Genomic DNA, 71,577 nt, shown 5'->3' on the forward strand with positions numbered 1-71,577 from the left:
TTGTGAATGCAACTTTATCCCAGTATTTCCCAATTTTAAGAGCTGGACTTCACATCCTTCACATTCCTTTTAACACAGCTTTTTAGACAGAGGATTTAAAGTGAGGACACTGGAGGTGGCACAGGAGCCAGGCCGGAGGCAGTGCCCAAGCACTGGGACTGGTGGACCTGCAATATTTCTCTTTGGGAAGGAATGCCACACTCCTCCAGGTCAGGAGCACTTCATTCTGGAGAAGAATCCGGCCAAGGAGAAAACAGAGCAACTCGGGAAAACGAATCCACTGTTTCTTATTGCTGGTATGTGTTCAAGAGCAGCTCACCAGCTCAATCCAGACCCACCATGGTCTGAGAAGCGGAACCTGAAATCCATCTCTCACTTAAGTCCTGCAGGGCTCCTGCATCAAACCCCAGCCAGCCTATCCCAGCACACCTGGAGGATCCAGGTATCTTTGCTTTTTATCCCATTCTTCCACATATTCATGACCACTCTGCACAGAGCAAACAGTCTTTAAGGACTCCTATGTTCACTTGGTCCACAGTCCATCCTTGTGGTTTAAAAAAAAAAAAAAAAGCCTGGAAAAAAGTATCAAAACACACCCTGGGAAGACTGCACTTGGAGAGTGCTGTGCCACAGCTGTCTCATCCAAAAACTTAATGATGCTTGTAAGAAAAAGGTATTTTCACCTCCTTCCCCCACAGGCAGGCCCATCAGCCTGGCTGCAGAACCTGCTCCTCGGCACATGGCCCACCAGCCCAGGCTCACTATTGCTTTCTTCATTCTTCAAATTACACCCAAGTGCTTCCCACTTTGCCACCCAGCCACGAGAAGAGCCCAGTGCCATGCTTAGGTTTTCAGAAGACACCAGAAGTGTCCTCCCAGATAAGCCAGAGCTCAAGGCAGATCTCTCAAATGGCAGAGGAGTGGAGATGTGAAGGCAGAGCTTTGCCAAGCAGATGGTTAGAAGGCAGCCATCTTCCAAGTGAAGTCCAAGTCCCACCACAGCTCCAGCTGCCCATGCAAACAGCCACAGCATCTCTCCAGAAGGGCTAGGAAGCTCTAAAGCTGTGTGCCCTGCCACCCAATGAGGTGCTTCAATATAGCTACATTTTGGGGGATGTGGGACCCAACACGACATGAAAGAAGTGAACTCAACCAGACATGCAGCCTTGGGTTGCTTTCAGATAGAGCGCAGCTGTCTCCAGGAAACAGAGACAAAGAAAATATCAGTATCTTCAGAAGTATTCCTGACATTACAATGCATTTTGCTTTTAATTCATTTTTCATCTCAGATTATCAGCTGTCAGAAGTTTTGTCGTCTGAACAGGTCCAACCAGCTTTCACTGCATACCTCTACTGAAACCTGCTCTAAATGCCAATGGTAATTATGCACTGAGGGCAGAGGAGATCATTAAAATAAATTACCTGGATTCTGAAGCCTATATACTGCCCTCCTCCACAATTAAAGTAATTTCATATTTCAGCTCACTTTGTCACCTTGTCTATCGCTCCCCAAGAAGTAAATTAAACCCAGGAATATATATTAGAAGTCTGTGAAGTTGTGTCTAATGGAGCTGCAGCGCTGGCAGGAGGAGCACACAGCACACAAGTCACACTCCCTGGGCTGCAGGCCTCCAGGTACAGCTTGCACAAGTGCTGTTGTACAGTTAGAGTGCGATAAAAATGTCTCTGTATCACATGCATAATCATATTGATGACCCACCCGTGCTGCTGCACTGACTTCATGGCTCATGCAAGCATCATGGGAACCTCCATGCACACAGCATGGCTTTCTGCCCCTGCCCAGCCCTTTATCCTGGCCAGGACTTAAAAAGTATACAATCATTAAAGGCAGAAAAGACCTCTCAGATCACCAAGCCTAACCCCAACCCACTCCTCTATGCTCACTGATCATGCCTTCAGTGCCACATCCCCCCATCTCCAAACTACATCCATGGGCAGTGACCCCACCACTTGCTGGGCAGCCTGTGCCATGGCAGCACTGCTCATTCTGAGAAGTTGCTCCTAACATGTAACCTGTCCCTTCCTTACACAACCTGAGGCCATCAGCTCTTGCCCCATCACTGTTATTGGGAGCAGAGGCTGACCCCCACCTCACCACGATCTCCTTTCAGGCAGTTGTAGAGAGCAATGAGGTCCCCCCTGGGGGACCCTAAATACATTGGATGCACACTAGAGCCAGTGACAGCTGCATGCACTGGTTATTTGAAGCTCAAAAGAGGATTTGAATGGGTAATGGGTTTTCTGGAGCACTGGGTAGAGTCAGATTCCCACTAAAGAAATTTGTTTTGTGCCCCTGAAGGTGACAAGCGGAGAAGAACCAAGTGAACCCCATCCCATCAGGATGCTCCCGCAGAGGCATCCAAAGCTTGGATGGGGATCTGTGCCACCAGACTACGTCTGACTGCCCAGTGGAAACCTAGAGTAAACATTTGGCATCCACTCGACCAGCTCATTCATCCCACAACAACACACTGCTTATTGTCCGCTGGACAAGCACTGCTGTGTTTCCTTACCCTGACCTTTCCCTCAGGCCCCGTTCCCCCCCAGCAACATCTCATTGTCCTTTATTTGCCATGTTGGTGAGACGCACTGTCATCACACGGCCAAACATCCGACTCCACAGCCCCGTGTGGGCAGCGAGGTGCTGAGACCCCAGCAGCCCTGGGAAAGGGGTGCCCACGGGTCTGAGCACGATCAGCATCCCCGGGGTTGGCAACACATCCACAGCATTTATTGTTCCAGGGCACAAGGGCTCTTTAGGGAGAAAAGTCTCATGAGTGCCTTTGCAGAGATTAGACCCTTTCCCTTCATTGCTGTTATGCTCCGAGATAAAAACTGGCGACAGCAGCTGAGGGAGCGTCTGTCACTGCCTGTGTGTGCTCCTCTGTTTAAGCTGTCCCCAGCAGGGAAAGTGACCCAGGATTGACAAAAAGGGACATTCTCCACATTGCCGTCTGCCTCCCACCACTGTCCCTGAGTAGTCAGGCTGGAGCCACTGGATGCTCCTAGGGTTCAGCCTTCAGCAAGCTCACCCATTTTGGAAAGCCCCCTCCCCCAGGATTGCAGGAAAAGGGATATTAGGAGCAATTTCTTCTCTGAAAGAGCATTTGGGGAAAACGCAAAAGAGGCAAAGGCTGCCCAGAGCAGCAGTAGGGTCACCGTCTGCATGTCTTCTAGAACTGTGGGGATGTAGCACAGAGGGTACAGTGGAGATGGGTTGGACTTGGAATTTAGAGGTCTTTTCTATAATGATTCTATTACGCTATAGGGACATTGCCACATCCTGTCCCTATGGCACAAGGGACACCTGCAGCACCCCTAAGCCTAGAGAGAACTTCCATTACCTGGCAACCCAACCCCACCACTCCCCGTGCTCCATCTCCAGGCATTTACCATGACCAACTACCCCAGCATCCTTACTGGAGGCACCAAGGGGAAGAACTGTTGGATGAGATGTGCAAGAAAGCTGTCATTTCATTTTTTAAGGTTGCCAAGAGTTGGACTTGATGACCCTCATGGCCCCATTCCAACTTAGGATATTCTAGGATTCCAGGAAGGTGATGGAGCTTAGTAGCTTCAATTACATACATCTAAACGTTTCTCTTAACTTTGCCACTAGTGTGGTGATGACTTGGGATACATCACCTCACCTGCTTCCGTTGAGTACCAAAAGCACATCCTTACCTCATTCATCCAGATCTCCTGCAAATTCCATGTTTTTTTTTTGGCTATGACATTGCCTTTTTGCATACACTAGTGAGGAAAGCAAACCTCACCTCAGAGAGGCTTGCTCCACAGCACAAGATCAGTCCCAGATCTCCACTGTGACAGAGGAGGACACAACATGAGATACAGAGGAGCACCCAAGAAGAGCAGGGATCTGTCAGGAGCCACTGCACAGACAGCCCTGGGCTGCCAGCACCATGCAAGCTCCATCTTGCTGCCACCCACCTCACCTCTAATTTTCTCTTTTCATGGTTTTAAGATTACAAGCAATTACAGTCTAGCCATCCTCATGAATTCACAGGTCTCAGAGGATGAATGCACTAAAAGACAGTGATGTTACACACAGTAGCCCCCAGCTCAAAGCCACAGCACTTCCAGGCAGAGTTCTTGCTTGCCCAGCATCACACTGATGTGGGGTTTGGACATCGGGACAGCAAGAACAGCAGAGAAGTGCTATTCCTGCCCCACTTGACTCAGCCCTGCCTGCTGATACAGTCTCAATGCAGTAATTACCCCTGGCTTTGAAGCCAAACATGTGCAGAGCGCTCTCCCCACACCTCTTTCACCCAAAGGACATCGCCCTCACCCCATACCTGCACTCAGCCCTTTGTAGTGCTGCCAGGGCAGCTCTTTGCTGCTTCTGGAAGAGACAGAAGCTTTATGCAGAAGAGAATGCTAAATTAAAAGACAGCGCTCTCCTCTGCATAAAGCTCCCTAATACAAAAGTTGTCCTGAATTGCAGCTCACATCATCATGAGAAAGCCTTCTATTATTAATATTTTGACCCACTTGATGAGGGGACATTAAAGGCTTAAGCTCCTGAATGGCTCTGTATTGCACACCTCTCCATACCTATCCTGTCTCCAAGCTGCCTCCCCAAGAACATCCCTTGTCCAGCCTCTCCATCCCACCCAGGGCCAAAGGCAGCACAAAGCTCCTTGCTGGACATGGAGGCTTCCTGTTCAAGTGCTACAGAACCAAAATAAACTTTCCTAATGTGAGCTATTAACATTTTGGGAACAACACTGCCCTATCCAAAGCCACCTTCCCTCACTAAGCCCAAAACTTCCTAAGTCAGCTCTAACACATGTCAACTGAAAAAAGCCTTTGGTGTCTGCCATTACTTCAGCCTTAATCACAGAACACTATTAAGTAACACTGCTGCTCCCCTAAAAATCCTTGTGAGTTCTTTATTAGGCAAAGGTTTTGCAGATGGTCCAAGCAGCCAAACCAAAATATCTTTTCCCCTGCGTTTTCAATGAAACTTTTTTCCCCATAGCTTTGAAACCTGAAGTTGGAGCGATTGTCACACAGTAACGACAGCACAGGACTAATTCTAAGGTTACCAACTTCTCAGTGGCCAACAGCATACACTCAGCTCTCTTTCCACCCTGATGCTGCAACCCAAACTGGACCCATCTCCACCAGCAGCACAGTGGTTGGAGACCAAACACCACTCCAGCACTGCTTAAGTGGAGACAGTTTCCCAGCAGCTTATTTCCTCAAGACATGCAGCAGTATAAGTGACAACCCATCCTCTAGACCACTGCATTCTTTATCATTTGTAACTGCATCCCTTCATTGCTACAGGAGCTCCATGCTTGCTGCAATGATCACTGCACACCTCGGTGACCCAGAGCTGACACTTGGGGCTGATCAAGCCAACATCCCACGATGAATCTTTGAGGAACTGTCGGGAGACAAGTGCTAATGGATGGATCTCCCTCCCTGCTCCTTGCTGTGTGGGACAGCATTTACCCTGATGGGCTTCCTCTGTTTCCATACAAGGAGGTGCTTTTCACTGCCAACAGCTAATTCCTAAGTAAATTCTTTTCAAATGTTAATTACAGTAGAACACGGTTGAATTTTACTGACCCCATCAAATCTGACAGGCAACTTCTCATCTTACCCAGAGCCACTTAAAAGAAAAGTTGAATACATCTTCAGGCTAAAATATTTGTTAGTCTAAAAGCCTGCAAGCTTCAACCATAACCTTGCAATTTCCCTTGTATGTATTTATGCTGATAACAGGTTCGGGACAGTAATTACTGGGCTTGTAAATACAAGCAAATATCAGGTCTCAGGGCCAAAGGCCAAAACCAAAGCATGTCTGGTGCTCAGGAAGACTGGTAACTCATTGTAGCTCAATGACACGCAGACAAAAGAGGTTTGACTCCTAGATCAAGGCAAAGTGCGAGACAAGAAGGTGCTTGAAGATCAGGCAGTAAAATTTCAGGAGTGTGATCCTGGAGTTGATCCCTCCCCTACTTGGCTTCATCTCAGAGCAGCAGAACTTCAGGTTCCCCTACATCACAACAGGTCACCTACAAGCTGCACTGGTGGAGAATGGATCCAGTGGTGTTTCTGACTAGAAAACACATCAAACAGCCCCAGGAGCAGCCCAGAATCAAAGTACTTCATATTTTCAACACCTGTCAGCTGCATGAGCTTCCATCTGGGGGGGGACAAAACTGAGACTTTTGTGTTTGGGGCACTGAAGGGAAGCCCATGGCCATGCTCTCATGGCAAGGGAAGCTGGAGCCCCCAGTGCATTTTTATGTCTGAGAGGGATGAACACAGGAGCTGTTTCTCTGGTACGCACTGTGCATCAGTCTGGGTTTAAGCAGTGCTGAAGCACTACATAAGCAGCTCCCAAGGGAGGCAGCATGCTCTCAGTGCTGGTTGTATCCGAGCTGCTGGTGTGCATGAGCAAGGGATTGTGCACCCAAGAACAGCCCATGTTTTCCTTACCAGCCCCAGTCAGGTTACTCCAGGGATGACTTTGGCCCAAGAACAAACATTTCAGAGAGGCTTAGAGCTGTCAGTAAGGAGACGTCCCGAACCATTGCACAGAACTTCTTGACCCAAACAAAGAAAAATTCCCCAGCACCGTGCCGATCTCCAACCACATTCACATGCTGATAGATCAATTTTACACCAGATTGAAAACCAGCAGCACTATCACCACAGATACCTTTGGCTGTGGGGCTGGACAATCCCCTCACCCCAAACCCAGCTGCAGCCAGAGGTGGACATGGGCACAACCCCTCTCAGCACCCATATACCAAGTCACAGTGCTGCACTGGGTGAGAAACCACTGCTCTTCTACGTTCTGTGCCAGACAGCACAAGCCCCAGCCTGCAGCAAGCTCACAGGAGTGCAGGAACACGGGGAAAGCACTCGTGGTTACTCAGAGCTTGTGGTCAAGGGGTGGTTTCAGCAGGGAGACTTTGCCATCCTGGTCTGTAGTACTGATGCATCTGCTGAACAAACCCAGCCATACCAACAGTATCTGGATAGGCAGCTTTGGCCCCGATTTTTTAGTTATGATTTTCATCCCTTCTGCAGAGCCTCTGCTTTCTCACAGCAAAGATACAGGATGGAAGTGACACCAGGCACTTTGCTTTTGGGTACCACTCTAAGTGCATCTGTGCTGTTGGGGTACCCCAGCAGGCTGCAGCAAGAAGCCCACATCTCATCGGAGTGCATGTCAGGGATCCCATCCAGGACAGGGAAACACAAGCAAAACATTTCCAAACTTTCTCACCTCTAGTCTACCACTGCAGTGAACAGTCTTCAGTTTTGTAATGCATATAGGCTAAAATGGAGCACAGCAGCTCTCCCTCTGGGCCGTCAGCTGATATTAACTCACATTTCCCATGGGAAATTCAATCTGCTAAGCCATCACGTCAGTCCCACATTGGGTTTGCACACCATTCAGATGGGATTCTCACCTCACCACCTACCCAGCAGTAGTTGTGCCAACACAAAGCAGAGCACTGTGCTGACCAAACACTCTCAGTTGGGGCTCATTATAAGTAATGTATTTATCTTGCATGAGTTCATTAAAAAAAAAAAAATCTTACAGGGGAATCCATAAGGGATGTTTCCTACCTAGCTCAGAGACACGCTAGGCTTTAAAAGCACCCATAGGGGCACACAGAGTTGTGAACTCCTATCAGCATATCAGGGTTTCCAGCTGAGCCATGGAAGCTGGGGTGTTCAGAGCCATTTGTGTCTGCAGAGCAGTCATGCCATTCAGCTCATGGCTCAGACTGCAAAATTGCAGTGAAGAGCCCAAAAAGACAGAACCACAGCTCAGCATGGGCCAGGTAAGCAATCTCTCAAGCTCTGCTTTGAAAGCCCTGGTGAAATAGCATGCTCTCCAGTCTCCAAGCCATCTGTATTTACCTCGTGTGCTAAACTACCGCATCCTGTTTGCAAAGAGGAAGAGTGGAGGATTCCCTGCAATGCTACTACTCAGGAGCAAGATCAGAGTGCTGCTCCCCATGTCTGAGCCTTAAAAGCCCTATGCAATGCTTTAAATAATTGAAGCAGTACCACATTGCACAGAGTGATGGCTGGGAAAAACAGGCCTGACTCGTCCTGTGGCATTTTTCTGCTGGGCACGCCTCTGGAAAATCCCCACACAGTCTCCAGCACAGAGTGAGCTGCTCTCCATCTCCATCCCGCGTCTTTGCTGTGGTTGAAGAGCAGTACTACTGCCCAATGGACCACTGAAGATACAGAGGCCAACACAGCCCACTCCAGGAGCACACCCAGCCACCCTTCTGGCTCCCCCACCCTCCCCATGCAGAGAGGAAGGATTGGGGGATGATCCCACCACAGTGTATTTTGCCCTGTGATTCTCATAGCCATTTCTGTACATTGCATTAGAGCAAAAGGCCTTTGCTATGTGTTTACCACATGAGTCACATCAGCAGAGAGCTAGAATATCCTCTGCACGGATCTCTCTCTAAAAGAGAAAAGGCATCTCAATGGATTCTCAAGGCTAAATTAAGCAGGAGACTTTTTTGGGGAAAAAGGCAATATCAGTGAATGGAGACTTCAGAAACTGTGACACCATTTGGTCCTGGACATGGAGTGGAGCTCTTCATATGGAGTGTGGCTGGTAACCGGCCTGATAGACAGCCCAGCATAGGAGATGCCCAAAATGGGTATCGCATGTGCCAGATGCTCATTGCACTGCACATCCCAGGGCTAACCCAAGGCAATGCTCTCATATCAGGCATATATTTATACCTGCAAATCCAGGAGATCAAACTGGCCAACCTGAATGTAGCCATTGTTTTCAAAGATAAATGGACATGGGCAAGGGCACGAGGAGAATCAGGGCGGTAGTGCTGGCTGACACCAACATGATCACATGGCATCTGCTGCGCTCACACCAAGGAAAAGCTGCAATATTTACTGGTCCCTAGGGGCATGGGGAAAGTGAGTTAACTGATCTTGTGAAATCTGCTAATTAATGTTTGTAAAGATCCGGAGATGAGAGTGGCTTTGTCATTATTTTCTAGCACACCCAGTTGCTTATCAGAGATCTGCAGCCCAGGCAGACGCCAGGCTGCATCCTGCTCTTTTCAGCCTGATTTAGCAGCAGCCAGGCAGGGTGGCAGTGCAGGACATGACTCACTGAGCCCTAAGAGGACAAGTTGGACTTTCAGAGCCTAGCCTAGACAGAGAAGATGAAACCAACATTAAAATGCAAGAGACATTCTCTGTGAAGAAGGCTGGGACTGCATAGCATCCTAAATACCATCTAAAACCACCAAACCCTTGTGCAGTCCTTTTATTCCCAGCCAAGACCAACTTGGCATGGATCAAAAGCAACTCCATGGAGGTGACCACAGTGGCACCCATCACTCTTGATAGAGGAAGAGACCTGAGCAACTCAACACCAAAGCACTCCGTTGACCAAAGCATCCACGCATGTCCCATCCCTGGAGGTGTCCGAGGCCTGGCTGGAGGGGCTCTGGGCAGCTTGATCTGGTGAGGGAAAATCCAGCAGCAGAAAGTTGGAACTCCACTTCTATCTTTGAGGTCCCTTCCAACCCAACCATTCAATGACTGAGCAGGGCACAAAGCTCAGCCTTGCCTGGCACTTGCTGAACCACTCACCAGGCCCTTCACTGCCACAGGGTAAAGTCACACGTGCTATTGGTGCCCTCTGCACCATGGTGAGGGCTGTGCACCCTAGGAAGCAACACACAGCAAGCAGGATGGATGCACACAGCACACACCACACACAGGCAGCTCGGGGAACAGGAGTTTCTTAATAGCCAATTTGGTTTCTTTGCACATGGCTCCCAGTATCCCTCCCTCTGCTTTTGGAAAGGTAGCAGCATCACATTTTCCAGCAGGAAAAGCTTTCTGCATAACAAACGTTTCATTTCAGCAGCATGCTAAATAAGTGCAAAGGGTCACAGGAGCTTTAAGATGACATCAGCCTCCTTACTATTAATCCCATGTTGAATATTATCCAGGAGAGAGTAATTTTTAATGGGGCCCTGGTTCGTCTTGTTTAAACTTGCACATACCTGAGCTACTTTTAGTCCTAAACCCACAGAAAAGAAAATAACGCGACTTGGCTTTGGTGCAGGCAAGAGAAGTGCTAATTCCACCTTCTTTTATCTCTGCATTTACTCAGTAGTAGAGTCAATACAAGAAAATGGAGATTGCTACGTTAAGGCACACCTAATAATACTATACTATTCTTAATGCCAATTAACTCTGGGGCCTTTCAACATTGCAATCACTCTGAGCGCACTTGAGATAATCGAGCTGATAGGGAAGAGAAAAAAAAATGGAAAGCATGGGGTGATCAGCAGTGGTTGATGAGGCTGAGCTTCAGTGGGGGGGAGGAGAGCAGTGAGCATAGCAGGACCTTTGTTCTGTGGGTCTCTTGGTGCTTTATCAATAGCTCAGAAGTTGGACACTCCCATGCCATTAAATATGACACTTTGTATTTGCAAGCAGTAAGGCCTGAGCAGGGAAAAAAAAAGCAGAAACTCCATTTCTGCATTAAATTTTTGGCTTATTTGAGCTTTAAACACAGGCGTAAGGGAATGGAGCAGCTGGGTTAGGCTTGCCCAGAGAGCCAGGGTGAGGGGCAGCCCATGCATCGCATGGCTCAGGGCTTTGTGGCTCCCATGTGAACAGGAACTGCCAGAGGAATGCAGCCAGTGGTGTGAGCAAAGGACCCAAAGGAAGCTACTGAGGGAGGGTTTGCCTTGCTGGGATGCGAGTTCAACAGGTTTCTATCTAACTTACTGGTAGCATACAGACAACTCTTTACAGTGCCCCCAAGAAAAACCTACAGAAAATGCACTGTTAAACTAAGACATAAAGGATGCTGTGCAAACACCTCTGCCAGCAACAAAGCCTCCAATGAAACAACGCCACAACCCTCTCGATGAAGAGATACCAACATGCAATAGGCAGCTGGGCACCCAGAAGTCACTGCCACTTGAGTGGGTACAGCTCCATAGAGCTTGGGAGGCCCAAAGCCAGCAGAAACCTATGGTCAAACAGGAAACCCACAGCTGATGGGAAAGCAGCAGGAGCTCAAGAGGAAGCATTGAGCTTTCATCCTCTGAATTAAGTCATCAGGTTGGTTATTTCTGGGATGGAAGGTATGATCTTCCTTTCTAAATATACGTATGGAAGGATGCCAGAGGAATGGGGAATGTGGGCCTCCAAAACTAACAGTCAACTCTGCTTTCAGGAGAGAAGAAGCCCTCCAAAACCTCCAAGCTCTTTGAAAGGTCTTTTTTCAATGGCACAGATAGGAGCCTTGGTAGGCTCTGCAGACCAGGAAAGCCTGCACTTCTGATGCAAACTGAAAACCAACAGAGCTTCCAGACGTGTGCAAGCAGAGCAGCCCTGCAGATCAAACAAGCCACAGCACTCTGCACCAGGCTCCCATCCTGTGAGCAGGATGGTGCCCAGGGGCAAAGCAAGCACAGTGCAGGCGATACTCCACGTTTTGAGCATCCTGCTGGATTCATCTGGCTTGTTTCAAACCTGTTTAAAGCAAGACCACAATATTTCGCATTGTCACCAGCCTCCCCAGGGCTCAGAACCTGTTGGGCAGGTGCTCCAGGCAGCAACAAAACCCTACAGTACTTGGATGGAGGTTGGAGTGATACATTGGGAACAGCTACAGGCACCCAGAGCACATTGCCCATGACCTGGGCATCACAGGAAGACCCCCATGGCACAGCCCCAACCATTTCCCATCAGCTCCAAAGATGGGCAGCAGAGCTTCCAGACCTCATCAAGGAGCTGGTCCTTCACGTTCAGTTCAAGCGTGGGGCAGGGGGATGGGAAGCTGCTTACAGAGCACTTTGAGAAATGGTTCACACGTCAATGAGGTTTCAGCTCTAAAAACCATTGATACACAACTTGTAAATACTGAATATCCAAAATTTTCCACTGGGGATCAGAAAGCATTTGGAAGAGGGGAGAAACTAATTTTAAGTTGGCACTTAGAGGGAGGATTTTTTCAAAATACAAATGCAACTGGACAAACTCGTGCTAAGTGCTCTATTTCTCATCTGCACTGCTTTTCCTGTGGCACAGAGCAGGGAAACCAGACTTCAGGCAGTTCTGGAGCCACTGGACGGTTTGAGCACAGTACACGGGGTGAACGTGGTGTTGTGCACCCAGAGCAGCCACCAAATCCTAATGCCATGATTTGGGCCAGTTCTGAGTGTGATGACATCACAGCAGACAGCTCCATGGCTCCCACTGCACTGGTGGCAGAGGGCTTGGGGCAGAGCACAACTTACCCAGCAGAGGGTGAGACCACGGCTCTTCCCTACAGCCTCCCCCCTGCCAACCAGCAGCAGCCTTACGTAGCACCAAGACCCAAAACAGTTCCCTCTGCTGCTAAACTGAAGGAGCAAAACCCTCCACAGCTGGTTTCTAGTCAACTTTTGTCTTTCCTATCAGGCTGGATCTAATTAAGAGAGGAAAAGCATCACCAGAAAGGCTAAAATTAAACTGCCTCTTCAATTAGCAGAGCAGGGCTGGCAGGAAGGCAGGACCTCATGGCTGCCTTCAGCTCAGCTCCCCAGCCCTCAGCCCCCACTGGATGCTGATTGAATGAAATCAGATTTCCAGCAACAAAATGACTTTATGAAAAATGCATGAGCAGGGTTGGGCTGACCGGCATTGTCCTAAAATCAGAGCTGCTCCTTATCCAAGGGCTGCAAGGAGGACCAGGTCACTGCTGTGCTGATGCTCCAGCAGCCTGGGCTTTCACTGGGTTTGCAGAAGGGCCAACCCCCATCCATATTAACCCCTTCTGGCTCACCTGGGGCATGCTCTCCTGCTAAAATTCATCAAGATTTTACCCCAAAACATCCTAGCCATTACAAGATGAAGAGGTTTAATTGCAGGCTATTCAGTGCAACACCAAACACAGCTCAGCTGAGTCCATCTCCAAGTGTGCATATGCTCATAAAGATCAAAAGGTTGGAGATGCTGCTCAGATCAGGAAAGCAGGTATTCTGATGTAAATGGATCCAGCTCCATCACCCAGAGCAAGGCTCAGCCAGAAATACAGCTTCCACAGAGCAGGAGCCCTGGCAGCAGCCTGTCTTTCCTGCTTCTAATGAGATCTGAATTGCTCTGAAAGAACTTCTCTGAGGATGCTGCAGAAGACCTAGCTTTGGATTTCACCCTTCCCAACAGGAAGGCATCTGGTGCCACTGGACAAGAGGGGAGGACAGCCACATCACTGACCCCATCCCAAGGATGAGAGTCACCTCCAGCCCCCACTGGCTGCCCCATCTCTGAAGGCATCCAAGGCCAGGCTGGATGTGGCCCCAGGCAGCCTCACCTAGTGGTTGGCAATCACACCCATGGCAGAGGGCTTGAAACAAAATGGTGCTCAAGGCCCCCTCCAACATAAGCCATCCTATGTTTCTGTGATTGGGATAAAAAGGACATCAACAGAACCATGTGGGGATCAGAAGTCAAAGTGCCACCCTCATTTGATACTCCCTCGCAAAGAAGTCTGAATTGGTATTAGGGACCTCAGCCCCCAGGTTCCCAGTTACCTAGCTGGGATGAGGCTGACTCCAGGTTTCCCACTGCAAATAAACAGTTGCAAAGAAACTTCTGTTCAAAGCTCAAGAATAAGTGACTTCAACGAGGAACACATTCATTTTCCACAAAGTAAATATCCCAAATGACTGCAAGAGTTATTAAAAAAAACGGACCCAAAAAGTAAGGAGGCCTGTGCTCTGCTAGAGGGGTGTTAAATTATCCCAATTACATGCACTGCAATATTACATACTTAGCTCTGTAGCAAGCACTAAAATCTTGGCATCGCTTTTAGCCAAAGGCAGTTGCTTATCAAATGCAGAATGCAGTGCCAAAGAAAAATGATAACTATTTCCTAATGCATTAGAGGATTCCTGCACTGGATGCAGAGCTCTATTACAAGACAAACACATTGGGATTGTGTGGCTTTCAAAGTGGTCCGAGCCACTTCTGCCATGGGAAGGACGTAGCAAGAGTTGGCCAAGCTGGGGTGGGCACCTCCAGCCCACAGCCAAACCCTGCACTGAGTACAGCTCTCCCACACGGACACAACTCCCATCCATAAGAGAGGGAATCGCACCCAACACCCCCCCTGAGCAACACTACATCCTTGCTGGATACACGTTTTGCATTCATTCTCCTCAGGGAGCCAGCACTGCTGCAATATGGGGATTGCTCTAAGAGGTCACTTTTAGGAGATTGCTCTAAATTACACAGGCATGCTCATGTTTAGGTTCCCAGCCTCTTCCAGCCTGCTTTAGAAATCCTGCCATGACACTGCAGCCTCCCCAGTGCTCCAGCAGCTCCACAGCCAAACCCTGCTGGAACCTGGATGAGAAGAGCCTGCACAACCGGGAAAAATAACAGGGGGGAGGCAGAAAGCGAGCTGAACTTTCTTTAACCTCAGAAACAGTGCAAAGGGATTTCTTATTTTCCTCCCTCTGGTTTGTCCATCCCTAATTAGTATCTCAGAAAGCCATGCCGATATTTCACAACCCTTCTCACACAGCCAGGACTGCTTGGTGTTGCAGAAATCTATGGTTCCTCGCAGCGCTCCTCCCAGGCCAGACCACAGGGTGCTCCAGGGGCTGCACTGCTCAACATGAAAGCACTCTTTGGTCCACGAAATCCTAAAAAGGCAACTGCAGGAGCCACAGTGCCCTGGCCAGGAGCCAGCACTGGGGTGTGCTGGGTCACATTGGCCGTGGAGCTGCAAAGACTCCATCCCAGGGTTGGTCCACAAAAGAGATAGAGCACAGCACCCACAGCCAGGGGCACATGAGGACAATTCTCCCCACTTTTGTCCATTTAAGCCTAAGGGTGAGGACTCCACCGTGGGAGGTGGCATCCAGCCAAGGGATGTCCCATTCTGATGCAGAAGGCCAGGAGGAAGGATGCAGCCCACTCCCTGCTCAGCTGCCTCAGGTTTTGAGGTTTATTTACTGGAAAGAGGAATGTACCAGGATTCATAACTTAATTTAAATCCCAAATACAAGCAACTCTAAGCTTACCCCTAAACGTTCCCAACCAGATCTAAGAGCTATACTCACCCAGGCCAAGCACAAAGGCAGTGCTCAACAATGCAACACCCCATCAAGAGTGTTAAGTGAGAGTGCTGTGACTTACTAACGAGCTCCAGCACAAGATGGCTTATGGCAGAAATGGTTTCAAACACTTCAAACCAAGGAAACAGCAGAGGCACGACTTCACCAAGCCCTCCTGTCTCATGGGTTATCAATGTCTGCCCACAACATGCCTCTATGGATGGCATAAGCTCTTCATCCAGACACCATCAAACAGCACAGCTCCACAGGGTTTAGCTCCAGAGCAACTACACAGCCTTACAGCTCACTGCATCTCAGCTTGTGGGGATTCCCACTGACCAGAAGGCTTCAAAGCTGTGCTTGACATGCATCACACAGCCCAGAGCACGCCCACCTCCCCGATGGCTCCTGGAGAAGCACAGCCATTAGCAGCTCGAGGAGGGCTCTCCATGGGAGGGATTTACTCCAAAGACTTCCTGATGTATTCCAGTTTCCTTTTCCCTGCTAACATCTGGAGTGTGTTTATAGGTAGCCAATTCAACTCAGTGATCCCACATGCTGCAGCATCACTGCCTGCGAGCTCCAGCACTCACAAGAGTACAGAGAAGTTCTCCGTTTGGAAATCAGTGGGAAACCATCCCTGGCTCTTCGGGAAGCTGAACGAGACAAAGCTAACACGTGCAGAGACAGGAAAAAAGGAATCTAGCTTTGGACAAAGTGGTGCAACAGCTCTGGAAAAACAACAAGTGAAAATCATCCAGTTTGTATAAGATATCCCAAAAGCTGGTGTTAGTCCATCATGTTTTGTATTAAACCCAGATGCACACTGTCTTCCCATCAAAGAGAAGTGCCTGTAGCTGTTGCCATCGGCCAGCTGGTTTTAAGCTCCCCTTTTCCCCACAGTGTAATATATCCCAGGCTCATTGGAGCTCACGTCCCATGGAATATCTTTGCAATTTGTAACCAGCGTACAATGTGGCTCAGCTGTAATTTCATAAATCACCCCAGAGCCCCTGTTTAATAATAAATCTTCCGATAGCCCTGGATTGTGAGGGACCAAGCAAAGGTCTGAAAGGGGAGATTTTTGCCTTTCAAAGAGGAAAAAAATAGATGAAAAGACATTTGCAGAATCCACCAGGGGTCAGTGTCTTGGCAGAAATCCTCCTCCAGCACTGACAGTGCAGGCAGCCTCAGCTCCAGGATGTTTGTAATGTAAAGGGTAGGAATCGTGGGGGCAGGGAGGTCAATTTGATGCTTCCCTCCCTCTCTCTTTTAACGAGAAAGCAACGCGAGCAGCAGCTTCCCCTGCTACACCAGTGACCCCACTGGGGTGGGAGCACCCTGAGATGATGCTGGCCCAGGACCCATGCTGCCCAGCTCAGCACTGCATTGCCCATGGGATTTAATGGCGCTCACAGCATCACCGTGCAGCAAAGGGACAATGGGATCACAGCCCTTGGGCTCAGCCAGTCCCTAAATACTGCTCTTACTCCACACACAGCACCGCACTGGGATCAGCACAGCTCTACCCTAACTGCGAAGGAACATTCTGGTCAATATCCCTGCAGTGATTTTCATTTGCAACCATATGAGAAGTAGGGCCAGCTCTGAAAGTTCATCTCCTTCTCTTCCCCCGTGCCATTTGCCTGAAGGAAGGCTTTTCCCACTGACTCAGGAACCACTGCTCTACAAGGTGACATCCAGGAGCTCTACAGGGCTCCGCTTCTCTGATGCACGCTATTGAAGACATGAGAGTAAGAGTCTAAGAGCAGCACACAGGAGAGGAAGGGCTGCTCACATCTCACTTGATCTCCTACCTCCTTCTCATCTCAAAGTAATCACAGCATCACACAAGAGCACTGCCTCACAGCTTTCTCCTGTTTTCAAGAACACAAACTCTATGCAGTGCTACACTGATGCTCTTATAAACCTTCTGGAAGCTTCATCTTGCTTGCCTGGTTTCAGAGTGAAGCACAGCCCTCACAGCCAACTCTGAAATCATCACGTGGCCCCTTCTGCATCTTGTTTGATACATAAGCTTTTTCCTGAGATGTTTACTAATGGAAGAATTCAAGGACATGGCTATCAAGTTTTACTAGAAAGGAAAATAAATATTGAGGTCAGTTCCCATCAGGACACTGCACACTCAGTCACCTCAGACAGAGGCTCACTGCCCAAGTCACTACACATTGCTGCAATTTAAGGGGTTGCTTACACCAACAGCACCACATCCTGTGTATATAAATACCCCAGGAGCAATACAAAGCCTGGGCATTCAGCTGCACGCATCAGCAGTACAACTCAGTGGGGACTTCCCTGCTAGGATGCATTTGGAGCAAGGCAAAAAGAGGCTTTCTGACCACCTACGTGCAGCTTTTCCAGGTCCAGCTTGAAGTGAAGCAGCCAAAAAGAAATAAAAATCAGATGAGGAAGAGGAGCAAAGCGTGTAGCTTTTTTCTCCTTTTCTTTAAGATCCACACAGAGAGCAGAGCCACTGCAGGCACCCACCTGCACCCCCCTCCAGGCCACGAGCTGAACTTCGAACTACAGAACCATGGCATCCTTAAGGTTGAAAGAGACCTCTGAGATCATCTAGTCCAACCATCCACTACCACCACCACCACCCACTTCTCCTTTACATCCAGCACCAAGCCATCACAACCACAAGTCCCCACGCCTGGGAATTTTAGGGAATTACAATGAGTTAACTGCAGACTCAAAGCTATTTTTAAACAGCTTCAGCCCTTCTGTCACTGCAGAAGTCCTTACAGCATCAGACTGATGGGACTGCTCAGTCCCCACCACATGACCAGGACTGTGGACCGCCTCACCAAGTCCTCAGAAGAAAGAAAAACACACTGAATTCCCCAGCATTTGAATCACTTCAACTTCTGCCAAGAACGGGCCTCCCTCATTACAGTTTCATAATTCTTCAATCCTTTCAGGCTCGCTCAGACACCATTTGGGTAATCATTAACCGTTCCAAGCACTCGGCGCCTGCTCAGTGAGGCTCTGCATGTTTGAGCTTGGCATACGAGACCTTCAGAACTAACAGCTCTGCAATGTTTCTTTCTGTTAATTAGGCTATTTTGGAAGGAGGAGAGGAAGGAAAGCAATTTCCAGAGGTTAGATGGGTTTTTCTTCACACCCTTCCCTCGGGCATCCTTTGAGAGTTAGAACATCACAGCCATCATGGATGTTCCCTAGGAATTGGTCATGGTTCCAGGGGTGTCCCCAGTTCCAACACAGCAGCACCCCATGTCTCTGCTGCCATGGAAGGGGCACAGCCCCCCCCAGAAAGTGGTATTAATCATCATCACAGTTCAGTAAGAGACCACAACCCTACTCAGAGCAGCATGGGATGGAGCATCATCAAGCTTAAGAAAACATGACTCGAAACTGGAGGCTGCTAGGAGCCACAAATGTTGGATGAATGCCCCAGACGAGAAGGGATGAGGTGAAAGAACAGGTGGAAAAAGTGTCCCTTCCACCCACAGCACAAAGGAAGCTCTGGGGCCCCTTCTTTCTCCTCCATTCCAGTTCTCCTCCTACATACTCCTGCCTGCAACACCAGCAGGCTGGGGAGCAAGCAATTTTGTATGACAGCAGCAATGGGCTGTACCAGGAAGGCAACAGGTCAGAGATCTCCTCCATTTCAGAAAGAAGTAAATGCATAGAAGAGGCAGCTCTAGAAGTCTGTTTAGAAAGGAACCCACAGCCTGCCTGCATCAGCTCACACTATCTGCTCTCCACAGCTCCTGGGGAGGATGCAGACTGAGCACTGCACATGCCACAGGGCTGCCACCCAACCTGGCCTTGCAGCACCACGTACAGATGGGGAAGTTCTGAGCGAGCACTTGGCGGCAGATGTAAAGCAGTAGTGAAACTATCAGATCCAAGGACTCCTCACCAGCACCACAGGCTGGATGCTGCCAGCCCACAGCCTCCGGACAGCAGCTCCTCCCAGCACAAACCCCCTCCCACAGATACAATCGTGCCAAACAGTTCCTTAAACAACATCAGATGTTATTTGGGAGGTTGAATAATAGTTCTTGATCTTATGACAATAGTGCCCAGAAGGACTTGGAAAACTCAAAGGGCTTTGAAGCTTTGTGCAATGCACTTAGGACAGCTTCTTCCACAGTGACAGCTCAAAGCACTCCATGTCCCCATCTGACCAGTCTCCCCACACCCAGAGGTGATACTGAGCCATTCACACACCCAACTGAGCACAAAAAAAACACAAAGCAAAGCCAGAGCTGTGCAAACATCACACTTTGGTGTTTTCCTGAGACTGCAAGAAGGTATGGAGATGGAAAACTCCAGTGGCACATCCTTGAGGACATACTTCTTGCTCCTGCCTTGCTTATGTGAGCCACAGGATATCCTACACAGGGGCTGCTCTGTGAGAAAAGATCAACTTAAAACCTGCAGAGCTCTTCTGCTTTGGGATTATGGAAGTTTGGATGGTGGTTATCCTGGTCTCACCAGTCCTGAAGTCACACTGATGTTACCCAAGGAAGAACTCGCTTGGGACATTTCCTCTGCTTCCTGGTCCAGGTTGAGAATACAGTGAGAAAAGTGATTCCAGAAAATATCAGTAGCTGTGATCCCACCCCACAGCCGAAGCAGGAGGCAGGAAAAACAGACAGCAATTCTTCTCAGAGCTGAATAACAGATATGAGGTCTGTGTTCCCATTAAACTTCCTAAGGAAATGTGGGAGCGAGCTGCCCCATGCCCACCATTTTTGAGCCATTTCAACACAATCCACACAAGGATGAGCAACTACATCAGCCCCTCTGTAGGCTGTGGCACGCCACCTGCATGCACCTCACTGCTCCCACAGCGCTGCAGCAAAAACCAAGCCCTTGTTGAACAGCATCTCTAAGAAACATCCCAACTTAAATCCAGAGCCTGCATCCTTCCAAACCAACAGAAGACTTTCACCGCACAGCACTTCAGGCACCAGCAGCCTCTCGTTCCTTAAGAAACACCACTATTCCTCCCCAAATCTTCATCTCTCCAGCAGCATCCACACTAAGAGCTGCGTTCCCCTCCAGCCCAGCACCCCTCCTGCATTCTGTGCTCCAAAGCTGACTGCAAGAGTCACATTTTCCCCAGAAATTCCGGGAAATGGGCTCCTGCTTTTAACGAGGAGGTTTTTCTGCTGACTTCCACAGCCAAGCTAATAAAAAATGGGCAGAAATAAGAAACTCCGGCAGAAGGGAGGTGTGGGGGAGGAGGAAAGGGAAGATAGCACTTGTTTGAACCACTCCTAAATAGGAGCAGATAATTAGCCACATATATCCCAGAAAAAAATAGTAACAGTATATGCAGTTGTTGGGAATGCACGCTTTAAGGGTTTTTGCCAAAAATGCCTGCTTTTATTAAAAAGGAATGGCTTCACAAAGGCCCAACTGTAAGAAAGGTTGTAATTTGCCCAAATAAAACTTAATTTGATCCATGAAATAGCTGTGGTTTATTGTGTAATATATGTGCTATGTGTTTTAATTTAATAGAATCCAATATAATTGTAAGCCAGCTGAGTTTCAGAGCAATTTCGGGTTGTTCCCACAGTGCGTATAGCACAGATGCCACTTTGTGCATTGCACCACCACGTTCCTGAATTAGGATATAGGAAGGATTATCCATTGAGCTGTGCTCCATCACACACCAAATGGAACACGGGGCCTCTGAGAACAGCAAAGGAGTTACTTAGAGGAAATCACTCTGGATGCTCTGCAGGTAACTGCTGCACCCCCAGCTCTTCTGCAGCTGTACCTATTGCATAGATGGCATTGGGGTCAGCCCTGGGATGCTGAGCTTCCCAACCTAACAGCTGGACATGCCCCATGCTTTACAGAAGGTGATGGCGCTTGTCTATGAATTCAAGCAGCATCACCTGCAGCTCACCCCTGCACACCAACAGTGATGTATTTTCTCCCTTGCCACCTCCTGCACAGGGAGGAAGTATTCAGCTTTTAATTATGCATTGAAGACATGCACCCTCAACGTTTCTACTGCAGAGATAAAACCCTGAGAAGGATGGTTCAAAGGCTAACAGAGCCTGAAGGACAGTAGCAAACAACATGGCACAGCAGGACTCCCATAGCACAGGCAGTGTCTAACTTCCAACTGGAAAGAACCTCTGAGACTCATCAAGTTCAGCTCAATTTCAGCCTTTCTTTATAAGAGGAGCTGAATACAGCTGCCTCTAGCATTCACTTCTCCTCTGCTCTGGCCAGTAGCAGATCATGTGCTGTTGTAACAGCTGTGAACATCGAGGACAATATACACCTCCAGGATCTACCAGCAGCTACTCCTCACCAGCTTATTGCACACAGTTTTAAAACTCAATGTTGCTCAAATTAAGAGGACCTCATAAACACAGTCCGCACACAAAGACCACAGTGACTCAGATCTGTTCTGGGACAGCTACAAATCCAGGACTTAGGTTGCTTTCAGCACTGCAATGTCACCCCAACCCCACAGCAGCACTGCTCCTGTCTGCACCTGCCCCCACCTGCAGCCCCTCTACTGAAGGCAGTCATGGAGCCCTGCAATCTGACCACCATATTAAAGCATTTCCATGTCCCACCACGTCCACAGATACTCCATGAACAGTCAGACAGTTCTTGTATAACTCAGAGGACTAAAAGCAAGCTCTATAAGGACATAAGAAGACTCAGGATTGGAGAAAGCACACTTGAGCACACCACTGCTTGGGAGGACAAGACCCCACAACCCAAGCACCAGGGATGAAGTAACCTCATGGCTGACCCAAAAGCCTTCTAAAGCAAAGCCAGCACCAACACAAAGCACAGGAACTCTGGGGCTCCATAGGGAACAGAATCTCACTCCACACACTGCCAGGCCTCAGCCCCAAGCAAAACACTGCTTTTACAAAAATTCCCTTACTTTTACCCATCTTTTCGTAAAAAGGGCACAGTCCCACAAAAAACTTACAGTACAAAAACAGATCACTTACCACGGGTGTTGAAAAACCATGAACATCTCAGGAGTGAAAGACAGAGACAGACCTAGAAGCAACCAGAAGCCTTTCAAAAGCACTATAGCTGCAGCCAACCTGCTTTTATAGGGGCTGGGGCAGATGAGCAATTACCAACACCTGGGGAGCACAGCAGGGACCCACAGCCTCGTTAGCTCCCAAGGCTGCCATCCTCTTTCTATTGGAGCTGGGGCAAACGAGCGAGCACCAGCACCTGGGGAGCACAGCTGGGACCCACTGGGTCGTTGGTAGTTGTGAGCTCCAGCAGGGTAAAAAGTTCTCTTTGCAGAAAATGTCTGCTTCTGCCCACCTAAGTTGGTGGAAAATGAGCAGAGTGGTTTATTAATCATAAGTGCTGTAAGGAATGCTAATAGTAGACAGTGCTGCTTGTGGCCCTAAGGCTTCTCTAAAAGGGCTGAAGTTTGAACAGCTACAATGAAGTATTAAAGGGGAGAGATGGGGGTAGAAACGAATACTTGATGTCTTATTTCAGTGCCTCCTGGTCAAATCCTCTTTATTCCCTTTAAAGCCTTGCTGTCAGCTGAAATAAAACTCCAGGATTTATTCCTAGGAAAGTGCATGAGTAATAAAAGAAGAAAAATTAAGCACCATCCATAGATTGCACAATGGCAACCCGGAACTTTCAACACGAGAGCCATCCTCTCAATGATGCAAAGCAGGACATCGTGATGGTTGTGGCAGTGCACTGAGGAAGGCAGCAGCACTGGGAAAAGCAGATCAGGTTGGGACTGTTCCTCCAAGTTAAAACGAAGGCAGTGTTTACAAGGCTCTTTCTGAAAGGAAAAAATACCTTAAAAATAACCCTATCCCCAGCTGTATGAAAGTGATACAGTGAGTGATGTAGGTGGTATGGCACAGCACACCAAATTTAAGCCACACGGGATAAAAATTCCCTGCAAAGCTCTTGAAAGCTGGCCTTAAACGATCGTGACATGTTTTGACACCATTCCCTGACAACAATGGCTGTAACACAAACAAAAATTAATGATGTCAGCATTAGCACTGATGCTGCGTGAACTCAACCAATGTGGTCCCAATTACGTATCATTTCAAGTATGGTTATAATTTGAGAAATGATCTGCGGAAACATCATTGCGCCATTCCTGCTCGTGCCTCTCCCCGATGTCTGTGCCAGGTCTGCGCCTTTCCTGTGGGTCCCTTTTCCAAGCCTGGCTCATTTGTGGCTGCTGGAAGAACCCTGAGGTAGGGCAGGAGCCATCTTCTGTAAGTTTAGGCCTTGGTTTAGTCGCTGAGTTCTGAGCCACTACGGAGGTCTCATGGCACATCTTTCTCCATAAGGCTACAAAGCCACTTCCTTGATAATGAAAGCCAAGGTGCTTCTGAAGTCACTGGACTCCAGGAGCAGCAAACACCCATGGATTTGTAATAGAACTCTTAAGACTTGGCAGCACCAGTCACTGGCCAGAAACAATACAGCAAAGAACTTCACTAGTGACACGAGGCCAGGCACTGCCCAACGTACCCATGCTTGCACCACGTCTCCAGGTGAGGATCCACCCAACTCTCAACCACTGAATGTGTCCAGGAGGCTCCGGAGTCAGCGGGGTGGTACCTGTGGGAGGTGGTCACAAACTGGTCCTACTGGGCAGTCTTTAGGGCTGTCTGCTCTGCTCTTCACACCAGCACTGTGACCCATTGACTTGCACCAACACGAACAGGCACACACCTATTTATCGTGTCTCCATCATCACCGCGTCTCCATCACGCTTTGTGTCATCAGAGCTACGGGAGTTTTCTCTCTCACATTCTGCTTGCTCCCTTCTCTTAAACTGTCCTCATTTTCCTCATTTCCTTCTTCCTGGAGACAACTGCAGCCTGTCAAACACTGATGTACAGCTTTGTAGGGACCTGACTCAGATGGGAGACGGTGGTCACCCCTCTGCAAATCCCACCTGACTGCAGAGTGCCTGAGCAAACGCTGCTCTAAGCTTCAGTCAGGGAATAAAAAGACCAAAAAAAAAAAAGAAAAAAAAAAAAAAAAAGACAATTAAACCCCCCCCCTATAATGCGAATACTTTATTATCAATGAGTGACTGGTAGTAGCTTTTTGTCTGGGTATTAATAATATTTCAAAAAAACCATACATCAAAATTAGGGCTTTTCTCTCCTATTTTTGCTGTATAATTTTTTTTTTTCTTTAAATCTGTATTGAAAGAATTATATAAGCCAAAGTGCATTTTCTGTTTTTTGTCCATATACACATTGCACCATACATAAATAATTACATTGTAAAAATGACTCCATAATTACAAGTATAATATATATTTTCATATAATATATAAAACTTTATATTAAATCTAGGTAGATGATATTTGGGATAGTCTGTGTCTTTCTTTTTTGTTTTCCTTTTGTCAGAGGCTGACTGTTATCGATTGTTACTGAGCAAGATCTCCAGCCAACACGGGCAAGATGTGATGAACTGTCTGGAGTAACACGGCCCCCAGCCCTTGGCGAAGCTGATCCGCACGCTGTTGGGGTCGTAGGGCCCGTCCGCATAATCCAGCTCTGCAGTGTGCTGCAAGAGGCAGGACTTCTCGTAGTCAAACACCTTGATGGAATAGCCCGGCATCACCTTGCGCACGATCAAAGTCCTACAGTTGGGGATGTCCAGTGTCGGGGAGTTGACGAAGATGGGATGCTCGCTGCGATTGTAAGCCCACACACCGTCCGGTTCTTTGCTGAGTAAAATCCCGTAACCGATTTTACTTCGAGTCCTTCTCACAGTCTCGCTCCTGTTTTCCAGGTTTAGCTGTCCGAGGCAGAAGCCGTTTCCTTGAGGTAGGTCATAAAATATACTGACAGACTGTTCGTACACTGTGTAGAGGCGGCCGACGCGTGTCCGGTGCTCCCAGTAGGCCACGTTGCACCAATGGCTCCTCTTCACGGCATCGGGCGACGTGCTGGCATCTGTGGGGAAAGAACAGCACAGGTCAGGTTTGCTCTGACCACCTCAGTTAGACAGGCATTGAGGACAAATGCATGGCTATTCCCACCCACAAGCTCTGTACACATGAACAGAACTTGAGTTCAGCTCAAGGTTTGTCCTTCAACCCAAAGCTCGGCATCAACTAACATCCTAACCCAAAGCTTGTCCGTAACCCAAAGCTTCTATTTATTAAATTATGGCAAATGCCACCAGGAAGGAAGGCTCAAGCAAAGTCTGGTGATTCAGTGGCCCGCTCTCCAGGTCCCATGGAGCTCAACACTTCCTTCTGTCTAATTTACTGCTCAATCCTGCCTCCATATGTCAGAACCCCACGTACTCAAGACTTGCCCCTTTCACAGAATTCATAGAATGGCCTGGGTTGAAAAGGACCACAATGCTCATCCAGTTTCAACCCCCTTGCTGTGTGCAGGGTCTCCAACCAGCAGACCAGGCTGCACTGGTCCACATCCAGCCTGGCCTTGAATGCCTCCAGGGATGGAGCATCCACGACCTCCTTGGGCAACCTGTTCCAGTGTGTCCAGCACCCCCTGAGATTCCAGCACTGAAGGCCCATAGTGCCATGACATCCCAACAGCTGCACTATGGCTCAGCCATCCCTGAGCCTGGCAGGTCCCTAAGCTCCTCTGGCATCCCATGGTGCCACACCCTCATTTCCAAAAGCCAACACTCATCAAGCCATGATGCTGGAGATGTCCATGAAATATCTCAATGAATGACCTGGCAGTGTCTCCTCCATGCAATATTCTTCAACAGCAATGCAAGCGTTCCCACAGGGAGCGTGAAACTCGAGAAGGCATTTCATGCCAACGGGGAGTAGTTTCTCTGAACTATATATGTCATCCTACAGAACCACTGGAATTCTCTCCAGAACAAGAAATATCTTCTCTTTCTAGGAATTACGTTCAAGGAAGATGGGAGGGACACAGATTGCCAGAAATCTGCTTAGAGCTCACTGCTGTATTTATGGTGCCACCGGAAGGAACATGGGAACCTCAGCTCCGGAGAGGGCGAATTAACCTCTTGCTGGACATTAGCCTCACTCCCACCTCCAGTTAAAAGAAAATTGCTCTTGGATTTCAACAAGGAGCTCTGCAATGAGCCAGCCCTGCATTAAGCTCCCTGACAATATATCACGCGCCTGTGGCCTGCTGACCCCTCTGCATCCGTGCCATCAGCTCCGATTAACTCACACGTGGAGTGATGCCATTATTTTGCTTCAGAGACCCCATTGACGCACAGGATTTCAAGCACATCCCCGCAGCCCCATTTCTTTTCAGGCTCAAATTCCCCTGGAGGGTAATGGGCTCTCCTCCCCATTAGCGATCTTTGAATTAAGCGGCTTTGTTAGAGTTTAACTTGAGTTGTAACTGTGCAAATTTAAGGGGAGGGAGGTGGGGTCACTGGGCAAGCAAGGAGGCAGCAGAGCTGGCGGGATGCCCTTGGCCGTGGGCAATGCTCATGGTCCCCAACCAAGCCCACCATACGGTCCAAACCTCCTCTAAAATGCCAGACCCCCTTCTTTCTCCCCACTGCCTGCTGCAACTATTTTTAAAGCCCCATATGGGTGCCAACAGCCCCATTCTGATGTGTGTTATCTCCAGAACCGGGAAAGAAATCCTGCAGCAGTAACAGACTTCAGCCCCACTGGGAAAAGTTTACTTGCATTTATGTCCAACTGCCACACAGAACAAAAACATCAGCTCTGCCCCCTAATACTGGAGCTGATGTGCTGTGCCTCCTGAAGCCATGGGAAAATGTGTGCCTTGCAACTAAGCCCTACAGAGATGGCCAAGATAAAGGAGGACCATGCTTCAGGTGGGCTCTATTTAGGGACACTGAGGTTCAATATCAAAACACCCCTGAGAAAGTGATGCACCCAAGCACCAACAACACGTGGCAAAGCAATAAGGGAATGACAGGTCACCCATTTCCCTAAGGGGCTGGAAACCATTCACTGCCAAGCTGCAATAACTTCCTCCAAACGCCGCCCTCTACTTACAACAAAGATCAGCCAACACAAAGGTTTTTCCTATTTCTTACTCTTTAGATAACAGCTATCATTTCCTTCTCCATCCCAGATATCTTTGGCTGCCCAAGTGAACAACTCAATGCTCTCAACAGGGTAATGATTGGCAACTGCAGGATCGATGTGTCATATCCATGCTCATCAATTAATTGATGCTCGTCAGTGCTGGCTGGATCTGACTCTTGCAAAAATACATCATGCTGCCTTGCAAAGCACCAGCCACGGGAACAAGGAGGTTTAGAGGAGGAGAGTCACATCTAATTCTGGATTAGAAAACACCAGATTCCTTGTGCCCATGTGACGCACTGAGATCTGGTAACAAAAGGTTTTGAAGTCTTTGTGCAGCACTTCTACAGCAGTTGCAAAAACTACATTTACCAAACTGATGGCATTATCACAGTTCTGACCCCAACAGACTTACTGAGCTAAACGTTCCTGAAGCAAAACTGTCCTCAGCCACATCTGCACAACCCTCTGAAACGAAGAGCTTGGCATGGATGAAAACCAGTAGCAACCCTTGGTCTACCACCATGCAGATGTCAAAGTGCTTTGCTCTTTAGAAAGCAAGTAATCCCACATTTTTAAACATCTGACAGAGTTTCTAACTGATGAGAACAGCAGGACAGCAGGCAGGAAAGGTGCTGAGCACCCAAATTTCACCAGCAGGTACATCGTAACACAATCACCCTTCTGCTGGAACGTAAGATAGCTGAGCTGCCCCAAGTACCACTCCCAAACCCTTCCCAAATGCCAAATGTTGCTGCTGTTCCATCTAAGTGTTGCTGGAGGGGCCATAGATGAGCTTGGAACATTTCATCTGGGGCCCAAAGGCTGGTAGCAATTACTGAGCTCTGCATTTGCTTAACCTCCCAGCCTCCATGGAGCTCCACATGCCCATCAGGTAGGGAGGTTTTCTTTTCTCACCCCACTTTTTAGAAACTCCCACTTTGTCTCCAAATTTCCTTTCCTTTAAGAATGAGGTAACTTCAAAACTCAAGTTTCCCCATCAGTTGAATTAATTAGGGGAGTAGAATTGTAAAATCATTAAGGCTGGAAAAGACCACTGGGATCACCAGGTCCAACCTCAACCCCCCCACACCCCTACATGTCCCTCCCTAGACCATACCCCGGTGGTTCCCATGGTGTTTTGTGAATTAAGGTACCCAGTAGGGGAGAGCAAAGCAGGAGGGAAGCAGCACCTATGCTACAGGAACATCTGCCTTTGGGCGTCCCCAAAGTGCCACATCTGCTTTCCAGGAATTGGCAAACATTTTGGTAAAGACGCCGATATATCACGTGCTCAAACCAGGGAAAGGCTTTTAATACCTTGAGTTTCAATGCATCTAAACTATGAGATGCTTTATTAGTGCACAAATAAAACACTCTGAGAAGAAATCATTCGGTCTCATTGGAACAGCTCTGCCCCAAGGACCCTCCTGGTGCCGGGCTGGGTTCCTCACCTCCTTTTATCTCCTGGTGCACTCAAAACAAACCCTGGGAAGATGAACTCATCTTACAGCCCTGACATAAAGCAAGCACTTTAGCAAGCCCCTCGTACAAGGGGGCCTGCGCTGTGTCTTATCCGCTGCCAAGTATTAGTTTCCCCTCCAGCTATTAGCCGCTACCACTCAGCAGACAGCAGGGGCGGCCGGCAGAAAAGCAAGCCCTCTGCAATTTAAATAAATATTCCATTTTTCCTCCTCTTTTTCCACGCTGCCTTTTATGCAAAGACTAGAAAACACACTTTTTTTTTCTTCTTTCCTCCTTCTCTGGAACAGAGGCGTGCTTGTTGCCCCTCTTTTTGAAGAAAGAAAAACATTTTAGTCCTGCCGTGCCTCCCTCGATGGTACACACCACATTTCTAACAACTATCATTGTAGGCAGCTCCAACTCACAGCTACATTTTGGCTGGCGTCAGGGCTATCTCCCCCATCAAAGCCACCTCCATCGATCCCATGCACAGACTCAAACTCTGGCTCTTGTTTACTCATGGGCTCGTTCCTCCCAGTCACCATTTCCTCTGTTGCAGCACTGCCTTGCAGCAGGCACATCCAGAAGGAAATTCAAACAATCTGAGATTAAAAAAACAAGATAGGAAGCGAGACGGGGGAATCAAAACCAGAACTTCATGGGGAAATGGTCTCAGGCAAATGGGAGCCAGGTAGGAGAAGGCATGCAGAAAGCAAATGCTGCGCTTGCTCCCTGCTGAGCATGGAGGTAAAGAAGATAAGTGGAGGTGTGGGGTGTTTGTCGTTTGACAGCACATGAAGCCACTCAGACAATTCAAAGCAGTTTGTTAAAGAGAAAAACAGAAAGATGGCTATTCCAAAACAAAACACAGCACAGTCTCTGCCCGCTGCATGATGCTGCACTTAAGGGCAGGATGGGAACCATGGGCAGAGCAGGTGAGCCACTAAATACTGACCCACCAACCCTGCTGCATCAGCCCTTGGTGACAACGGGGCCTCAATGATACAAGGCTGCAAATAAGAGAAGAGGGGTGAAAAAGGATGTGGTGCCCCAGCGGCCCCAAGTACCACCCAGCAGCACGCCATGGTATTCTGTTCACTTACTGCTTTGAGCAACATTCCTATTTTTGCACCAATTCCTCATGAAACAGCCCTGAATCACACAGGTTGGTTTTTCAAATACAGCCCACCAAGAGCAGCAGCCTCCCCTCCACCGCATCTTGTTTGTGGCTTGTTCAAAACACGTTGGCAGGTCACCCAAGGAGAGGAACTCATGCAAAGAAAATTCTCTGCGAGCTCCAAACACGCTGGTGACTCCAAGCATGTCTGGGCACCTGGAGAAGCCCAGCTGGCTGCTGAGGGGACGAAGCAGGACAATGACACATGTCATAGGACTCTGCTCGTGTCCCACCTTCACATCCCACCTCTTTGCAGCACTCCTGAATCACTCACTCCCATGGCCCCATGGCTCAAGCACACCTGATGCCCAATGGCCAAGATCTTCCCACCACTTTTATGAGCCCTATCAGATACAAATTCAGCCTTCTTTCCTGCAGCCCAGGAGCATGTTTGTAGCCCAGCACATGGCAGGAGGATGGCTCACTGTGAACGAGGTCCAGATAAAAAGCCTGGCACAAGGAACACACACATTTCCCAAAAAGCTTTTAACAGTTCACTGGGGAGCCATCAGCTCAAAGCCCTGATTAATGCCCTTAGAAACAAGCTCCTGGGGTAAGGAAGAGGTTAAAACTTTCCACAGCATAAATGGAATTTTTATGGCCCTGCAAAGAAAAAAAAAAAAAAAAAATGAATTGTCAATCTGCCCCTGCAAAGCTCACAACCATTCTCGCTAAGCCAATATACTTAAAATACCTCAGCCTTACAAGTTTCAGCTGGAATGTGTCACCCAGCCCCCTGCGAGCCCACAGCTGCAGCCAGCAGCAGAACAGGATGCCCAGGCTGGGACAGCCCTTGTGCCAACTGTTCTGTCTGCCCATCCCTCGCTGGGATCACTGGGGTGGGATTCTGAAGACAATTTCCCAACTTTTCGTGCTCCATGTCTTGGCTAGCAGCTGCTTCATCAGCCCCCAGGAGCACTCCAATGTTGGCTCTACCATACGTATGTAAAGCGATGGCCAAAGTCCACCTGCAAACGGATGGAGGCAGCCATCCCACAGTGATTCTGTAGCATCTGAGGTATGGAGGCAGCAGGTCTGTCCCCAACAGAAGACTACATGAGAACAAGGGCATCTCCATCCCTTTCTGGATGAGTCAAGAAGCTACTGGAAGACAAAGAGCAGCAGAATGGGAGAAGGCAGCTGGGTGGGAGAAGGAGGTTGGACGGCTGTCAGCTTCTTCCTGCACCTTTCTCCTTCATGTCCAGAATCACTGAAGAGTGTTTGAATATCCCAGCTTTAACCAAGACAAACTCACTCCCTGGAAAGGTCTCCAGCCAACAGATACAGGGACAGCACGCTACACCTTCCCTATGTTAAAACCACCAAACTCTCTACCAGGCTGCTGGTTTGCAAGGCTGGCAGAGATACAGAGGTTCAGCCTTGTTTACGCCCATAATAAAATAAGAGTGTGATCTGCTATCGTGATTCATCTGGTGTCACCACCATCATGGCCAAAAGGGTCCCAGCTCCTCCATCCCCAGCTGGAGGTCCTGGTGATCTCCTCTTCCTCCTGCAGCCCTTACCTTGGACCAGAGCTTTGGTGCCCCCCAGCCTCTTTCATGAGCCGATTTCATTCGTTAACCCAGCAGATGATTAACTCAGAAGAACACTTGCGCTGGGTTAATTAATTAAATTAGTTCAAAAAATTGGGTCTGGCGGGCAACGGAGCCAGTGCATGAGGCGCGTGGAGAGGGCTGGGGGGAAGGGGGGACATTTCCATGGCAGCCCGAGAAACAAAAGCAACACAGGACAGGAGCCAATGCCAAGAATGGGGATGAAAACAATTTTCTCTGCATAAAAGAAACCACTCTGTAAAATCATCAGCTCATGCTAATTTCTTATCCTTCAAAGAAAAGCACATGCCATGTTTAGTTCTGCCCTGAAATTCTTAAGCATCATTGGTTATTTTCAAGCTAAACTCTAGTGGTTTCTCTCCGATGCATGCTCTCTGTCCATTAAATATGCACTCCAGACTATGCTTTAAGGTATTTCAACAGGTTGGTTTTTTTTTTTTTTCCATTTTCCACCTTCCCTGCACAGTTTGCAAAGGTCCTTTCAGCCAAAGGTGGAAAAAACTAAAAAGCAAAAAAAAAACCCAAAAAGAAAACCCAAAAATCCACCATTTAGAAGCACCACTCGTGTTTTTTTCACTGACGTTTTTATGCATCACTTTGGAAGGGAATGTTTTGGGAGACTGTGGTGATTTCTTTGGGTCGAATGTAACCTCAGCTCCTGCGCTGTGCACGTGGCCGCGCCGTGCCTGGCACGCAGGGCTCAGCACAACAATGTAAATACCTCTTCAAAAGCAGCCCAAAACGTAATCACCTGCAGTTGCTGCCAATTATGAAAGCACCTGACCTGTCATCAGCTGAAATTTGGCTCAGGTTCCCCCCTCTTTTGGAAGCCAGCCCTGGGTACATCCGAGCCCTGCGAAGTCCCAGGTTTAGGGGCTGCTCTCTCCCACTCTCCCACACAATCATTCATTTGCTGAAAGCCTTTCCACTCCTGCCCAGTAGGGGCTGGCTTTTTCTTTTGCTGGGTGCAGCACAGAATGCACTCAAATGAAGGTAAAAGCCTCATACCTGAGATCCTTTGGTAGGAGAGGGTCTGAGAGGCTGTGACAAAGAAATGGGGAAAAGAAAATCCCTTTTTTCACTCTTGGTTTCAGCACTTGCAAGTTTTCCTCTTCTTCAAATGACCACAGATGCCAAATTGGGCAGATCCTGAGCGCTGCTGAGCTCTGCTCACTTTCAAACCCATTTCTGCTGCTGGCTTTGAGGTTGGCAATGTCAGAGCAGCTCCTGGTGCTCTCAAAGATCCCCAGCAATGCTCCTAGGGAGAATCATCCACTCTATAGCCAGAGCTGGAAACTGCTGCAACACAGAGCATCCCACAGAACAGACTGGAAAAGGGCGTTCATGAATAATAATAGTTTTTGCTTGTGGAGCAGTTTCACTCAAGAGCTTCAAAGCACTTTAAAAGCAAGAACTAATTACTAGGTTCCTCTGAAGAGAAATGGGAATAGCTCTCCTCTGTTGTGCCCCCCAGGCAGAGCCCACAGCTCCATGACTGGTTCCGAGCGCTGCCCACTTCCCAGCAGCACCAAACCAGGGGCTTTCCAGCCACAACAGCTGTGGCATTGGGTCATGGAGCTGCTTTGGGGAGCTGGATGCTGATGTGCTAAAAGCACTAGAGCAAAGAGAGCCTCTGAGGATGCTCCAACCTCCCACTGCCCACACTCACTATAATGCCTGCAGCACCCGCACAGCAGCAAAACCGTGCTGGATGCTGGATGCACAACCCTCTGCCATTACACATTGGAGATTGGAGCTCGATGATCTTTAAGGTCCCTTCCAGCCTAAACCATTCCATGACTCTATGTCTAAAGAAGAAAACCAGTGGATATTTTCAAGAAAAGCGTTTTTTTGGATCCTCTTTCTGACTGATGGATACCTGGCCATCCCGCATAAGCCACACCAGGCAAAATCCATCTCCCACCACCACCAGCCCTATACTGCAGCTCAGCTCCTTCCCTTCCCAAAATCTGCTCTTTCCAGGAGGTCAAAGCCCAATGGTTCCCCAAGCTTGGTCTCCTGGGCCCCCAAAATGCAAACGAGATGAGATCTATGGGCCAGAACTCTTGCATGGGATGTGGCAAACAAAGCCAGCTACCAATGCAACAGCTTTGCCGTGCTTTTCTGCTTTTCCGAAACAGAAATAATGGGGATACTTCCCATGGAGGAGAACTAAAGCAAAACCAAAGCAAACATCACTGCTGGCTTTATTTTAAGAGCCTGCAACTGTGCTGCAGTTTGAGTGCAGCCTCGGTCCGCTCCACCTCTGTCCCTGTGACGTCTGCAAGCAAACTGGGGATATGGAAAAAAAGCCAAACCAAGTGTTTTCCTCCCAATGGGCTGGGAAAGAGCTGCTGGAAGCAGCGTTTGGCCCTGCACAGCCCCCAGATCCCAACCCAGGAACAGTGGGAGAACAAAAACCTCTGTTTTTCCCTCAAAATCTGATGCTGTGAGCCCCACGTCCCACCCCACCTTCTGTCCTCAAAAGGGCTCTGGTTTTCACTTCCCTGCAACCTTCTTAATTCCCCCCAGCAGCCTTTATATAGGTTGCTAGTTTTTTTTTTTTTTTTTTTTTTTTCCAGTGCCCTTACATATATGGGAACCAGGCAGGGGCTGAGAGTGGAATGGAAATTCAGGCTTTGTTCTCACTGGCCGAAGCCCAAGATCGTTCCCCAGATAAAGCTCCCAGCCTTGCTGGCTGAGCCAGCCTCACCAGACCGGGCCTCCTCTCCTCTCATCTCCTCTCACAGTTTTTTGCTGCAGAACTGAAAGATCCAGGGTGCCTCTGTTTTGCAAGGAAACAACCCCTGCTGTGTGTGAGCTGGAGGGATAAAACCTGCCAGGAAGGTGCCGGGGCTGTTATCTGCTGGAGATAAACACAAAGCAATGGCGATGCGGACGGCTCCTGCCCTCCCTCACCCACATGCTGGCGCAGGGAGGGACGTGCAGAGGGCTGCGTGCGTTGTGTCTGCACCCACACAGCCAGATTTTCCGATAGCCGCTTCATGGATTGATGTGTAAACATTTTCTGGGGCCATTCCAGCCCTTCCCTGCAGTTAGCAGCTCGCTCCACCAACATGCTCGTGGCCAGCATCCATAGGCTCTCGCTCCCACTTCAAGCAAAGACTAAACAATGACTCAAGCATCTCAGGATCTGCGCTCTGTGCTGGTCCCTCATCCCAGCGGCCAGGCAGCAGGGCTGCTCCTGTCTCCCATGTCATGAAACCCACAATGCTGGCAGTATTGCAGCAGCACAGCAAGAGCCTGAGTCCCCAAAGGCATCTCCCGGATATGTCCCATCCCTCACCGAGGGTTTGCGCAGGGTGAGCGGAGGTGACTCACTCTCATTACCCTCCCTGGCCATGCAGGACTTGTTTTTGTTACAGAAAACCACAGTTTCTTTAAAAAAAATATATATATATATATATATAATATATATATATATATAAATAAATAAAGAATAAACCAACCAAAATACACACAAGTCAGTGGGATGAATCCTGTCCTGCCGCACGAATCCCAGCCACCCTAATACTCCTGCTTGCCTCTGAATGGTCAAACGTGGCCAGGAGATGCTGCAGCGGAAGGGGTGTGCTGCATCGAGCACCACTATCACTGATACCCCCATTACCCTCATTTTAGGGGAAAAAACAGAAGAAGAGCAGGTCAGACTGTTTGGTAAATCAAAGACAGGGAGATTATCAGTGCATGGGAGTGCTTCATTATAGTTAATGAGCTCAAGAATGCACGCCCCACACTCAGCCTAGTGCTAATGGAGGAATGCAGAATACTTCTCCCCTCTGGGGAAATGGAGCTATAAAGTGAGGCTTTTGGGGGGAAATGCATTAAAAACAACAGCCTGTCAACCACTGCAGGTCTCTGCTCCTTCTCATTGCTCCTTCTGTTCCCCTGGAGTTCATCTATACAAAATATTCACTTGGATGTAAAGAAACCCCGGCACAAAACCGCCTGAAGAGTGAGAGCGTAAAATCAGACTTGGATCTTTTGCAGAAACGCATTCACAGAGCAGCAGATTTTCAGCTCTTTCCTCCTTTGAATCGTTTTGCTCATTATTGCAACACTTCAGACTGTTTGTGATGGGGAGGAGCAACACGGGAAGCCTCAGCCTTAAACCTCAGCCCTTGCATGGCACAAACAAACCACTCTATGGACGCTAAAAATTCTGTCGTGTTGCTGTGCTCGAATCCTTAAACTGTTAAAAATAGGAAAGAAACTGCACAGTTCACATATTTTATAAAGCTGGGTTAAATCAACATCTGCAAAAAATATCCCCGTTAAACGAAATAGCAGGATTTCATTAAGTAAATTGCAAGTTGGCAAAAATTCTGAAAGAAAGGGAAAAAGCCACAGCCAGCCCCATAATTTAAACCTTATTTTAACTGTGACTGCATGACTGCAAAAGGCTGCATTTCCAAAGGGAGGAAAAAAACAACGTTTAAAAGCGAGGCCTCTGCTGCCCACCTCAGCAGTACCTTTGGGCCAGCACCCACCCCATGCTGGGTACCAGTGGTTCAGGATGCTGGAGCAGGCAGGAAGCAGGCAGGGCATCGCCTGCCCTCCCGGCCACTCTTCCAAACCTGCCAAGCGCCTTTCCTGCCCGGGGTGACTCACTTGGGATAGGCTGTGCTCTTCCCACAGCTCCGGCCAAAAAAAATCCCCTGTGAGAGGGAGCCCTGCGGGGACCTGGGGGTCTCAGGTTCACCTCGCCCAATGTGACCCCAGCATGGCACTAATCCAAGCACTGACAGGGAGAAATCAAGTGTCCCACCCAAAAGCTCCCACGTCCAAGGAATTAACCTGGCCACATGACAGCAACTGGCAAAACGTGGCATCCAGTGCACGCTGAGCCCCTCTGCTCTGGAAATAACAGCTCACGGGGCTAAAAGCCTCGAAACAAAACCTAGGAACAACAGGCCCGATAGGCAGAGTTGGAGCAAAAGACAAGAGCTTTCACAGAAGGCACAATTCTTTTCTTGCAACATTTTGGCTCTGCTGTTTTTCCTGGCATGGTGAGGCTGCAGTTATTTTAAAGGGCTGTTTGCTGCACACGGAGCCCAGAAAGCAGTGACCTGATTTCCTTTTGGGTCTAAACATCCGTTTGCTGTGCAAGCAGGAGGCAAATAAATGAAATGTGCATCTTGGGAAGTGCTGCTGGGGAGCACCCGTGAGGAGCTGCCAGCACCAGGGCTAGGATGAAAGGGGCAGCACTGCTCAACTGCACTGAGCAAAGCAATCTGATGGCAAAAGGAACATGCACCATGGGGAAACTGCAAGGCAAAGCAGGCAGGGAGCTGAGTGCTACAGAGCCTGCCCCAGGGCATGGCCCAGTGTGATCCAGCTCTGCTCTGCCTGGGGCAGCCCAGCCCAGGGCACTGCACCTGGTTTGGGTGCTGCAATGTAGGGAGGATGGAAAGCTATGAGTATGCTTCCGAAGGAAGGGCAATAAAGATGGGGAAGGATCTGGAGGGCAAGGCATGTGAGGAGCAGCTGAGGTCCCTTGGTTTGTTCAGCCCTGAGAAGAGGATGCCTCATGGCAGCCTACACCTCCATCACAGCCCTACAGCTCCATCATCCATTCAAGGAGGCTGTGGATGCCCCATCCCTGGAGGCATTTAAGGCCAGGCTGGATGTGGCTCTGGGCAGCCCGGTCTAATGGTTGGTGCATATAACAGGGGGTTGAAACCCGATGATCATCTTGGTCCTTTTCAACCCAGGCCATTCTATGATTCTACAATCACGGCCCTACAGCCTCCTCCCCATGGCAGCCTGCAGCCACAAGGTCTACAAGCCACAGCCAAAGCTGCTGCTGGAGGTGCAGTTTCCCACCTGGGCTGCCCCTGTCCCCACTCCCTGGGCACAGAACCCCTTTGGAATGCCCACTCCTCATCCACCACCTCCTCCCAGCCCAGGCCAGGCCAGCTCACTGCCATCCTTCTACATTTCCTGGCTTTGGAGGATGCAAGCCAGGCCATTAACATTATTTATAGGTTCCTGTGCATGAATTTCCAGTTGTTTGTCTGCTTAAAAACAGTGAAGTGAAAAAAACAAGAGAAGAAATTCCTGGAGGTCAGACGATTAGAAAAAGAAAAAAAAAAGAAAAAAAAAAAGCACATGGCTGTGGTCTGATGGGCCCAATGCAACAGCAGCAGCTCCTTCAGAGACATAACAGAATTTCCTTAAATGCTTGTTCTGTAAATATTTAAGCTACTTTATAAGATTTTTACAATGTACTTAGGAAGCGTAAATCTCAGCAGCGCAGCACGGCACGCCATCGGCATGGCACATGCTGGGATGTTTCAGAACACAAACATGGACATCTCCCATGCTAGCACTGCACTGTGGGCCAGGAGGGCACAGCTAGGATGCTGCTGGGATGGAGGGCCCACGGAGCTCAGGGTCTTCCCAGCATCAAAACGAGGAGGAAATTTACCTTCACCCTCAAACAGAGCGTGCCTATGCGCTGCACTACATATAACCCCTAACAAAGCAATTTACAGTTGTGTAGCAGCTTCAACCCAAAGCCAAATTTCTGCCCATTGGCTTCTGCACACACAGCACCTGAGATGCCTCCTCGCAGGTGAGTGTTCCCTTGTGATGGAAAAACAGCATCACGCCAACTGACGCATCCGTACTCAGGGTGGTTCCCATATGGAAACTCGGTGCAGTTTTATGAGCTTTGCTTGGACACGGTGGTTTCTACCTGACATTCTACCAATAAATGTGGATCTTCTCAACTAACCAACACGCGTAGCAGTTCTCCTTTGCTGTCATTTAGGTGTGTCTGAGGCAATGGCAACAAATGGAAACGGGGACCTGGAAGTTTAATGGCGTTGCGAAGCACAGCTTTGTGTCACAGATGACAAAGTGCAAAGAAAGCCCGGAAAAAAAAACAACAAAAAAAACTTGGATGGAAGTTCAAACACTGATGGTTTAAAGATGAAAGGGTGCTCTTCGATTCAGTGTTTAAATAGAAGTTTTCTCCTACTAAATCATTTAAACATTTTCGCATTCCTGGCATTTCTAGAAGCACTGCCGGCTTTTATTTCTCACCCCACCCCAGCGCCCTCAGTGACCACTGCTATAGGAGGCAAACTGCTCTCTACAGCTCTCTCAGGACAGCATGGAGCTCACCATGAACGGAGCTGTGTGCTACCTGTACTCATTCTCCCATCACCATCCTATTTTCCTCCTTTTGTGAAAAAAATTCTTCCTCACTGCACATAAAAGTGGGCAGCTTCTGTCCAAAATACCATCCAGAAATGCAAAGGAACTCAACTGACTTCACAAGTTCTATTTAGACAGCTCTAACTCGGACCTGAGACTGTTTGCTGCCCTCATACCATCTGCTTTAGGAGCTACTGGCTGCTCCACCAGCTACAGAGGAAGCCTGCGTCATCCAACATTCACCATCAGCAGCACAGAACACCTCCAAAAACTCAAATTCCCTGTGCAATTCCCCCTAACAATGCAATTACATCAAAGAGAAGAGCCCAGACACGGAAATTTTGGCCACTGCATTTCAATGCCTGCAGAATGACAAAGGCAAGCACATCCTGATGCTGGGGAAGCTTTCAGATGCTCACATGACCAAGGCCAAAAAATGGCCAAAAACTTTTTTGGTTTGAAAAGCAACATCTCCACTCCAGCAGGACTTGCTGTGTGCCTTGCACTGCCCTCAAGCTCACTGCCTACCCTGCACTGCAGATCCTAAAGAAAAGAGCAACTGGGAGAGACCCAGAATAAACGTGGGCACGTCTGTTGTAAACTTAGATTAGAAATACTCCAAAAAGTCACCAAGGGTTTAAAACAGAGGATGACAAAACATCTGAATACAAATGTGGATTTCCTTTAAGACACAGCTCAACCAACATATCACAGTTTTTAAAGCAAGCAAGAGGGCTGAGAGCAACCCCACGTTGGCAGCCTCTGTCCTTTTTCGCTTGTAATTCTATCATGAAAGCAAAAAAGAGAACCCCCTTTAAAACCCACTCTTTTTCTGCCACGCATGCCCCCCGAGCACTCAGAGAGCAATGGGATATTCCCAAGGATCATTTCAAGCTACAATCCACATGACCCAGGTTTGCAAAATTCCTAGAGGCCAACAGAAGGAGAAGCAGGGGCTGAGGGCAAGATGCAACGATGTCAGCTGGTTGTGCTTCCACTACAAAAATGGCATTTACCGCCAACAGCACAAAACCCACCAGCTCCTAACTCTAACAGCACAGAGCTTACTAAATAGGAAACAGAGGGGGGTCAGAAGGGAATGGATTCAGGACCAGAGCCATCCTGATGGCTGTGTCAAAGGTGGCTGCAGCTGTCTGAAATTAGCCCAGCAGGAATGGAGGACTGCAGCCAGGGGCTGGATACTGCAAGAACAGGGCAGAAGGCTGAGAAAGAGTTGAGATTGATGCAGAAGCACTTGCAGGGCACTGCCAGCCACAAGCACCTCATGACCTGTTCATCTCCACACCGTAAGCCCAGTTCTGTATGCACGTCCTGCCTGGAATAATTAAAAGCTGGCTATACATCAACATACATCTGCATGTACTTGCCTGCATGAAGGCTATGAGCATCCCCCTGTGCCCAGGGCAGGCTGGGGAGCCCTGGGCACCAGTAGTGCTCTGTATTACCCCTCTGCAGACACTGTGTTCCAGAAGGAAAAAGTGCAGGGCATCCAGCTGCCTCATACCAAACCCGAGCTCAGCTCTCCCTCCCTGCAGGTCTCAATGAAGTGGGCAGACAGCACTTCATAGAATCACAGAATGGCCTGGGTTGAAAAGGACCACAACGATCAACGATATGTGCAAGGTTGCCAACCACCAGACCAAGCTGCCCAGACCCACATCCAGCCTGGCCTTGAATGCATCCAAGGATGGAGCATCCACAACCTCGCTGGGCAGTCTCTAAAGCAAAACCCTTCAGACAGACCCATACTGAAGGCTTTTTATGCCATCAGACTCAGCACAACAAAAGCAAAACTCATTTGCAAAGACCTTAAGCCTTAAAAGCCTCAATGAACAGATCCATTCCATCGCAGCTCAACACAATCCAGCTCCAAAGGCCCACACAGATGACTGCAGGTAGCAGAGGCACTTCAACACAGGTGGCTGTAATCAGCTGCACACGACCAAAGGCTCAGATTGTTCCTGTTTCAGCAGTGAAGATGCTGCCCACAGCACTCTTATTCCAAATCCAGCGACGTGTGAGTGGCACTTCTTTTATTTTTCTCAAAACACACTTTTGCTGACATTTCCCTTTCATTAAAATAGCTCAACAATGGGGGGAAAAGCAACTCACGGCACACATAGGATCTTTACCTTACTTTGTACTCACAGAGGAATTTCCTTCATCTCCTCCACAGTGGAAGTTTCCACCGACCCCTGGCTCACATCACACGCGATGTGCAGCACAGCAGGAACTGGGCTGCTCTCTTTTTTGCATGGTAAGGCTGCACACCTTTGGGGCAGGGACTAAAGGAGCTGGGACACGCTCCCTGGCAGCTGTCAATGGGCAGCATGGGGAATCATGGTACCGACTTCCAATGGAGCTGTGCAATCCTCCGAGTGAAATTCTAGTATGGATTGCTGTGTTGGGAAGCTCCTGCTGTACATGAAGATGGGTCAAACAATAAAAGGATTTATGTCAGTGCCTGGTTCTAAATGCAAGGCATCATCTGCTCAGTGGGAAACAACCTTGGTCCTCCATGTCCCCCAGAGGATGCAGTTCAGAATCTCAGGTTTGGGTTGGAAGGGACCCTAAAAGCCATCCAGTTCCAAACCCTGCCCTGGGCAGAGAAACCTCCCACCACACCAGGTTGTCCACAGCCCCATCCAATCTGGTCTTGATCCAAGTGGCTTTGGACACTTCTCTGGGCAGACTCTTCCTATATCTAACCACACTAACCCCTTTATCACACACTGCTGCAAAACCATCCTCAGATCAGATTCCTGCACTGGTCCCCACGCACCAATACCATGCCAGCCTCAGAAATGGTTGGCAGCCAGCAGAGCAGCCGCCCCATTCCTATTAAAATGAGCTCATTATTGCTAATTTTTACTGGCTTCCCAGTTGATTCATAAAGTTCAGTTGTTTTTTTGTTGTTTGCTTAGCTTTTTTTTTTTTTGGGCAGCAATTAATTTTAGAAAGCACTCCTGAGAAACCTGGAGGGGAACACACACCCAGAGCTCCCCACCAACAGCTGCTCCCTGCACTGTGGCACAGCACAAGGATGGATCCCCATGGCTTTAAAAGTAACTTTCTGGACGAGTCAGAACAACATGAACCAACCCCAGCAGGACCACACCACCTGTACTGAAGATGGGACTGGGGACACTCAGTCTGGCCCATGAGGAGGATGCTATGGACGCCATCCCATCAGGTACAGCTACTGATGCCTGTGTGATACTCCAAGCATCCTCAGCACTTGAACACAACACCTCCTTACTGCTTAATTAGTGAAAAAACACCTTTCCTTACCCATTTGTCTCCATTCTGCAAGCGTGAAGATTCTTAAGGCAACACGCAGCACTGAGTGCAAGGCAAAGCATTGCACAAACCCCCATTTCCCTTTGTGCAGAGCTCTGCTATGGTTTCCATTGACCTCCCATTGACAAACATCTCATTTCCACACATGGGGCAGACACGGCCATCATGGGAATGAGGACACAATGGTGTGGGGTCAGTGTGGATGCAGCAGAGCCAGGGGTGCTCACAGCCCCCCAGGCAATGCCTGCCTCCTCTGCAAACCACTAAATGCATTTTGTTCTTTACTAAATAGTGATGCAATTTGCTGTTGGTCTATGTACAAAGGAGTAAAGCAGTTTTAGAAAAACTTCTTTAGGAAAAAAAGTCTTTAACATTCTTTGGCTCCTTGAATGGAAAAATCTCAGCAAACGAGAGCTTAATAAATGGAAAGAGCTGAAAAACAGCCCTTCTGCTGGTGCATTTTGCTCCTTCTAATGGGATACAGAGATAAAACTGATGCAGCAGTGTCTGGGACCTTTCTGCAGTGCTTCAATGACGAACCTTCCCCAGGTCCTGCCCAACACCAGAGCCCCACAGCTCTGTGCACAAAGGAGCAATGAGGTTCCCAACGGGGCTGCCATGATGGGATGCAGGCACTGCAGCACCGAGGCTGCTCTGCAGTAGGACATCTCCCCCAGTTCCTCCTCTAGCCCCCACATGCCAGCTAACAGCAGCTATGTGAGTGCCCAGGGTAAGCACCAGCTCCGAAGACACACAGCCCAATGCAGACCTACCAAATCCAAGCACCAACAGAAAGGACTCCTGTAAAATTCAGAAGCTTCCAGTGATTCTTTTCTTGCCTCCATTGGAACGTTATTAGTTGGCAGGCTTTGTTCACGGGCTTTTACAGACTGAGGCATCCATCACAAAGAGCCAGGCTGCTCCCAGCACCCAAGTGCAAGGCAGAAGGATTTGTTCTGTGAGGGAATTTGGGTCTGGCAACCCCTGGGATGGTTACCACCACCAGCTGAAAAAGACCTGCAGCGTTTTTGGGCTCTGCAGTACAGCTGCACTGATACTGCTAGGCTTTCTACAGCTGGAAAGGGCCAAATAGGCAACAGCAGCCAAGCAGCACCTTGCAGCCTGAGAGCAGGAAGGGAACAGCTTCTTGCTTCTGAGCACAAAAACAAGCAGCATTCCACCAAGGCAGGTCTACCCATCAGCTCTGAAGGACAGGTGACGTTTCCCCCAATGTTTTCCCTAACTCCTTTCCTCCTTCCCCCACTGCCAGGCACCCCAAGCCCCCTGCTTGGCTGCGAGCATCCTTGGGAGGCACAGCGCAGGGCAGGAGTGCAGGGAGGACAGGAGCAGCCTTTGATGCACACACAGCCCACGGACTTCAATTGCTTTGCTCAGCGCCGCGGATTTAATAAGTTATTTCCGTGGAAAACCTTTGCAACTTGGTTATGAATCAAGCCTATAAACACCTCTTGCTCATCAAAGAGCCACGCAAAAAATAATAATAATAATAAAAAAAACTATGACTGTAACTGTGAATGCCTGCCTCTCTCTACAGGTCCTCGTCAGCAGCCAAAATTCCCCTTCAAAACATTCGCTGCTTTCAAAGGCCATAAATACTCTGTGTCCAGGATTCTGCAAGCCCCTTGCAGCAGCAGAGTTCAAACAAAGCTGTACCATCAGATAGGCTCTGCCCAGAGACACAACCGGAGCTACATCAAAGGCACTTTTACTACCTAGAAAGCCTTACACCGCTCCTAATAGGCTGCAGGAATGTGGTGTTTTGGCTACAAAGATTAAACTAATTTACTTTTAAGTAACTCAGTCACTTCCTGATGTTTTTTTCTTTTCTTTCTTCTTCTTTTTCCTTTTTTTTTTTTTTTTTTTTTTTTTTTTTTAAAGTGCGATGCTTATGTGCTCAGAGAAGTGAAGGCTGTGATTACTCTGTGATTCAAGGCCAAACATCACAACCACTCACGAACCACAGACAAAAACACATTTTATCAGGCGCTGCGCTCGCTCCAAGTGCTTGCATGCAGAAATGGCCCCGCCAGCAGCTCACAGCCAGCCCAGTCCAGGTAAGGGCAGGAGGAGAAATGCACATCCCTCCCCTGCAAACAGCGGCGTGAAATGCAACATCCAATGCAATGCTCCCAGCGAAACGCTGCTCTGGTGCTGTCACCCTGCAGACTGCTCCCTGCTGCAAGGTGGGAGCAGCTCCCCTGGGTTCACCTCACAGCATCTCAGCACGCCTCAGATCCCCGCTGGGATCAGGGTGATGCAGGATGTCTCCACTCCTGCGCATTCACTCCACAGCATCCTCCTGGCTCCACTGCAAGGAATCCTCTTTAGGTCCCAGGGAGTTGTATGCACACAAATTTCAGTGCAGCCGTAGTCCCTGCGTTATGCATGAGGCCCAACACAGATGAGACTGCCCTCCTTCCACACGTGGTGCAGTACACAGGCTCTGGCCGTTCCCTTCTTCTGCCTTTCTTCTGGAACAGTCACACCTCCAATCATCCATGCTTTTCCAAGTGCTGTGCTGGAGGGTTGATGCAGGAACAGCAGAAGAGGAGGGGGATGGCTGTTTACGAGGGTGGACGATAGGACAAGAGGGAATGGTTTTAAACTGAGAGAGGGGAGGTTTAGGTTGGATATTAGAAGGAAATTCTTCACACAGAGGGTGGAGACGCACTGGCACAGGTTGCCCAAGGAGGTTGTGGATGCCCCATCCGTGAGCATTCAAGGCCAGGCTGGATGTGGCTCTGGGCAGCCTGGTCTGCTGGTTGAGTCTCTGCACATAGCAGGGGGGTTGAAACTGGATGAGCATTGTGGTCCTTTTCAACCACAGGCCATTCTATGTAAGAGGAAGGATGCTACTCCAAGGGAAGCAAGGCAAGAGGCAGATTCCAGCTTTGCAATCCCCATTTACCTGAGGCATCACTGGCACATCACTTCCAGCCCCACAGTCAACTCCCACGACATTCTGGGAGGCCGGGGCATTATCACTCTGCAAACCCCAAGAACAACCCTTTTTTGCTGATTAAACTGCCCTTTCTTTGCACCCAAATTCCTTTTTCCACCTGCAGCCAACTGTCCAGAGCTCCCTCAACCTCCACAAAACTCATTTCCCCACACATGTGGTCAACCTGGCTCAGCTCCCAGTTTGAGGACCAAAACCCTTGCACTGCAAGCTCACAACCCCACAGGTTGTTGCTTGCCCCAAAAACCCCTCCAGAGCTGTATGGCCATCGCTGGAACTGCATCCTCCACATGGGATGCAGGGCACACAGGGTCAAGCACTGCAGAGAACAGACTAAATGCTTTTCCAATGGGTCAACCACAGCCTCCATGGAAACATTTGGGAAATCCCAGTGTCTTTGGCCCTGTGGTGGGTGGAGGAAACACAGCCATCATCCTCGCACCCAGAGAAGCCCACCCGGCTATGGGACCATCCACCTTCACATCTCTTCCCCAGGAAGGACATTTCTCTGAGCTCCCCAACCCCCATGAGCAAGACAGAAGCACAGGAGGTGGCATGCAGGAAAAGATGCTGCACCGCACCGGAGCATCCACAGCAGCGCGCGGAGAAACCTCCCCCCCCAACTCCTCTCCAAAGCACATTGGAAAATAGATGCGCTTTTATTTCCCGTTGGCAAACTAAAAGTATGGAGGAAAAATGTTTAATATAAAAACATCTGACAAAGCACCTCCAGGATGTATTTTTTTGCATCAAAGAAGTAGCTCTTGGCAACGCGCGCGCTGCTCCGCCGAGGGAAGCTTTTCGCCAAACCCTGATTGTTACAGACTGCTCCGCGTCAGACACGCCAGCGAGCCTGCAGTTAAATAGGAAAGAAAAAGGAAACCAAAAGCACTGCTGGCCCAAACAAACATCTGTCTGCGATTACTCTGCCCATGCAGATACGCCCAGCTCTGCCTTTAGCAGAATGGGGGCAGGAGGAGCTGAGCCCAGCGCCTGCTCCCCACCAGCGTCCCAAAGCAGAAGCCGCCATGGGAAAAATCTCACCTCTTCTCTGAATGGTAATGGCACTGTCCCTCCCCCAGCCTGGAAAGGGCAGTGTTTGCCCAGTTTCCACACACATCCGCCTTACATATTTATAGGCTTTTTTTTTTTTCTTTTTTTTTTTCCTCTTTCCTATTCCTAACACAGAGGATCTTCATAAATTTCCTTGTTAGCATAAATCCTCGCAGCCTGTTATTTCTGGGGAGAGAGGAAGAGCGACGTTCACTTTCTCCATTCAGTGGGTTTGAAAATATGTTTCCTTGAGCTCATCCTACACACTGCTGGGAGCAGGAAAACCCCGCAGTGCCCCCTCCATAGCCACCCAGGGGTATGGGGACAGCCTCATGTCCCACTGCCATCCACGCAGCTCTCTGGCCTCCCAAGCCTTGGGCACAAGAGATGTCGAAGAGTTCTGACCCACTCAGTCCTGGCTCTTTCTCTCCCCACCAAGCCGCTCCCCTCCCCCTCCTCAATTCACCCTACTGACACTACCAGCCTGTCCCATGGGGCTGAAACTCTTCAAGAGGCTGAACAAACTGATTCCAAACCGCTCTGCAGTGCTCTCTCCTCTCCTCATTTCTCTCAAGGAACACCAATGCCCCAACACTTCCATCAGCTTGCAGAGCCTCCAAAGGAGTCACTCTGCCCTGCACCACGGCCAACAGGGACTGCATCCCACAGCACTGCCATTGCACCTCCTGCAGCAGAACTCAGTGTCACCACGACTGACGTGGCAAGATACCAACATCTGGTATCTTTACAGATGTGTGGGGCTGAGCCCACCGGGAGTGCACAGTGATCCTGCACACTGGAGATCTTCCATGGTCTTTAAAAAGGTCATGTAGGGCTGCAGTGTCCCCCAGTGTGACAATGGCAGAGAGCTGCCACCAGCAGTGCCCTGCTGTCCCCAGTCTGCCCACTGAATCCCCTCCATAAACCAGCATTCCTCCTGCAGGTCTGTCCCATGAGCACACCCAAATCAGTCCCAGTGTGTCCCCAGGGATGGGCTGGAACTGCTCTGGTGTGACACCAGCAACCTCAAGGCTGGGAAACTGGGGATCCACCCCCGAGTGCCTGCAGCACCAGCACTGCTTGGCAGACCTCAAAGTTGAGGACCATGGCACACCTGGGGACACCACCCATGCTCAGAACCACCCAGTCCCACCCCAGCAGCTCACTGACAGCTCATCCAGGTTTTAAGAGCAGCGTAATAGCCCTGAGAAAGTCTACTTCAAAAAGAGCAACCTGTAACTCCTCCACACATCACGGAGATGAGCTTTTTTCAGGCTAACACTTCCTGCCTCAGAGTTCATCAAGTAAAGGAGTCAGAGAATGGGGCTCTTTGTTATCCAAAACTGAACTCTGTGGTTTTTGTAGGAAAAGCCTTTTTGATGATCAAAGCTGGAGCAATAAATAGCAGCAGCCTCGTGCCAGGTCCAAAATTCACTTTTTTTGGAACCTGAGTTCAAACGCACTTTCGGTTCCCTCGCTGCACACTGAGGGCCACGTGCCCACACCACTGACCCAAGGAGAACCAATGCAGGAGCACAGCACCAGGCCTGCACCCAACAGGTTCATTCCCCCTGGCAATGACACGCACGGGTTAACTCTGGCTCAGCTCTTATCCTCTTTCAGCAATCAGAGCACTGGGGACAAATAAATCAGGCAGCCCCAGACTCTTATTAAAAGCTGCACCATTTGGAAGTACACCGGGGGAGAGCAGGGATCTGGTTTCATACGGTCCTGGTCACATGTTATCATTGCATTGTTCAAGTCAAGTTAAAATCTCTCCTCTCTCCCCAAAACCCACCAGATGTCCCATAAAGAGCTCAGCGGCCATGGGAGCTAAACCATGACATCCTCAGGAACTTCTGCTTTTAGAACTCCGCCGCTGTCATTAATGGCTCTGATCAGGTTACAACAAAAGCTGCGGGCTGTGCCGAGCACGCAACCGTCACACACACTGCAATGGGGGCCCTTATGGGGAGACGCTGAGAAACCCCCATGGGAAATGTGCTGTGACTGCATCACAGCAGCACGCCATGTTGCTTTGGTGCTCCACACAGCAATGCAGCAGTGCCATCTGCTTGAGCAACCCCATGCACATCAGCATCCCGACCTCAGCTCTGCCCCAAACCAAACCTTTGGCACACGGATGGGCGCTGACCCCACAGCGGGTCCCTCCTGCCTGTCCACTGTACACAGCAGCACTGACGTCCACCCAGGTGCCACCAGACTCCAGTGACAGCCACAGCCCCAGGGCACAGCAGGAAGGCAAAGCCAGCTCTGGGTGTCACAGTGTGGGACCCAACCCAGCAACCTGAACTGCTGCAGGTAACATCATGCCAGCCATGTAGAATCACAGGATCATGATGATTGGAAAGACCGTGGAAACCATCACATCCCACTGTAACCACGTGGACAACCACAGCAGTGCCATCTGCTGCTGCCACCACATCAGCGACACACAGATGTCCCCAGCACCATCGCAGCACGTGGGCTCTGAACAACCGCCCCTCCTTCTTCCCTCGTTCATAGCAAGGAGCACCCCAAGAACACAGCACCCACGGGCACACAGCACACAATCTGCCAACCTGAGAACTCCCCGGGCGTGACGTTGGGTGAGTTTGTCGCCTCCGTTTCAGTGTAAGACAACGTGGAATCTGAGAGATCTGCAAAGAAACAAACCCAAATGGACCCTTTTAGTCCTCCTGTGCTCAGCAGCCCTTGACCCCACAGCCCCACAACGCACACAGCAATGCCCCGACTGCCCCAACCACAGACAGAACTGCAGTGGGGCTGATCCAACAAGTAGGAACTTGGTGCTTACTGGATAAGGTTACATTAAGCCTCTAAACAATTCATAGTTACTATACTTAATTATCACCATTAAAATTCTTGAAGCTGTTTATTCTTGCTTCCTTCCTTCCTTCCTCTTTGCTGAAGCGAAGGAAACTTTGTTTTAACAAGTTAAGAGTCTTTGTTATTCTCTCTTGCTTACACCCCTCTAATTAAGTGCTCAACTGTTTGCTCAAAGATTAACCATTATTTTCCCAGCCCTGCAGCCTGCAGAGCACACCGCCAACCCCGGCTGTTGTTCTAACAAAGCAAGTGGCACTCCCCCCATCTATCCCAAGCGACTCCTGCAGGGAATTAACTCAGAAGGGGGGGGGGGAAGCAGGGAGGGATGAGGGCCTCTTTTTCCCCCGTTTTCTTCTTCTCCCCCCCAGTCCTAACCAGCAGCAATCGTTCCCCTATTGCACTCCCATATCCCTCGCACGTCCTGACACGGGGCCCAGCCCTGCACCCTGTCTGCAAACCCTGGGCCCTTTGCTTCTGATTTACTGCAGCAAGAGATGGGCACAGAGCACACAGGGCCAAGAAGCAGCAGGGCTGCACGCACCCCAAGCAGGAGAGCACCATGCAGGAGCACTGCAGGCACCCTCTGCCATTGGCCCAGCCTGCCCACCCCGACTGCTTTCATTTATTATTTTAAATCTGCAAAAGCAAAACGCCCTCCCAAACTCGCCCAGCTCTGCCTGCAAAGAGCCCCCATCCCAGCCCTGCAGCAGGAAGGGCAGCAGACACCGCGCTGTGCCACAACCTCTCATTACGCCTTCATTAAAAATAGCGCTGCGTCTTATTTTGGAAAATGTGCGTGCGTCGGCACGGCAATTTGCTATGATAAACGGCGTTCATTAATTTCACAAAGCTCATCAGCTGACGCCTGCCCAGGAACAAGGAGCAGCCCCAACAGCCCAACCACGCGGGGCCGTCCCTGCGCCGCACTTACCCAGTGGCTTTTGCTCGTCGTTAGGAGACAGCCGGGAGTAGGGAGGTGGCGGAGACTCTGGGAAAACAGAGCTCTGCGTTAGCACTGCGGCTGGGCCACGAGTGAAGCCCTCTGAGCCCCGAGGTGCCCCCGCCGCGTCCCACCCCACAGCCCTGCTCAATGGGGCTGCCCCACGCACGGCCCGGCGCCGAGCAGCAGTGCTGTGTTGCCATGCACTGCAGGGAGCAGCGCTGTGCTGAGCTGGGCTGCTGCTGCTGCCGGGGCTGTGAGGTGCAAGTTGGGGCTGTGCACAGGGTCAAGGTCCTCCAGCGTTTTTATTTCCACAACTGTAACTTGCTGAGATGCAGTCACCTGAGCTGTGTGCGGGCATCAGCACTGTGCACACACTGCTTTTGGCGCAGCTCAGAACGCCGACCCCTCCATGCAGCCGCTGCTCCCTGAGTTACAGCCCTAAAAACGACCTCAGCATCCCCCTGCGCTGCTCTGCAGCCACCTACTGCTTCCCAAAAACACCGCACTCCTCCTGGGCCATGCACTGAGAACCCTGCGGGCTGCAAGGTGCTCTGCTTGCGAAGGCTCAACAGCTCCCCAAAAAGCAGATGCAGCAAAAGCTCTGCTTGCTGCACCACGTACGGGGCACCAGGCAGCAACCGCTACAGGAAAGCGGCTCGGAAAGTTTGGTGGCTGCCGAAGTCAAAGTAGCACCACTGCTCCGGGAGCACAGAACTTTCTTTCAAGCAAGTGGTGCAAAACAGGAGCATTGGAAAAAGAATAAAAAAAAAAAAAAAGAAAAAAAAAAAAAAAAAAAGAAAAAAAGGGACACGGAGGAAGGTCCTCCGGGGGTGTTAATATGAGGGGGGAAAAGAAAAAAGAGAAGTTGATTAAAAGCGGAGCCCCACGCAGGGCCGAGCGGCGGCCCCACGGCCCCGGGGCGCTGCGGCTTTAAGGCGCGGCGGGGACCGCCCGGGCGCGATAAGCGGAGCCAGGCGGGAGCCAGGCTGGCGCCGGCGGCGGGCGGGCGGCGGGGGGCGGCCTCGCATGGCGGGGGAACCCGGGGGGAGGGGGGGAAAAGGGGAAGAAGGGAAGGGAAAAAAAGGAATGTAGAATTAAAAAGGACGAAACAAAGGATTTTTCTTTTTTCTTTTTTTTTTTCTTCTCTCCAGGAAGAAAAAGTAGTGCTGGGAACCCAGCTCGCGTAAGGCATTCCCCGACCGCAGCCGGGTCCCTGCGAGCCCCGAGCATCGCCCCGGAGAGCGGGGACTCCACTTCCTTCATCCCCGCGTTTGGGGACCCCCTCCGCATTTCTCCCAGCGCCAAACTGGAGGGACTGCAACTCCTCCAGCACCAAACGTGGGGAGTCCCTCCCGAGTGCCCCAGCCCCGAACGGGGAGGGTTCAGCTCTCCATGTCCCCAAAGCGGGGAACCTCATCTCCTCCAGGCCCAAACGGGGCATCCTCTCCCCATATGGAGAATGCCCCACACTACCAAACAGAGAAGCCTCATCTCCCTTACCTCAAACATGGGGGACGCCCGTCTCCCCCAGGTACCCAAACCAAACCCCAAATCGGGCAACACACCTCCCCCGATCCCAAACTCGGGGACAGCTTCTGCAGGTCCCTAGACTGGGGTCCCTCCAGTTCCAGACTGAGAAAAAAAAGAGGTCCTCCTATCTCCCCAAGCTCCAAACGGGACATTCTCTCCCCATGAGGCCAAAGCCCAAACAGGGTACCCCCACTCCCCTCGCCCCACATCTCCCCCAGCCCCAAAGAGAGGCAGAAGAACCCCGTCCCCACGACCCCAAACGGGGTAGGGGGGAGGGAGAAGCCATCTCCTACGGTCCTAAACGGGGCACCGTCTCCCAACGCCCGCACGTGGCGACGTTCCCAGACCCCAAACGGACGGGAATCCACGCTCAACCCCCCGCCCCGGCGCTCACCTGGCCCACAGAGCCGGCTGAAGTGGTACGGATTGCAGCACACGGTGGGGCCGTCGGCCGCCCCGAAGCTCTGACATTCGCACAGGGCCTTCAGCTCGGCGGGGTGCTGCAGGTCGGGCCAGCGGAACAGCTTCCCCAGCAGCAGGTGTGGGGGGGCCGCCTGGCCGCCCCCCAGGCGCAGCTCCCCGCGGGCCACCAACACGCAGCCGCCCGGAGTGCCGCCGCGCGACTCCACCGCCTGCAGCAGGCTGTGCAGGGAGCGCTCCTTCAGCCGCTTCAGCAGCGCGTAGGTGACGGCCTTCAGCTCCCGCTCCAGCAGCACCAACCGCGACCGCGCTTCGCCTCCGCCCGGCCCGGGGGGAGAGGCGCCGCCGGGAGGAGGAGGAGGTGGAGGAGGAGGCGGCGGCTCGGGGCCGGGCCGCTCCGCGAACAGGCAGCAGCGCACCGGGCGGCCCTCGCCCTCCTGCGCCCGGCGCGGCTGTGCCATGCGCTGTCCCTCGGCCGTCACCGCCGTCGCGTTTCGCTCCGAGCTTTGGCCGTTCCCATCTCCTCCGTCCCTCTCCGGGATAACGCGGCTCCTCCAAAGCCGCCGCACCAGCCCTGAGCGTTTGGACCTGAACATACGATACGAGGGCGGCCCGGGGCTCGCTCCGCTCCGCGCCTCTATCTCCTCATCGCCCGTCCGCCGCCTCCGCCCCCGGAGCCGCCGCCCCCGGAGCCGCCCGCAGCGCCCGGCCCGCGGCGGGGCCGCACCATGGGGGAAGGCGGCGGCGGAGGGGATGGGGAGCGCCCAGCGGGGAGGGCATAGGCGGGGGGCATAGGGGGGGGCTCAAGGAGCCATGGGGACGGGGGAGCCGAGGCAGGGGGGCAGCGCCCGGGCATAAAACGGGGGAGAAAAAAGAAGGGGGGGAGGGGGGCGTCCCCGGCGATGGAAAAAAAAAAAACAAAACCAAAAACGACGTGTGGGGAGAAATTAAAAGGAGGCGGCGATGAGGAAGATGGAAAAATGAAATAATGGAAGAGAAAAAGCGGGGGGGAAAATCCTCAAAAATAATAATAAAAACGCAGAAGCAAAATGCAAAAAACGAAAAAAAAACCAAAACGCAATAAGACGAGAAAAAAAAATAACGAGAAAGGCGAAAAATAGAAACCCTGGAAAAGCAAAATCAGAATGAAAAAAAGGAGAAGCCCGTTGAGAACGCCGCTCGGCTCGGCTCAGCACACGCAGCCCGTCGTATCCCGGAGGCTCCGCTCCTCTCCTCGCGCTCCGCTGCGCCGCGCGGCCGCCCCGGGGCCGCCGCTGCCGCGCTCCCTGGCGCCCGCCCTCGCGCAGCTTTTGTGTGGCCGCGGCGCGCACGCAGGGCCCCTCGCGAGCGGCGGCGCGATTGGCTGCCGCCCATCATGTGCCAGTCTAGACACTTTGGCGGCTCCGCGCGGCACCGATTGTTGCGCAAACAGCGGCTCGGGTTGCCGGGCTCTTAAAGGCGCCGCGCGCAGCACAGCGGCGTTCCCCGCGGCGGCCGCGAGGGGAAAGTAGGTCACGGCGACGCCGCGGCGGCGAAGGGGTTAAGGCCGCTCCCCCCGCAGGAGACGCCGCGGCGGGACACGCCCCCGCGATGTATCAACTTGTCCGCCGTGGCAAAAGTTCAGGCCCGGAGCGCTCTCATTGGTCAACTACCGCGTGACGCGAGCTCTCGCCGCTTTCTATTGGCCCGGTGGCCGCGCCGGCCCCGCCCCCCTCGCGCGGAACGGCGTGCCTGTGAATGAACGGCGCCCGGCGGCGCCGCGCTGGGTCCTTGCGCCCGACTGTGTGGTGCGGGGCGGCGGTGGGCGCAGAACGCTGCGGGGGGGTTCAGAGGGGTGCGAAGAGATACGGAAGGTTGCGAAGGATGCGAGGGGTTTCAGTGGGACGCAATGGCATGCGAGGAGTTGCGGCGGGATGCAATGAGATGCAAAGGGCCGCCGAGGGTTGCAGTGCGGCGCGAAGGGATACAAAGGGTTGCAGTGGGATACGAGGGATGCAAACGGTTGCAAAAGGACTGCAGGGGGTTTCGGTGGGATGCAAAGGGTTGCGAAGGGATGCCGGGAGTTGCAAACGGTTGCGGAGGATTGCAGTGAAATGCAGAGTGACACGAGGGGTTGCAGTGGGAAGGAAAAGGTTGCAATGGGATACGAGGGGATGCAAAAGGTTGCGAAGGGATGCAAAAGTTGTTGCCCACCACCGTCCTCGGAGTTTGGAGCCTGTGTTTGCTCCCTGCCCATTTTTCCCCCACTTTTTCCACCACGGCACCGTGCAGTGCGATGCCGGTACGGGGCTGGTGCCGAGCTGGGACCGCAGTGCCCGCCGTGGACACGCAGCTGCACGGAGCCAGCTCTGAGCGCAGCGCTGCCGGCATTTGTTCACGCACATTTAGGGCCGAGCGTTCGGAGCGTCCCAGTCCGGGCGCTCCTTTGCTCCGAGAAACGACGGGGACGAGCGGGGAAGAGAGCAGCGCAACTTCCTACTGCACCTGGAAGGGGGGAGGGGGGGAGAAAAACCCCAATTCCCCCAACGCTGCCTCTCCGCGGCCCTGAAATTAACGTGAACGGGTTAATGGGAACTCCCCGGGCCCGTCCCACGGCACCTCCCGCGGGTGCGGAGCGCTGACTCACACTTTCCAGCGCCGCGGCGCTCCGCGGGGGGGAGCGGTGGCACCGAGCGCCCGGGGCCGTTCTCACGTGTGTGCGGGGCGCGAAACGACGCTTCGACAGAACCGGGGGTTGTTGGGTTATTTGGAAGCAACCTGTCGGTATCCGTGATGGGTTGTTGGGGAAGGGCTCGGAACAGAACCTGGGGTTGGAAGCGCAGAGGTACAATCATTTCCCAACAGGCTCTCACCTGCTGGTGATGGCACCATCCAAAGTGCTGCTGGAGCCAGGAGGGGACCTTGGCATGCAGCAGGGACACGGGGATATGAGAACATGGGGATATGGGGATATGGGGATGTGAGGACATGGGGGTATGGGGCCATAGCAACACAGGGACATGGGGATATAGGGACATGGGGACATGGAGATGGTTGGACAAGATGATCTCAGTGGTCTTCTCCAATCTGTGATTCGGTGAGAACGTGGGGATGTGACTTCTAACGTCAGGAAGACCCTGGGACTTCAAGGGGACTGCAGGTGCATTTCTCTAAATCACTTCTGGGCCAACGTGCGTCAATAATTCAGCAGTTACTCAGGGAAGGAGCCTGACTTGAAGCCCAGAGAGGATGGTACCTCCAGGACATGGGGCGTTGGGGTCAGGTCCTGCTCAGGGACTGAACCTGCAGGTCTATGCCCTTAAAGTATGGGATTCTCCTGTGTTACTGCTCTTGTTTCACAGGAAAACAAACCCAAATCAGACCTGATGCAACCCAAGGCAAGCACTGGGATCCCAGGCCGTGTCGAACAGAAATGCGTTCATCTGAATCCAGTGCCAAAATCTTCTCTCCTTGTCAGTACAAACCAGGACGAGAGCGGCTCAGAAGCACAGATAGCACAGAGATGGACATTCACACTTTTCTCCCTTAGAAAAACACACAATGACCCCAAATGCATCTTGACCAGGACATTTCCTTGCTCGATGTAGCAGGCTGTGTGCAAAGAGACACTTGGGGTTATTGTGGTGCAGCACCACACAGCCAGGGAGAAGCCCGATGGGAGCTATTGGCTTCTGGCTTTGCTAGGGACTTACTTCCTGCATGGGTCCTATGTGGGACTTAATGATGAAATGCAGATGCTAATTCCTCCTAATTCACCAGAGCTGCCAGGGTCTGTCCTGATGCCATTGACAGAGATTTTTAATGTACTTTTGCACTCACAACCCTATAAAATGGGGGAATGGGGACAGAAAGGATGAAGACAGGCCACCTGGAGCTGCAGGTGCCCCATCCCTGCAGGGCCTGAGGCCACGGATGGGTGCTGGGCAGCCTGAGCTGTGGGGGCAGCCACCCATGGCAAGGGGTGGGCATTAGGGGCTCTGAGATTTCCTCCAATCCAACCATTCCATGATTCTATGGTTCTCCGAAGAAATGGGCACAGCTCAAGGCCCTCCAGTAAAAGCAATTCTGGGGTCTCTAAGCCCTAAGAAGCTCAAAGCATCTCCCTCAGCCTCACTTTTCACAGCAGAGCCAGCCATAAACGTCTGTCCCATCCTGGCTGCAGGAGCCTGGCATTATCACATCAACCAGATGCTCTGTTCCAATAGGAAGGGAATTACAGCCTCCCTTGTCCACCAGGGGATCCATCGCAAACCCTCACCACCCATAACAAACACAGGGGTTTGGCCTTTTTATCAGCATTTGTTCAGCAGCCTGTGGAGACAGTCTGCCTCGCCGGACTCCTTTCCAGGCAGATAACGCCCAGTTCTGACAGCGCCCTTGCTGTTGTTTTGGCTCAGAGTTGGGGAATTGCCATTTTCGAGCCGGGTCTGTCCAAGGAAGAAAAGCAGCCGACGTCACTGGGTGATGTGCCAAGCGCAGCACCCTTAAAAAATAGATCTCTCCCCATCCCTATCCATATCTACCCATTCCATTTGCAAACTGGAAGCTCCCGGGGAGAGGAGGATTAAATCAGGATTATTGCATTCGGAGCTGGTTCAAAAAAGAGGGAGTAGAGGTGGATATATATACATATATATACGTATGTATCAAAATGGCTTTAATTAACTGCAGAGGGTTTGTTGTGTCCAGCGGTGCTCTCCTAGCAGCAGGAGCTAAATGTGCCACGGGCAGGACGGGAGGAAGGCTAGGTTGAGGAAGACATCAAAGCAGATCTGAGAAAGGTCAGATATAAATGGCAACCTGTCCGCTTGTGCGAGGGTTCGCTCTTCTATTTACGATGGTGTTTTCTGGGAAGAGCCGCACGGAGCCAACTGGGGCAGGCTTGTAAAAAGATAATTTTTCTCCCTTAGAAAACAGACAGACAGACAGACGGGGCTTCTGGCTCTTCTCCCTCCCCGGGATCTGCTGCCCTGGGCAATTTGTTCTGTTGCAGCAGCTCTGTGACCGGCGTCTGGGCTGCTCAGAGCAGACGCCGGCGCTCCGGCAAAGGGCTGCTCACCGCGGCGCGGGGAAATGTTTTCTGCAGCAGCATCTTAAAGAGCAGCACTGTTATTTCGCAGTCGTCTCCAATAATAACCCGGCGAGAGCAGCCACAAAGCACAGGAGCGAAGCTGCTGCCGCCGACTGAAAGTTTAAGGAAGGAGGAACAGAAGTGGGAAGAGAATAGAAATAGGGACTGAGTCATGGGCTGAAGGCAGCGAGGGCAGAAAAAGGCTTCCAGAGAGCGTCTGTGGGACGGTGCAGTGTGGTGCCTCCCTAGGTGTCTGCAGCCTCAAAATGGGGATGTGAGAATCATTGGGGCAGAAGAGAGTGTCTGCTCTACTCTGACTCTGGATCAGAGGCGGTCATTGCTGAAATGCACAAACTCATCTCTTTTGGTGCTGAAACTCTCTTTGAGTGTGGCTGCATTGGGTCCTGCAGGGCTTGCTTGCAGGAGGGCATGGTGGGGTGAGAGCTGTAAGGGTGTCCAGAGCTCCCCACCAGCCCATCCCATCACGATCAGGGATGCAGGTGAGCAGATGGAGTGCTGGAGCTGGCTGTGATGCCTGATGGAACCCAATTGTGTATGGGGTCGGTGGGGATCAGCTCCTTATATTAACTAACAAGTGAGTGGTGATGAATCTATGCCAGTCAGATTGTAGAATCATGGAATTGTTTGAGTAGGAGGGACCTTTAAAGGCCACCTGGTCCATCTCCCTTGCAGTGAACTGGGACACCCACAGCTCCATCGGGTGCTCAGAACCCATCCAGCTGACCCTGAATAGAGTGAGCTGAGGGTGCAGAGTTGCAGAACTCTTTGGGGTCCCCACAGCCATTGTCCCATTTTCTAAGGGACTGTGTCTCTCTGCTCTGAGTTTCACCCAGGCCTGGGGCAAAGGTGAAAGCTCTGTTGAACAGCATCTATCAGCAAGTCATTTGGGAGGAAAGAGAATAAACCACATTGCACAAAGAAACATCGGTCTCCAAAGCCAGGTTAGGGCATCGCTGTCCTCCTCCAACTCCCCTCGCTGTGACACGGGCTGGGTGGCAGTGACAGTGACACAAGAACAGCCCCACTGTTACACATACAGGACCAGGGGATGGCACGCAGCATCCTGCTGCCCATTATTGATACCACCGTTAGCCCAACAAACGTTTCTCTTGAAGCCATAAAGCAAGGGCGGCATGTTTATGAGCTGAGGTTTCCTCCTTTTTTTCTCTCTCTCTTTTTTTTTTTTCTTCTTCTTTATGGCCTTATCCACAAATGCTGAGAGCCAGAGGGAATTATTTGTTACTTACATTAAAGCAAGCAGCCATCAGACCACAGTGCTGCAGCCACTCCCCATATCATTATTTTCTCCTCCTGGCTTCATATGAAGTTCGTTATTAAACCTTAGCTAACGCAGACATCCTCACAATGCACCGAGCTCTAATAATTGCTAAGCAGCATTATTAATTATTGTAATTACAGCATTTCAAATAGATTTTGATTCTGTTAAAGAGAATACTTTCCTACTTTTCCAACCAAAGAAATCCACAAATGTAGCTTATTAACACTCATTCTATTCTTATTGGTGAAGCTATTGTTAGATTTCAAAGGCAGAGCGTGCTGGGACGGCTCGGTCTGGTCTCACTTGGCTGGAAGGACGTTGGGGTTGGGGTTTGGTCATGATGTCTGACTGTGGCCAGCACCAATTCTCTTTGGAGTCACTGAATCACAGAATGGCTGGGTTGAAAGGGACCCTGAAGATCACCCAGTTCAATCCCCGCCGTGGGCTGTGTGCTCCCACCAGGCCAGGCTGCCCAGGGCCCCATCCAGCCCAGCCTTGCTCACTGCAGGGATGGGGCACCACGTTCACCATTTAGGAGCAGCATCGATACGAACGTCCCCATCACTGCCAGCAGTGAATGCGGGGGGAGCGGGACCATGCATCCCACGGTGGTGTGTGTGCCATAGCTGGGCCAGGTGGGCTGACCCATGGCTGCTCGTAGGGTTCCTTATAGATGTGCTGTAGGGTCGCAGTGCTGCAGTGTGCTCACGGTGCTACCTCTCACAACGGAATTATTCATGCCGAAGCCAGACAGACACACAGACGCACGGCCGGGCTTTTAATTACAGCAGCGGTGGAGATAAAAGCATCAGAAAAGAATGCCCAGCAATTAAAGCTAATATCGGGGGCTCGGTGCCCTGCAGCTGGTACCGCTCTGCCCCACACACAGCGCTGCCGTCCCCTCCCCAGCACTGCTGGGACATCTTCCTGCCACAAAGAGTTAAGATCTCCCTGTCGGGCTGTTTGTGTTTCTATTCACGTGTCGGTGCCTGTCATTTATTTAGTGGATGGGACATGTCCAAGGGATGGAGACAGGCGGGTTAGTCACTGCCCGTGGGCTGCCGTCTGCAGCCTGAGGTCACTTCCAAACCCCACAACAATGGGAGGGAAGTGGGGCCGGGGAGACCTGCAGGAAGCGCTGAGATTAAAGCTGAGATAGCCCCGCGCGAGAGCCGCGGGAAGAATGTTCCCTATGTTCTGTCAACAGAGTTTCTTCCTCGCTGAAGACTGTCTATTTTAAGGCTGAGCTCGCACCAAAAATGGAAATCCTCGCTCAATGGCTATCGGCACGGCTTGGGTTTGTGCGAGGAAATGAGCCCTCCGGCTCCATCCACGCTCTCCTGCGCCAGGGATGGTGAAGGAACATGGAAATGCCATCAAAGAGCCGTGGAGATGTCCTCTGTAGCATCTTGCTCCCACACCGAGCCCCATGCCTGCAGATAAATGGGCAATTTCTCTGGCAGCCATTTGGGCATCAACGCAAAAGCACTTTTAGGTGCAGACGCACACATTTCGCTTTTTAAGCAAAATAGCACGGGGCCACTCATACTTAACACATTGAGTACCTCTGGGTGTTTTGGAAAACAGTAATAGCAACCACATGACTGGTGTAAAACACTGATTTTCCATCCAGACATGCTATTGTTTGCAGATAAATACATTCCATCGCTTTTTTTTTTTTTTGCATCGGAGCTTTCTGTGTGTGGCTTCTGTGTCCGGGGTGGGTGGGAATCAGGGTCAACAACAACAACTGCAGTGGGTTGGGGATGGGTGGCACGGGCTGAATCCTGCCCTCCGGGGCAGTAGGGATGGGATAAGGAGCTGCACAATGGCTATAGCTGCTCTGGAGCTAGGGCAAGGCAGAAAGCGCATCCCTTAGAACGCAAACATCCATCACCCGAGAGCATCCAAATTCCTCAGTGTTATATTTATGAAGCCATTCAGAGACATGACACAGGCCAGTTCCTGTAGCTTCTGCCATGTGTTGTTAAAGACTCAAGTTACAGAGCCCCGTTCTGCCTTTGAAGGCGCAGGGCCGGCGGTGCGGGGCTGCGGCGGGCTGGGTCCCACTGCAGGCAGAGATAAAGCAAAGATGGGGCCGGGGGGATGGCAGTGGGGGGGATATGTTGCAGATAAAGAAAGCGTCCTGCTGGAAGCATGAGTAACAAGTGGTCATGCACACGGGGTCACCCGTGGATCAGATCCCTCGAGGGGATGTGGCTCTCAGTCTCTGGATGCAAGGGGAGGTGGGGATGGATGGGTTTGTGTCCAGGAGGAGGAGTGGGGCTCCCAAGCTATTGGGTGTGCACATAATGCTTGGTCTTGCCCAGGGTATGAATCAGCAAAGAGTTGGGCAAAATCAAAAAGGTGTTAAGAAGAGATTAAAAATGTCTTTTTCTGCACACAACTCTTGACACCAATGACTGCTCCCACTAATTGCACGGAATGCCCAACCAAACTCAACTCGGGTGTTTCCATCGACAAGACGATGAAATGCTCATGAGCAGGGAGCAGGAGGAGCATGCAAGGCTCAGTGTGACATCTGGGACTGCAGCTGGAGCCCAGCCCTTAGCATGATGGAATCACTGAGCCCCATATACCACCCCACAAGCAGCCGCCATGTCCCCATGCACTCCACAATGACATCTCCCAGGTGGCACTCAGGAACAGCCCTGTGCCTTACGGCAGGGGCACAGAGATGGAGCAGGGAGCAGAGCTCATGCTGGGGCTGATTTATGGCCCAAGCCTCAGGCACACTGCTTACTGGGTTTGTGGTTTCATTTCCCCATCTCCAGAATGTGTGAGTGGGTATTAACATTCAAACTTTGTTGTTTTGTTGTTTGTTTTTTTTTATGAATATTTTACAATTTGTCTTACGTTTCGTGAATGTTTTGGAATCATCTTCCTGCCCTTGCATGGGGCTCTGAGCTCCTGTCTCTGCGGAGCTGCAATGCCTCTGCTGCATGGCAGCTGCAAGATTTTGCTTCATGGAGTAAGGATTTAGCTGTTCTGTTAAATGCAATGTCATGCAAAGGAGGGTTTCTGTACAGGATACCTGGAGCAAAACAGTTCCCCTGTAAAACAAAGCAAAGTGGGTCCAGCACAAGCTGATGGGCTGTGCATTAGCAGGCAGTGGGTGACCCAAAATACCCCAAAACTCTTCAAGTATGGACAGAGCTTTGGTGCAAGCTGGTTTCATCAGCCTTGCGTGGTTTGGAAGGGAAAACAGGGGCTTGAGATTTTGGGAAGTTGAAACTGGGAGTGGGTCAGAGCAGGGGACTGCGCGCGCTTTGGTCTCCGCCTGGTTGTTGTTAAACTCATTAAAAACATTGGGGTTTGTGCATCTTAAAAGCCTTTCTAACTTCATAAAATATGTGAATGTTTAAGAAAGAATCTGTGCCCGACTGCATGCACGATGACTAACAAGTAGGAATCTTGTGGTGTTCAAAGGGAGCAAAGCAGCCGCTGAGCCCGTGGCGTAACGAGTTCGTTTGCCTCGCAGCCTACCTGGTGCCCTCCCCAGACGATGGGTCATCGCCTCCTCCGCCCAGATGAGTGATTTTAAGCTAAAGACACAAAATTAGCTGTCTCAGACACGCACCAGCCCAAGGCCGCTCGCTTCCTCGTAATGTGGATGCTGAATTTCTACTAGGAGAAAATTCAAAGCCTTTCAAAATGAAAGATTTTGATATTTCAACTCAAAAAAAAAATAAAAATCTCCATTTCTAAATGCCATTTCATTCTATTTTTAAAATGCTGCAAAGTTTTGAGAGCAAGTCCAAGCACGCATTCAACCAAACCAACATTTTTGTTCAAATCCTCATTTCCCAGAAAAATCGTAAACCATTTGTTTTATTCAGAGCAAGAACAAACCTTTTCCCCCAAACTCCAGAGCTGCCAATAATCCATTTTTATCCCAGATTTAATGCTTTCATAAAAACTCCCTTACTGGAACTGCCAGATCTTGAAGATGTCATTAAGCAGATACCTTGTGCTGCCACTGAACTGCCATTTTGTAATGCTGCCGTTCCCAAACTCATCTCAGAATCAAGCACCCCATTCTCAGGGATGTTCACAGCAAATTCTTCCTCTGTAGGCAAAATTAACAAAAGAGCTAAAAGTGATGGAAGGCACAGTGCTGTCATAAGGGGCACAAGTTTTGATTACTTGATTACTGCCCTGTGTGGAGTCACTAAGGCTCCAGAAGCAGGCTGTTAATGAACCAAATGGCTGGGGATGGTTCAGTTTAGGAAGTTAACGGGCATCTTGGTGAAACAAGAACCAGAACCAGCCAAGCGCTCTGCTCCAAGCACTCACAAACCACAAAGCAGCCCCTGCCCTCCTCCCCGCCTCTCAAAATAGAACCCAGCCAAAAATCAATCATTTTTGAAACAACACTTTCCTTTTGCTTAAAATCCCTGGATAGAGACATGTGATGACTTCTGACGTCTCCACTAACAAGAAGGTATTACAGCGTCATTTAGGATGAGAAGTAGTGAACTCACGTTGCACCTGGGGAAGTTCAGGTTGGGTATTAGGAAAGATACCTTCTCTGAAAGGGCAGTTGGGCACCAGCACAGCGTGCCTGGGCAGTGGTGGGGTCACCATCCCTGGAGATGCTCAGGCATCATGGAGATGTGGCACTGAGGGATGTGGGCAGTGGGCATGTTGAGGTGGGTGGGGTTGGACTTGGGAATGTGAGAGGTCTTCTCAACCTGAATGTTTCTATTTGATAATGCAGCCGCCTATTAATGGCGTCAGGAAACACCACAACCAGCACTGCAGCAGGTCACTGCAATTCCCTTCCCTGCTTTTGAACGGTTGTGTGCCCATGGACCAGGGCTGGCGCCTTCACCAGGCTGATTTGCTCTTGCCTTCGGCCTCCAGAACACATAGCTTGTGTCCATCAGCTGGGGCAGTGTTCCCCTCGCACCTCACATAGCCGGGTTCTGCCTCTCCACCATCTCCACGTGACTGCTCTGTAGGAACTTGCTCTGGCACTATCAGATCAGCTGCTGTTAACATCGCTTATCCTGCTGCATGTCCTTCCCAGTGAGCAATGAACTGCACCTAATCCAGGCAGATTAAAGAGAAGCACGTTTCATCACCCATCCCTCGGCTCTGACTGCTCCATCAGAGGTTTGGTTGATGGGTTGCTCACAGCTCCATCAGATTGAAGCAAGATCTGGTGTACGGGACAGGGTTATTTCAGATGCATGGGGATGCTGGGCTGTGAAAACAATTTCCACCATGGAGTTCTTGAAGCGTTGGTGGATGGGTGTCTCCCACATCCCATATTTCATCAGCCTGTGGTCTGCACGCTTTTGGAGGCCTGAGCCCCAGGCAGACCCTGCCAGGGCCAGGAGTGAATCACAGATGGTCCTAGGGATGTCTCTGCTGCTCTGAGCTCACACTCTATGAACCAGCTTAGGCTCAAAGCAAGCCTTCCACTTGCCACTGAACTAAGCATGCCATGGAGCTGCTATCCTCCCCAAAGCACAGTGTTGTTTTAATGACCCTCCATTTAGACATTAAGGAGTGGAATGTCTAATCCTGCCGAGTGTGTAGGAATGTGATTCACAGCCCTAATGCTGGGAGCTGCTTCCCTTCTGCCAGCCGCTCCGTATGGAGCTTCACCACGCAGGGCTGGAGCCTCCCAAAGGAAAATGATAAATTCCAACCGCAGGTAATGCCCAATAGAACGTGTGTGTGTGTAATAATATTGTTCTTGTCGCCAAGCAACTCCCAGGAGGCACAGGGAGGGAAGCCTCTGTGTACAGGCATGTGCTTTGCTCCACGCGGGACTTGTGCTGGTTGTATTGGATGGTGCCCAGTGGTTACACCGACATCTGCTCTGGCAGGATAACAGCAGCAATGAATGGCTTCCAATGGCTTAGGGCTGCATTCAGGATCCAGCAGAGTCCCTGAGCCCTGCCCTGGCAGCTCTGAGCTGTGTCAGGCTGGTGATGGGATGTCGGCTTCTCCCACCTCCTGCTGCTGCAAACTGTGGTGGTCCTGCTCCTCAAACCCATCCCGAGATGCACATGGTACGCAAGCAAGCAGAAGCAATTTGCTGTGCAGCTAGGTGTGTGTTTAACTGCATCTGTTGTTCATGTAACCACTTGTTTGCACACATCTGTGTGCGTTGCAAGATGCTACTTGGGCAATTAACAGTGTGAGCTTGCCCCTAATGAGTTTTCATAAGCAAAACCCAAACCACGGAGCCCTCTCTTGCAACTCCCCAAACAACAGAGCTGCCGCCTTCATTTTCAGTTGAAAAGGGATAATTGCATTATCAGTAAGGACTTGAGAGCTCTCAAGATCTCCCAGGAGATGTTCTGGAGCTAGCAGGATCAGGTGCTAAGCATGCATGATTCACTGAAATAAACAGTGGTCTGCGTGTTTAAACTTGGTTTCTAGTGTGCTCCCAGAAGCGCGTGGCCCACGCCGTGCAGCAGCATGGCCAGGATGGCCAGCAGTTGTAGGGCGGGCTGCAGTGTCCATCAGGACAGATCCCCCAGGAGATACATCGCCCTGCTCCTTTCCAGTGGGAACTGAAAGCATCTGAACTCTACAGCTGCTCCTAGAACCTGGCCCAGGACATGTAGATAAACGCTCCGTGTGATGACCAGGTCTCACGCAGAGCAGCAGCCTTGGGAGAAATGGGTTTTCCCTTTTTCTTGCTCTCTGGACACTGCAGGAGATGATGCACCCGGAGCCAGCAGGATGTCAAAGCTCATGCCATCCATCCATCCCCCAGCACGATGCTTGTTTCTTTCAGGATTAATTCATTGCACCTGAGCTTTACGTTGTAAGAAACCACTCAGACGTATCTCCAGCTTGTTGGATTGGCAAGCTGGGAGAAATCGGACACGTACTCCATGTGACACCTCACAGTCATCTCACTGGGTATGGTTTCTCCATGGAAAACACAACAAAAACAAGTACTAGAAAATTTTGCAAAAAAACAGAGAGGAAGAAAAGCACCCAGGAAGAGGAGAACAAAACAAGCGTCACGTAAATGCAACGCAAGGAGCCAGGGCTTGTTATTTACTGAGTGCAATGTTTGCTGCAAATGTCAACCTATTTTTTCTCCTGTTTGCAGCTCTGTTTTGGTTGAAATGAATTCCACACTCACTCGTAGCTGCAGGACTGCCCGGGCACCTGCAGCAAACAGCTGCCAGCAAAGGCTCCTGGCTTTGAGGGTTTAGGGTTAAGGATTTTCAGTAGGAGGCTCTTTTGTGCCGACAGTTACGAGCCTTCAAGGCTCCACAGACATGTCTATCAGTCCTGGCCATCACTCAGATGCTTGCAAACAATGACTAACGTGAGCCCACACAGAGCTCTGGTGGAGCACACGTTGTGCTCTGCATCCCACCCAGCTCCCTGCCTGTGGTGTCACACCGCACTGGGCCATGGGATGCTTCCTAGAGAAGGATGCTGCTTGGGGCAAAGGTTGGCACACACATCCTCACCGTTAGCCCCAGGAATCGTATTCTAGCCATGGTGCTTGGCTCCAGGCATGGAAGCCCAGTATGCCTCCCATCACTGGTCACTGCACCCAAAAATGGGAAGACCAGAGACAGGTTGTGTTAACATACGCACACCCCAGTCACGCCTCTGATGGCAGCCACAGAGCCTGTGAGTCACTAGGAAAAGATTAGAGGAAAGTTCCCTTCTGTTTTAATGAATGAATAAGCTCTAAGTTTCCTTGAGGGTGTGGGAGAAGATAAGACTTAAGAAGGAAACACAATGTCTGTGCGGTGCTCAGGTCTACCTAGCGCTTGCAGCGCATTCCTGGAAACAGCTGCCATGTGATGGAACGACGTGGAGGTGGTTCCCAACCATTTCCTGGCCCACTGAGTGGAACTGGTGTACCTGAGATCCTAACTGCAACATGTCTCACTGAGGAAAGTCTTATGAAGGCCTTATGTGAGCTGTTAAAAGTCCCAGTGTCCACATGGGCAAGCCTTTAGGAGGATTACTCACTAGATTGTTCACCCCAAGGACGAAATGAAGCTCACAGTGGAAGAAACCTCTTGCTGTGACCATCCAGATCCCCGCAGGGCAAGTTTTCTTTCTGTTTCTGTCCCAGAGGGGCTCAGGCTTCAAGGCAGGCTACACCATGAGCATGGAGCACCAGCACCAACCGAGGGTGCCGCTCCTTCTGGCATCACTCTGGTCTCAGCCAAGAGAAGGCTGAAGCTTGGAAGATAGCAGCAACCGCGACAGGACCTCTCACAGCCAACTTCTGGACTCCTCAGAGTCTGAAATGATATTTTATCCCCTCCCTGGCTCCGCAAGATGTCTGCGCAAGATGCAGTCAGAAATGCTCAAGTTCACCCACTGGGGAAACATTGTGTTACGTGAGGCTCGCAGCCCTCTCCCCTTATCTGCGAGGCGGCTGCTGAAGGGCCTGGCGTCAGTCTGGCAATGCTGATGGCTCCCATCTCGCACCAGCAGGGCCGGCTATCGGCGGGAAGCCGGGCAGATAGCGGGCGGGACTATCTAATCACATACCTTTTGCATTAGTGCTGCCATAGATCCCTTCCATTTACAATCGGGGGCTGGAGCGCGCTGAATTTTCGCAGGAATGAACTGTCAACAACCCCATCCTTCCCAAGGCCTAAAAATGGGTGCTTTATCAGCGGCCATAGACTTCTTTTCTTAGACTTCCAGGCAGTGGCCGGAGCAGACTTGGAGCCCCATGAGCGAGACACGAAGGAGACCTTTTTGAGATAACAGCAGTTCACTTGGCTCTCTCAAGAATGCCTCATGGCTGTTCCTTTTCAAAGCCGAAGCAAGGAAACGAGCTCAATTAGAGCATATCAAGAAACTCTGTGTCTCCTGGTTTGTTTACCTTTTATCAGTGCTCTTAATATGCCTTCCTGCTTTTTCGAGGAGAGCAGAAGGGCCATGCTTTGTAAGATCACACTAGAAAAATCAAGCCAGCAAGAGGCAGCTTTTTTAAAGCAAAACATCACATTTAATAACGGGACAGCAAAGAACCACTACCAGCTTTTTTGACTGCTCGGTGTCTCGCTGTATTTCGGGGCATCGATTTGGGTGCATGGTTACGTTTTGCTTCCATTTTGCAGAAGCCTATAGTTTTGTTTAACATGCACTGCCAATCTATTATCTGCAGGTCACGTTTAAATAGTCTGTGTAGCTGTTAGTTCTCTCTTGAGCCAAGCAACCATTAGGATATGTCCTAAATGAAGAGCCCAGTCAAACATCTTCCCTAAGAACGATATCTCAAAACATTTCTCAAAGCCAAGCCCTGACCCTGGAGCAGACTCAAGTTAATCCGTTCCTGGAGCCTCCAATAGGCCATTAATTGTAGGCATAATTAGCAATGGCCAAATCTCAAGAAAGTGCCAAGTTTGATTTCACTTAAGATGTATTTTGAATGACTGGGTAAGGCCTAATGCTGTCTGCTACTGAACCTTGCAGCCTGGTGATGGAAGAACATCCATTGGGCAGCATTCACATGGCCCTACTTTTCAAGCTGGAAGTGGATAGCCAAAATCCCCCCCTTCTGAAAAAGAAAGTTTTCCTTTGGGGGCTGGCAGGTTATTCCTGCTTAAACATCTTGGCTCACCCAAAGTGGGGCAGTTTGGGATAGGGGGAATGCAAAGCCTGCCCAGTGCAGCCCAACCTCCAGCCGGCTCCATCTATAACATGGGGACGGGCTATTCGACATCCAGTCTCACCCTGTCCCCCTGGAAAACTAATTTTACTCATTTCCCATTGGAGATAAAATGCAGGTCCTCTCCCACTGCAGGGCCCTTTGCCTGAGACATAAATAGCTTTGGAAATGTTCTTATCTGTGCACAAACGTCCTTTCAGAAAATACATCAGGCTGTGAAGGGCTGGCTTGGTCCCACTGAGCCTCTTTGTAGGAAAAATGCGAGCTCAGCCCGCAGCCAGAGCTTTTTCAGATCAGGTTTCCTCTTAAGACTCAAACTCACCACGAAGGGACAGAGCCTGAGCACTTGGGGATGTCAGCCATGTCCCCAGTGCTTAGGGTGAGGTGAGGGTTAGGCTTATGGCACGGGGCACAGCAGCCATCTCAAAGGAGTGCTGCAGGAGATAGCTGCTATGCCCCGTGCCATAACAGAGCAGAGCAAAAGCTCCTGGATCCCCTTTTCCACATGCTTCACTTCTTTCTTTTTTTTTTTATTTTAATGGTTCTTCTTAAAACTTGGGCACAGCCTCAGCTTCCAGCAGGCTGAGGCCAGTGCCTGAGACCGGTCGGTTCGGAAACGGGCAAGTCGGAGCCCGGCCCAGAGCAGCTCAGGGCTGTCCCGTGTGCCCTCGGTTCCCTGAGCCTGACCTCACCGTGCCGCCGGTGACACTCGGTTCACGTGGCTTTGGATTTCACAACAAAAGCTCTGGCAATGCTACGGTGCCAGAAAGTTACGAGCGATCGCTAACTCCTGACACATCTGCTGCCTGAGGACATCCAAACCCTGCCTGCTTAAACCATTACAAGCGTTCCTGAGCAACAACAGAACTTGGCTTTGCAGATCACTAACAGCAAGTATTGCTGAGGTTAATCAATGTGGGAACAGGATTTTGGGGAGCCATGCAGCCGCTGCTGCCACCTATGAGGAGCCGCAGGTTTTCATCATCTCTCTAAAGAAAGAGCAGATTCATTTTCTTCTTCATTTACTAGCATGGAACAGTTTGCCTGGATCACCCACTTGTACCTGAGGTTGAGAAGTCTGAGGTTATTTGAAGGGTGCCTTGCTGCACATCCCCATGCTACAAGGGATGCCTCCCCCCATGCTCATGCCTCAGAAATCACTCTCTGCCTGACATGGAAGATCCTTCTTACATTTACTTAATGGAACACATTTTTACAGTGCCTTCCTCCCGTCTTTGAAACGGCAGGCTGCTTTTTCTTGGCCATGCTTTTCATGCACTTTGTTACCTTATCACACCATATAATGTTCAGACAAATGAGAATCTGGGCTTTCACTCACACAAACACTTGGACATGAAAACCTTGCTATTGCCAACTGTTCAGTCGTATCCTCGTATTTGATGGCTTTTGTAAAGCCTCTGTCCTGGGAGACCTGTGAATATACCAGAATCTCAACTTTCAGTTTTTTCAGAAGACATTTTGTAGCCCTCACGGTTACAGGGAACAGTTTAAAACCCAGAAATGCCAATAGCACAAAAAGGACGAGGCAGAGAATAAGAACTGCTTTGTTATGATGCAAAAGAACGCACATTTGTTGGGTTCTGAGGCAGAACTGGGGCATGGGGTTGGCAGAGGAGAGAGAACACAACCTGGGACCCACTGCAGCACCTCCCTGAGGCTCCCTTGGACAGCCTTGGAGCTCCTTTGGGCTCCTTTAGAGCTTCTTTGGAGTTCTTTGGGATCCTTGCAGCTTCTTTGGGCTCCTTTGGATACCTTTGGAGCTCCTTGGAGATCCTTTGGTCTCCTTCAGATTCCTTTGGAGCTCCCTTGGGCTCCTCTGCAGTGGGGGCTCTTGCCCAGACGCCCTTCACCATGCTCTCCAGACATCCCGGTTTCCAGCCTGTTTTTCAACTTGTTGCAAAAACTAAAGATGCATTGTATGTATCGGACTGCCTTTGCCAAGATAAATAAACCCATAGATGCTTTTTTTCCAGGCATTCACAGTCAAATGAACGTGAATATTAACAGCCACTCCATTAGACCCAAACTTTGGTGAGATAATAAAAGAGAACGACACCGTAACCCCGCGCCTTCAATCACGCACGTAATGCGCTCCTGTCTATCTGCTGCCTTTCATCCAAAAGCACGGGTAATTAATTGAGAAGTGATAGGATGGAAAGTAATAATTCCAGGAAGCAGAACAATTCATTTTTATGACGGACTGCAGCACTGCTCGCTCGCCCTGGAGCGATGAGGTAGCAGAGAGCTGAGTGCTGTGCGATGGGCAGATCCCTGGGACTGCTGGATTAAGTGGGGGAGCAGAGGCAGCATGGGGGTCTCATGGAGTGTGCCGGATCCATACCCAGCTGTGCACAAACTTTACACAACCTCAAGGCACAGCCACGAAGCTTAGAGCATCCTGGTCTCATGCAGACGTATTTCAGCCTCCTATCTTCATCCACAGCCTCACGTCCCTTCCCGCTGCCAGACAATTCAATGGGAGCATGCTTACTCAACTCCTGGAGGGTAATTGTAGGCTCACAACATGTGCTGGCATGTGGGCTGGGATGCCAAGTATGTGTGTAGGTGCCTCTGGAAATATGTCACTCAGAAAACACCCCTGCAGCCCACAGAAGGGCTGTTTGACAACAGGAATTCCTTCAGATCCAGATTCATTCAGACTCTAAAGCCACTTTTTGTTGCCATGCCAGGCAATAAAACAGTGATAAACGAAGGAATTTACACATCAGACGTCTCAGATTCCTCTCCCCTCTTTCCCAAGAGCAGCACGAGGGGACAGTTAACGATGCTGGTTTATGGTATAAATATTTTGACAGAATATATTTTGATACCATAAATTTTAACAGTTCTGGCTGGTTTTAAACACTGTTTTTCCCCAACCAGGAATCTGTGTAAAGTAATAATATCTGAAGTGTTTCTTAAGGAGCAGAACCTGTCCTTAGCAAAACATTCTCCTGACAAAGAAACGCCTGCATTGCAGAGCCTCCGTGAGTTGGAGCTCTTTTCTCCCATCTCTGGGTGAGACCCTGTGGCCAATTCTGTCGGACCCCTTTGCTCAGAGGCTGTTCTGGTGGGCTGTTGTTCCCACGTCTCTCAAGTCTTCATGCCCATCTCCTCCATCCTTCCCAATGGGGAAGCGCTGCTGGTCCTGCTTGCATAATGCAGAACTTCTCCAGGAAGGAAAAATTTGAGGGAAATGGGGCAAGATGTGGGGAGTGGTGTGGCAAGGGCAAGGCTGTGCTAGGAGTGGATTTATCCAATAGGTGAATCCAGAAGAGCTTGGGTTACAGAGCGCTGAGACACTCTTCCCACAGTGGAGCTTGAATTCTCTGCAAGCACACCATTAAAATTCTCACATTGCACTAAAAACTGCTACAGCTTAACCTCTTGCAACAATTGTTAATGGCCACATTTTTCTCTTTCCTAGAAAAAAAACTTAAAAATCTACAAACTGCACAGCCTGTGTCAATCCTCAAACATGCCAGCTAAGGGCTAAGATAGGCAGAAGAATGCTGCTCAGAGAAGGGTCTGGCCTTTCTGCTGCAGAACTTTCCCATGCAAAGAAATGAAATGTGGACCCCGGCACCTCGGTGTCTGGCTCCGGCTCTAAAGTGGTTTCCACTGGTTATAGAACATGCTGACAGGCTCTTCAGATAAGTAGGGCAAGGCAAGGGCACTCAGGCTCTTGGCAGCAGGGCCATGGGTGTCCTGCTTGCGTGGCTTCAGGAGGGCCTTTTGAACCCCGGATTCAGCATCTGGGAACAGTTCCTGTTCTTAAGGCATCCGACCCGCAAACCCCTTCGGTAATTTAAGGCTCATTAAAATCTACAATCAATAGTGCAGGACACTTGGAAGCCCACAGATC

General features: G+C 50.4%; 1 protein-coding gene across 1 annotated transcript; it reads right to left on the reverse strand.

Moving 5' to 3' along the window:
- Window positions 1–24,196: 24,196 nt before the first annotated feature.
- Window positions 24,197–52,967, reverse strand: SMAD6 (SMAD family member 6). Its single transcript, XM_048956569.1, has 4 exons — window positions 51,646–52,967; window positions 49,710–49,766; window positions 48,511–48,588; window positions 24,197–25,102 (listed from the first exon to the last, which is right to left on the reverse strand). The coding sequence occupies exons 1-4, from the start codon at window positions 52,265–52,267 to the stop codon at window positions 24,561–24,563; spliced, it is 1,299 nt and encodes a 432-aa protein (XP_048812526.1). The 5' UTR covers window positions 52,268–52,967; the 3' UTR covers window positions 24,197–24,560.
- Between the last annotated feature and the right edge of the window lie 18,610 nt (window positions 52,968–71,577).

This window comes from Lagopus muta, chromosome 10 (assembly GCF_023343835.1).
Source record: "Lagopus muta isolate bLagMut1 chromosome 10, bLagMut1 primary, whole genome shotgun sequence".
Classification (NCBI taxonomy): Eukaryota; Metazoa; Chordata; class Aves; order Galliformes; family Phasianidae; genus Lagopus; species Lagopus muta.

What these genes read in the sequence shown, in the direction of transcription:
- SMAD6 (XM_048956569.1), bottom strand. Translation starts at nt 52,267, where the DNA reads ATGTTCAGGTCCAAACGCTCAGGGCTGGTGCGGCGGCTTTGGAGGAGC. An exon ending in CGACGAGCAAAAGCCACTGG is followed by an intron (nt 48,589 to 49,709) that starts GTAAGTGCGGCG and finishes GTTTCTTTGCAG; the next exon opens with ATCTCTCAGATTCCACGTTG. An exon ending in CACGCCCGGGGAGTTCTCAG is followed by an intron (nt 25,103 to 48,510) that starts GTTGGCAGATTG and finishes CTTTCCCCACAG; the next exon opens with ATGCCAGCACGTCGCCCGAT.